At 42.2% G+C, this 72,089-nt stretch overlaps 3 protein-coding genes across 3 annotated transcripts in view; all 3 read right to left on the bottom strand.

The window, feature by feature from the left end:
* ADAL (adenosine deaminase like) overlaps positions 1-5,684 on the bottom strand; it is a 17,887-nt gene extending 12,203 nt beyond the window's left edge. The window contains exons 1-3 of the mRNA XM_060755754.2: positions 5,456-5,684; positions 2,138-2,268; positions 1,824-1,884 (exon numbers count right to left, since the gene is read on the bottom strand). Of these exons, the coding sequence (XP_060611737.2) occupies positions 1,824-1,884; positions 2,138-2,268; positions 5,456-5,515 (252 nt within the window). The 5' untranslated portion in view covers positions 5,516-5,684. The remainder of the gene's footprint in view (positions 1-1,823; positions 1,885-2,137; positions 2,269-5,455) is intronic.
* Positions 5,685-12,106: 6,422 nt separating this feature from the next.
* On the bottom strand, positions 12,107-26,255 carry TM2D3 (TM2 domain containing 3). The gene is made up of 6 exons (XM_060755755.2): positions 26,124-26,255; positions 22,866-22,961; positions 17,991-18,148; positions 15,667-15,841; positions 15,391-15,466; positions 12,107-12,456 (listed from the first exon to the last, which is right to left on the bottom strand). Exons 1-6 carry the CDS (start codon positions 26,215-26,217, stop codon positions 12,291-12,293), a joined length of 765 nt encoding a protein of 254 aa, XP_060611738.2. The 5' UTR covers positions 26,218-26,255; the 3' UTR covers positions 12,107-12,290.
* A 4,959-nt stretch (positions 26,256-31,214) lies between these two features.
* On the bottom strand, positions 31,215-68,706 carry LOC132762617 (threonine--tRNA ligase 2, cytoplasmic). Its single transcript, XM_060755756.2, has 19 exons — positions 68,417-68,706; positions 65,342-65,437; positions 62,945-63,135; positions 61,273-61,396; positions 58,997-59,118; positions 56,412-56,529; positions 53,566-53,630; positions 52,112-52,190; positions 48,348-48,494; positions 43,637-43,735; positions 41,676-41,842; positions 40,829-40,991; positions 39,069-39,206; positions 38,451-38,528; positions 38,261-38,361; positions 37,348-37,452; positions 37,075-37,147; positions 35,946-36,060; positions 31,215-31,886 (listed from the first exon to the last, which is right to left on the bottom strand). The coding sequence occupies exons 1-19, from the start codon at positions 68,669-68,671 to the stop codon at positions 31,738-31,740; spliced, it is 2,385 nt and encodes a 794-aa protein (XP_060611739.2). The 5' UTR covers positions 68,672-68,706; the 3' UTR covers positions 31,215-31,737.
* Between the last annotated feature and the right edge of the window lie 3,383 nt (positions 68,707-72,089).

Genomic DNA, 72,089 nt, shown 5'->3' with positions numbered 1-72,089 from the left:
CACTTTCCTCTGAAATGCCAGCAGGGAGGGGACCGATCTGCTATCTGCAGGCAGAGCGTTCCACAACCGAGGGGCCACCACTGAGAAGGCCCTGTCTCTCGTCCCCACCAAGCGCGCCTGTGATGCAGAAGCATTCTCTCCTGAAACATGGCCATACAGCTCGAAAAACACGCAACGACCCAGTGATTCCAGCCATGAAAGCCTTCGACAACAAAAGGTTTATTTACACTAATACACTAATACACTAATAACTGCATTTCTTAATAGTAAATAACTGGGTCTGAGCTACTCTCACACCCATCTCGTCTAAGGTTTCAAGAGAGGAAAAAACAGCAGTCACTACAGCTCTCCTGACACACAACCAGAGAGAGATCTCAAAGCACACAGCACACACTCAGAGGAAAAAGCTGAAGTAAAGGCTTGCAGTAGAAAAGTATCCGTTTTACACAACCGATCAGAATGAGAGCAGAAAAAAAGAGAAAACAGATATATTTCCAACTAGCTGTCCCCTGCCACACATTGCTGTGGCCCAGTCTGTTGATCTGGAAAATAAAGTAATGAGAAAGTGTTGGTTTCTAATATATGTAATTCCTTTCTGCTTGTGAGTAAACAGTATTTCTTGCTGTTTCTTTGTCAGTGCTGATGTGGAAAGTGTCTGGTTTGCCTCCTCTGGAATATGCAACATATCATAGTCCTTCTTCAGGGGTCCCTTTCAAATCTATGATACTATATCTCTCTGTGTGTGAATCATATCTATCTATCTATATTTATGACTGGATGGCTCTTTGTCAGGAAGGCTCTGATGACATTTTCTTGCCCTGGTGAAGAGAGTTGGATTGGATGGCCTTAAGTATTTTCTGTTGGCCATGGGGGTTCTGTGTGGGAAGTTTGCCCCATTTCTGTCGTTTGTGGGTTTCAGAATGCTCTTTAATTGTAGTGAACTATAAATCCCAGGAACTACAAATCCCAAATGTCAAGGTCTATTTCCTCCAAACTCCATCTGTGTTCATATTTAGGCATATGGAATGTTTGTGTCAAGTTTGGTCCAGATCCATAATTGTGTGAGTCCACAGTGCTCTCTGGATGTAGGTGAACTACAACTCCCAAACTCAAGGTCAATGCCCACCAAACCCTTCCAGTATGTTCTGTTGGTCATGGAAGTCCTGTATGCCATGTTTGGTTGAATTCCATCACTGCTGGAGTTCAGAATGCTCTTTGATTGTAGGTGAACTATAAATCCCAGCAACTACAACTCCCAAATGTCAAGGTCTATTTCCCTTAAGCTCCATCTGTGTTCATATTTGGGCATATGGAATATTCGTGCCAAGTTTGGTCCAGATCCATCATTGTTTAAGTCCACAGTGCTCTCTGGATGTGGGTGAACTATAATTCCCAAACTCAAGGTCAATGTCCACTAAACCTTTCCAGTTTTTTCTGTTGGTCATGGGAGCCCTGTGTGCTACGTTTGGCCCAATTCCATCATTGGTGGAGTTCAGAATGTTCTTTGAGTGTAGGTGAACTATAAATCCGAACAACTGCATCTCCCAAATGACAAAAATAAATGTTTTTGAGTGGAGGACATAAATTGGAGTGTTAGGTGTCTTGTGTCCAAATTTGGTGTCAATTCCCCCAGTGGTTTTTGAGTTCTGATGGTAGCACGAACTAACATTACATTTTTATTTATATAGACTGGCATGCAGGAGACATGGAGGAAGGGAAACCCTCTGCCTATTCTAAGCTGACTACACTGTTCCTCATTGAGGTCCGGGGACTTGGGCAGTGTAGGCTTGAATCTCAACAAAAAGAACCTTGAATTTGCCTACCATTAATATGTCTTCAGTCCGATTGGTAATCCGATGGATCATCTGAAACATCTGAAAACATCTGCATCGACAAATGGTTAAAAAGAAAAAGAATCACATAAAAGTACAAAAGATTCTTTATCGGAATTCCAAAATCCAGAATAGCAACATGTTCCCATAATATTAGCTTTTGGAATGGACTCAACGATTCTTTCATGCTTCTCCTGATTTTTGGCTGGATGCAGATTACAGATTACTGTTCCTTCCTAATAAATTCTGGTATGGTTTTCTTTTGTGCCATGGATTTTACACTCCATAAACTCAGCCGCACTTACTCTTCCAGACTTCGCTTCTTCCCCTTGTCAATTGTTGTCATTCCATCACTCAACTGAAGTTCTGGTTTGGAGGCCAGCAGTTTCTTCATGGTGTCGGAACTGATGGAGCCGTTCAAATGTGCATGGAGCTCCTAAACAAGAAAAATAAAATCTTCCTGGTGTTGCACGCATTGCTTCCTGTTCTCTCTACCCAAATAATAATAATAATAATAGCCCAAGAACAAGCCATTAGAACCAATGCCAGAATTGAAAAGTCGATGACACATCCCAAATGTAGACTCTGCAAGGAAGCAGATGAAACAATAGATCCCATCCTCAGCTGCTGCAAGAAGATCGCGCAGACAGACTACAAGCAGAGGCACAACACCGTTGCTCAGATGATTCTTGTTGAAGGCTTTCATGGCCAGAATCACTGGGGTGTTGTCTGGTTTCCAGGCTGCAGAACACAGCCATGCAGCCCAGAAACCACACAACACTCCAATAATAATAAACTTCACCTGAGAAGGAAACCTGCTACAAAACAGGAGCTTTTTTGTTGAGTCCAGGGCCAGAGAAGCAGATGGCGGAAACAGAAGAACGGCCTGCCCCAGGGGAGCGTGCTTGCCCCATCCATGTCAACATCTACACAAATGACCAGCCACTGCCAGAAGGGACAGAGAGTTTCATCTATGCTGATGATCGTGCCATCACCGTTCAAGCAGGGAGCTTTGAGATAGTTGAACAGAAGCTCTCCGAAGCTCTAGCTGCCCTTACTGCCTATTCCAGGGAAAACCAGCTGATCCCTAATCCATCTAAAACACAGACATGTGCTTTTCCTCTCAAGAACAGACAAGCATCCCGAGCTCTGAGGATTACCTGGGAAGGAATCCCACTGGAGCATTGCAGCGCACCCAAATACCTGGGAGTCACTTTGGACCGTGCTCTGACCTACAAGACGCACTGCCTGAACATCAAGCAAAAAGTGGGTGCCAGAAATAATATCATACAAAAGCTGACTGGCACAACCTGGGGATCACAACCAGCCACAGTGAAGACATCTGCCCTTGCGCTGTGCTACTCTGCTGCTGAGTACGCATGCCCAGTGTGGAACACATCTCACCACACTAAAACAGTGGATGTGGCTCTTAATGAGACATGCCGCATTATCACGGGGTGTCTGCGCCCTACACCACTGGAGAAATTACACTGTTTAGCCGGTATCGCACCACCTGACATCCGCCGGGAAGTAGCAGCCAATAGTGAAAGAACCAAGGCAGAGACATCTCCAGCTCATCCCTTGTCTGGGTATCAGCCAGCACGTCAACGACTTAAATCAAGAAATAGTTTTCTAAGATCTGCAGAGACACTCGCTGGAACACCCCTGTTCTGGGACAGCCGCACCAGGAACTCCAGCTTATCTTGCTATTTGTTGATTGCTGCATGTATTTTAAAGTTCTATGCCTTTGCAGTTAGATGGCTTTCTTTACTTTGCGGTTATTGGGTCAATAGCTTGTCAATTATCATTAGGTTCCCTAGTCCCGCCCCCTTTTGGGCTTTGGAAGGGAAGTGAGCCATTTTGTTAGTTAGTCTCAGCCAGGTTAGCCTTTGTATAGGATGTAACTTCCCCTGTACAAAGGCTTCAAGCTTTAAGAATTTCCAACAGAAACAGAAAGGAAAGAAATCCAGAGGAGAACAGCTTTAAGAGTCTCCTAAGAACTCCAGGGAAGCATTCCCACAGCTGTGGGAATTTCCAGGAAAACAGCCTTAAAGACTAACTCCAGCTGAAAAATATCCAGTGCCTTGCTGGTAGGTCCACTCGGCGTCCGAGAAGCAGTTCGGCCCGGTAGCGGAGCACACACCAGAGGGGGTTGGATTTCAGTCAGCCTGGGAGAAGTTAAAAAGGGGAATTTTCCTTTAAAGAAAACGTTACAGAAGATAGTGCCTGTCCCCTGTGGACAAGATTGCGAGAACCAATACTTTATCAAGAAAGCCTTGAAGTTCCTGTTTGATTTCATTAATAAAAGACTTTGTTATACTTATCTAGCCATCTGAAGATTCTTTTGTAGTGGAAACCTCTGAGAACCTCTCCTTAGGCCCCTGGCTTCCCGCTGGGCAAAGGTTAGGTAAAGGTAGTCCCCTGACATTAAGTCCAGTCATGTCTGACTCTGGGGTGTGGTGCTCATCTCCATTTCTAAGCCGAAGAGCCAGCGTTGTCCGTAGACACCTCCTAGGTCATGTGGCCGGCATGACTGCATGGAGCGCCGTTACCTTCCCGCCGGAGCGGTACCTATTGATCTACTCACATTTGCATGTTTTCGAACTGCTAGGTTGGCAGAAGCTAGGGCTGACAGCGGAAGCTCACGCCGCTCCCCGGAATCGAACCTGCGACCTTTCGATCAACAAGCAATTGTTGATCGAACAATGGCTTCAAACTACAAGAGAGGAGATTCCATCTGAACATTAGGAAGAACTTCCTGACTGTGAGAGCCGTTCAGCAGTGGAACTCTCTGCCCCGGAGTGTGGTGGAGGCTCCTTCTTTGGAAGCTTTTAAGCAGAGGCTGGATGGCCATCTGTCAGGGGTGATTTGAATGCAATATTCCTGCTTCTTGGCAGAATGGGGTTAGACTGGATGGCCCATGAGGTCTCTTCCAACTCTTTGATTCTATGATTCTAAGCTCAGCAGCTCAGTGCTTTAACCCACTGCGCCACCGGGGGCTCTGGGCAAAGGTTACACATCCTATTTTCAGAGTCAACTAACTACGGGCCCAGCGGCGACAGAACAACCCCAGCAAGTGAGAGTCCAAAAGTGGCAGGCTCAAACCCAGAACCTCAATCAATGGCTGAGACCAAATGAGAGACTCCCCCTGGGCACACAGAGGACTGGGCGACTTGGAAGGCGCTGAACAGACTGTGCTCTGGCACCACGAGATGCAGAGCCAATCTTAAGAAATGGGGCCACAAAGTGGAATCCTTGACATGCGAGTGTGGAGAAGAGCAAACCACAGACCACCTGCTGCAAAGCAATCTGTGCCCTGCCACATGCACAATGGAGGACCTTCTTATAGTAACACCAGAGGCACTCCAAGGGGCCAGATACTGGTCAAAGGACATTTAATCAGCTACCAAATTTGCACACTTTGTGTTTTGTCTGTTTGTTTGTTTTGTTAAAAATGTAATACAAATGTCTGGTTGCTCCTGACACGATAAATCAATAAATAAACCAGAGATCCTTACAGGTCCTAATTGCCAATCTTAACCCTGCCTCGCTTCCAAGATCAGACCAGGATCTGGTGCCTTTCAGGGTTTCCAAAAGTCTGTAAACAAAAGCGCCAAGCTCACCACTTTGGGGAGGCGCTGGAAAAAGCTCCTCCTCGCCCCCTCCTCTTCTTCTGCCTCCATGGCTTGGTGCTTGTACCTCCGGGAGAGCTTCACCCCCTTTACCAGAGCCTCGGGGAAGGGCTTGGGGATCTGCCAGCCTCCTCCCAAACCCCAAACCCCCCTTCCTTAGATCTCCAGGCTCTCTCCAGGAAGGTCCCCCCTTCCCTTCTCCATTGCGCATTCGCGCCTCCGTGACGCACACAACTGCCCTTCAGCGCCCCCTGGAGGCAAACAGAGGAATCGGGAGGTAGAAAAGTTCCTTTTTTGGCTGGGGTGATTCCCAGGGACCAGGCCCATAGCCAGGATTTTGATTGGGGGGGGGGGGTGAGTTTGATTCGGGGGGGCTGAGTCTGAGACACCAAATTGGGAGGGAGAGCCAATAGTCCAGAGGACAGGAGCAGAATTCAAAACGATCTTGACAGATTAGAGAGATGATGGGCCAAAACTAACAAAATGAAGTTCAACAGTGACAAATGCAAGATACTCCACTTTGGCAGAAAAAATGAAATGCAAAGAGACAGAATGGGGGACAAGGCCTGGCTCGAGAGCAGTACGTGTGAAAAAGATCTTGGAGTCCTCGTGGACAACAAGTTAAACATGAGCCAACAATGTGATGTGGCGGCAAAAAAGCCAATGGGATTTTGGCCTGCATCAATAGGAGCATAGTGTCTAGATCTAGGGAAGTCATGCTCCCCATGCTCTATTCTGCTTTGGTTAGACCACATCTGGAATATTGTGTCCAATTCTGGGCACCACAATTCAAGAGAGATATTGACAAGCTGGAATGTGTCCAGAGGAGAGCGACTAAAATGATAAAAGGTCTGGAGAACAAGCCCTATGAGGAGCGGCTAAAGGAGCTGGGCATGTTTAGCCTGAAGAAGAGAAGGATGAGAGGAATCCACGACACGCGAGTGTGGAGAAGAGCAAACCACTGACCTCCTGCTGCAATGCAACCTGAGCCCTGCCACATGCACAATGGAGGACCTTATTGCGGCAACCCCAGAGGCACTCCAAGTGGCCAGATACTGGTCAAAGGACATCTAATCAGCTACCAAGTTTGCAAAATTTGTGTTTTTTTTATCTGTTTGTTTGTTTTGTTCTGTTAGAAATGTAATACAATGTTCTGGTTGCGGATGACACAATAAATAAATAAAGCCATTGGTTGAGGTTCTGGGTTTGAGCCTGCCACTTTTGGACTCTCGCTTGCTGAGGTGTTCCAGAGAGTGTCTCTGTAGATCTTAGAAAACTATGTCTGGATTTAAGTCGTTGACGTGCTGGCTGATACCCAAACAGGGGATGAGCTGGAGATGTCTCTGCCTTGGTCCTTTAACTATTGGCTGCTACTTCCCGGCGGATGTCAGGTGGTGCAATACCGGCTAAGCAGTGTAATTTCTCCAGTGGAAATTAAAAATGCATTAACTTTTTAAGGTTACTAGGTCTCTTCAATTAGATGGCAAGCAGAGAGATTTGTTTTCTGTATTGTCGAAGGCTTTCATGGCCGGAATCTGGGTTCTTGTAGGTTTTTTTGGGCTATATGGCCATGTTCTAGAACAGTGTTTCTCAACCTGGGGGTCGGGACCCCTGATGGGGGGTGTCAGAGGGGTCACTAAAGACCATCAGAAAACACAGTATTTTCTGTTGGTCATGGTGATTCCATGTGGGAAGTTTGAGCCAATTCTAAAGGTGGAGTTCAGAATGTTCTTTGGTTGTAGTGAATTACAAATCTCAGCAACTCCCAAATGTCAAGGTCTATTTTTCCCAGACTCCACCAGTGTTCACATTTGGGTATATTGAGTATTTGTGACAAGTTTGGTCCAGATCCATCATTGCATGAGTCTACAGTGCTCTCTGGATATAGGTGAACTACAACTCCCAAACTCAAGGTCAATGCCCATCAAACCCTTCCAGTGTTTTCTGTTGGTCATGGGAGCTCTTTGTGCCAAGTTTGGTTCAAATCCATCGCTGGTGGAGTTCAGAATGCTCTTTGATTATAGGTGAACTTAAATCCCAGCAACTACAACTCCCAAATTACAAAATAAATCCTCCCTCAACCCCACTAGCATTCACATTTGGGCGTATTGGATATTTGTGCCCAGTTTGATCCAGTGAATGAAAATACATCCGGCATATTTATAACAGTAGTAAAATGATTTATAACAGTAGTAAAATGACTGTTATGAAGTAGCAACGAAACCAATGTTGTGGTTGGGGGTCACCACAAAATGAAGAACTGTATTAAGGGGTCACGGCATTAGGAAGGTTGAGAAACACTGTTCTAGAGGCATTCTCTCCTGACGTTTTGCCTGCATTGATGGCAGGCATCTTCAGAGGTAGCACTATACTATTAGATGCAGGCGAAACGTCAGGAGAGAATGCTTCTAGAACAGTGTTTCTCAACCTGGGGGTCGGGACCCCTAGGGGGGTCACAAGGGGGTGTCAGAAGGGTCGCCAAAGGCCATCAGGAAACACAGAATTGTCTGCTGGTCATGGGGGTTCTGCATGGGAAGTTTAACCCAATCATATCATTGGTGAGGTTCAGAATGCTCTTTGATTGTAGGTGAGATATAAATCCCAGAAACTACAACTCCCAAATGCCAAGCTCTATTTTTTCCCAAACTCGACCAGTAATCACATTTGGGCATATTGAGTATTAGTGCCAAATTTGGTCCAGATCCATCATTACATGAGTCTACAATGCTCTCTGGATATAGGTGAACTACAATTCCCAAACTCAAGGTCAATGCCCTTCCAGTATTTTCTGTTGGTCATGGGAGTTCTGTGTGCCAAGTCTGGTTCAATTCCCTCGTTGGTGGAGTTCAGAATGCTCTTTGATTGTAGGTGAACTATAAATCCCAGTAGCTATGACTCCCAAATGACAAAATCAATCCCCCCACACCCAACCCCACCAGTATTCAAATTTGGACGTATTGGGTATTTGTGCCAAATTTGGTCCAGTGAACAAAAATACATCCTGCATATCTGATATTTACATGACAATTCATAACAGGAGTAAAATTGAAGTTATGAAGTAGCAACAAAAATAATATTATGGTTGGGGGTCACCACAACATGAGGAATTGTATTATTTATTTATTTATTTATTTATTTATTTGACTTGTATGCCGCCACTCCCAATTTGGCTCGGAGCGGTTTACAGCAGTAGATTAAAACAATACAACCAACTTTAAAATATAATAAAAACGAGAACAGACATAGTCCCGAGTTATTCACCCATCGAAAGCTTGTCGGAAAAGAAAGGTTTTGCAGGTTTTCCAAAAAGCAAGTAGGTCTCGGATGGTAAGGGGTCGCAGCATTAGGAGGGTTGAGAAACACTGCTCTAGAACATGGCCACATAGCCCGAAAAAACCTCCAACAACCCAGATTTATTTTCTGATACACGTTTCCCTGAAGCAAAGGGTGCACATCTCCAGATACTCCAAATACTAACCCAAACACTAAATAATAAAAAATTCATCATGGAAGATGACAACACACAATGAAACGATATGCCATTTATTCAAGTACATCAGATTCTCACAGTATCCAACAATCTGCAAAATTGAGTCCTTCCTACACATAAACATATATATCACCGCTACTCTGAGAAGTTAAAAAAGCAAGTGATTCAAGAACGCAGGAAATACGTGTTGAGTTGAAAGAATCTACTGAGCGTGTTTATTCAGGAGGTCCGAAAAGAAATACGTATTAAGCAGCGTGGTAAACATTTTCCTTCACCTTTAAAGCACTGACCAGATTTTTGCATTTTTTTTTGCATATATTGTGTCCAAAATAGGTACTGAGATACAGTTTAGATGATCCATAAATGCATCAAATATCTGTTGAGAAGTTAGGACTTGGGAAGGTGGTTGTCTTGTATGTGAAATGAAAAATGGCCAGAATTCTCTATCACAGTCTATATTGCATGGCTTTATACATACATAGCTATGTAACAGAAGCACCAATTCCGAAAGGTGCGTAACGAGACACAGGAGAGAGCATTCCAAAGCGCCAGGTATCATGGCACATTAGTCATTTCGTTGGCTATTATATGTAGTCATATGACACCGGCCTCTTCTTGGATACAGACATTGTGAAACGTCTCAGTTCTATTTTCTTTAGATGTCACATCGATCTCCTTAGGCCTAAGTTTCCGAATCAGTTCCAGACAATGTTCATAGTTATGGATCGTTGTGTGTTTTCCAGGCTGCCTGGCCATGTTCCAGAAGCATTCTCTCCTGACATTTCGCCCACACCTATGGCAGGTTGTGAGGTTTGTTGGAAACTAGGCAAGTGGGATTTATATACCTGTGGAATGGTGTCCAGGGTGAGAGAAAGAAGTCTTGTCTGCTTGAGGCAAGTGCGAATGTTGCCATTGGCTACCTTGATTAGCATTTAATGACCTTGCAGCTTCAAAGCCTGGCTGCTTCCTGCCTAGGGGAATCCTTGTTGGGAGGTGATTAGCTCGGTTTGCGTTTTCGGTTTTACTCTGTTGTAATTTGTTGTTTGGGCTTGGCCTCATGTAAGCCGCTCCGAGTCCCCATCGGGGAGATGGTGGCAGGGTATACATAAAGATTGTGGCACAGCTGGCTGAGTGTCAGCTGCATTAAGATCACTCTGACCAAAAGGTCATGAGTTCAAAGCCAGCCCGGGTTGGAGTGGGTTTCCAACCAATTGTGTGTAGCCTGTTGTTGACCTTTGCAACCCGAAAGACAGTTGCATCTGTCAAGTAGGAAATTTAGGTACTACCTTAAAAGTGTGGGGAGGCTAAATTAACTGATTTATGAGGCCATAAAGAAGACTCCAGCAAAGCATTCCAGCGGGGAAGCATGCGGGGAATGTGGAAATGCTTCATCAGCATCGCAGATGGACGATGAAAGCGACAGCTCCCCTGGCGGCCTGAAAAAGTTAAATAGCCTCTGTCTATGTCTGTATATGTTTGTATGTCAAAAATTGGCATTGAATGTTTGCCATATATGTGTACACTGTAATTCGCCTTGAGTCCCTTGCAGGGTGAGAAGGGCGGAATATAAAAAAGCTGTAAAAAAAAGATTATTATTATTACACTGTTCAACGGATTATGATTTTATGATTTTGGGGTGCTGAAAACGAAAATGACATTTAAAAATGTATATTGGCTCAAGTTTTTATAAGCAATCGCGTGATCACGTATGGTTGAAAAAATGCATGTTGCGTCTTACACTATGGAAGATTCTAGAATACTCTAGAAAGATTGATGACGCAGTATTAGTGCCGTGTGCAAAAGCCAGAAAGCCCTATAAGGCCAGACTTTTGAACGGTGAGGGTCAGTCAGTTGAAGACTGAGACAGTATCGTTAAACATCGTTTTACATTGTTCTTTTTACTGTAGTTAACCTCTGAGGATGCCTGCCATAGATGTAGGCAAAATGTCAGGAGAGAATGCTTCTTGAACATGGCCAGTCAGCCCGGAAAACTCACAGCAATCCTGTGATTTGAAGCTGCAAGGCCATTCAATGCTAATTAAAGTGGTCTACTGAAACGTTCACACTTGCATCCAACAGACAAGAGTTCTCTCTCCCACCCTGGACATCCTCACACACACACACATATATATACCCCACTTGCTTAGTTTCCAACAGACCTCACAACCTCTGAGGTTGCCTGCCACAGATGTGGGCAAAACATCAGGAGAGAATGCTTCTGGAACATGGCCAGACAGTCTGAAAACTCACAGCAACCCAGTGATTCTGGCCATGAAAGCTTTCAACAACAAATTCATAGTTATTGTTAGAAAGCTTGCCAGAGATATTTGTGATCACAAATGCATTCAAATTTGCCCAAAGAAACAGCGGTGCGCTTTCGTCGTGCAACTTAACGAACTTTTTCACAGAAAAAATAGAAAGGTGCATTTGAAAATCCCTAAAGCAGGCCTGGGCCAACTTTGACCCTCCAAGTGTTTTGGATTTCAACTCCCATCATTACTAACAGCCTCAGGTTCCTTCCTTTTCCCCACAAGCTTTGCATGTGAGGCCTTCAACCTGGGGCTTCCTATCACTGAAGTTTCTCACACTGGTTCTTCTCAAACTGAGGCCTACTAACACACTGAGGCCTTTCTCCCACTGAGGCCTTCTCAAACTGAGGGCTGAGGCCTTTCTCCCACTGAGGCAAACGAACGCTGAGGCCTTCTCATAGTGAGGCCTACTAACACATTGAGGCCCTTCTCCCACTGAGGCCTTCTCACACTGAGGGCTCTCTGAAACGGAGGCCTTTCTCTCACTGAGGCAAACTAACACTGAGGCCCTTCTCCCACTGAGGCCTTCTCACACGGAGGGCTCTCTCAAACGGAGGTCTTTCTCCCACTGAGGCAAACTAACACTGAGGCCTTCTCATAGTGAAACCTACTAACACACTGAGGCCTTTCTCCCACTGAGGCCTTTTCACACTGAGGGCTTTCTCAAACGGAGGCCTTTCTCCCACTGAGGCAAACTAACACTGAGGCCTTCTCATAGTGAGGCCCTTCTCCCACTGAGGCCTTCTCGCACTGAACTGTCCAAATTGAAGTCCAAAACACCTGGAGGGAGGGCCAAAGTTGGCTCATGCGTACTCTAAAGAAACAGACTCCCGGGCAGCAGCGTCACTCAACGGTCCAAGTCTTTATTTCACCTTAAGTTAAAGGCAGGCCAAGTACAGATGCTGTACATTAAATAGTATATATGCACACATTAGGCAATAAGTGCTTCTAGGGTCTGTTTCGGAAGTCCAGCTTTGGTCCTCTCCAAGCGCAATCCATTCCTAATGGGGTTTTTGGGGTCAATAATTTAGATATAGAGCGAGCCGTCTGCCGGCCCCACGTAGCCGACTCCGATCAGCAGCACGTCAATGAGAGTCCAGATTCCCAAGCCGCCGAAGCTGAAGAGCTTGCCCAGCCCTTCCCGCCATTGGCCCAAGTAGAAGCGATCGGCTCCAAAGCCGCCCAGGGTGATGCTGGGGAAGAAGCCACAAACAGATCACGTGCCAATTAAGAGAAAGGTAACAAATATAATGAGTCCTTATGACCAAAACGTCTAAAGGTAAAGATTTCCCCTTGATATTAAGTCTAGTAGTGTCCGAATCTGGGGGGTGGTGCTCATCTGCATTTCTAAGCTGAAGAGCCGGTGTTGTCCATAGACACCTCCAAGGTCATGTGGCCAGTATGACTGCATAGAGTGCCTGTCAGGAGTCAATTTCTGAGGGCATGAAGACATCACAAATTCCCTCTGTGACATCCTGACTGAATCATCCTGGCTGAATCAACTCTCTCTGTGGCATTTTGAAGCCAGCAGAGGATGCTGGAAACCTTGTATTGGAACTTGTGAAGCAACAAGTTCTAATAAGAAAACTGAGAAGAGGGGAGATGGGCAGGAAAGGTGTATAAAAGGAAGTGGTGGTGGGGAAAAGTCAGTAGTGTCTTTCTTTGCTGCAGAGATACATGCAATATATCCATTTCAAAGCAAAACGGCTTGTGAGTGGTTATTTAATATTGCTACATAGATCCTACAGTCTGACAGTGCCATTACCTTCCCGCAGAAGCGGTACCTATTGATCTACTCACGTTTGCATGTTTTCAAACTGCTTGGTTGGCAGAAACTGGGGCTAACAGCAGGAGCTCAGCCCGCTCCTTGGATTTGAACCGCCAACCTTTCAATCAGCAAGTTCAGCAGTTCAGTGGGGGTGCCCAATAGTATTGTAATGTAATAATATCTATCTATCTATCTATTTATTTATTTATATCCTACTTCATCTCTCCATATGGACACTCAAAGCAGCTCACAGTCAAAACATTACAACTTAAAATATACATATATATATATATATATATTGTGTGTGTGTGTGTGTGTGTATATATATATATATATATATATATAATATTTATAATATTATTATGTAATGCAATATAATACTAGTAATAATATGATATTATAATTATATATTTATATTACATGTAATATTACTAATAATATTACAATATAATGGTACAGTACAATATAGTTACATTTAAAACTGATATTGTACTATGCTAATAACATAATATACTGTAAGCCGTTCTCAGTCCCCTTCCGGGTGAGAAGGGTGGCATATAAATGTCGCAAATAAATAAATAAATATTATTATTATCAAACAGAGTATATCATTATATATTAAAAGTAGTATTAAAAAGTAAATATTTCCCCTTGGCATTAAGTCTAGTCTTGTCCAACTCTGGGTAGTGCTGCTCATCTCCATTTCTAAGCCGAAGAGCTGGCGTTGTCCGTGGACATCTCCAAGGTCATGTAGCCGGCATGACCGCATGGAGCGCCATTACCTTCACACCAAAGCGGTGCCTATTGATCTACTCACATTTGCATGTTTTTAAACTGCTAGGTTGGCAGAAGCTGGGCCTAACAGCAGCTCACCCTACTCCCTGGACTCAGACCACCAACCTTTTGGTTAGCAAGTTCAGCAGCTCAATGGTTTCACCCGCTACAGCACCAGGGACTCCATCAGTAGTCTTATGATTCATGTAATATAGTAATACTAATATATGAATCAGTAGTATTATAATTAATGTATTAGTATTATCTGTCCGAACGTATCTACCTCAATGAACCATCATGTTTAAGATCATCTGGGGAGGCCCTGCTCTTGGTCCCGCCTCCCTCGCAGGCATGATTGGCAGAGATGAGAGACAGGGCCTTCTCAGTGATGCCCCTTGGCTGTGGAACTCCCTCCCCAGGGATATTGGATCAACCCCCTCCCCTTCTGACCTTCCACAAGAGAGTGAAAACGTGGCTTTGTGACCAAGTCTTTAGAGAACTTGTGCAATAGATTTGGAACTTGGAACAATGTGCAATTACCATTGGAACGGCCCAGATTATGCTCATGTTTTTAAATGTTTTGCTTGTTTCTAATGAGCTTTTAAATTCTATTTTAATATTTATTTAAGTGTACATTGTGTTTTTAAGGCATCAGATCATTGCCTGTATGTAAAGCCACCTTGAGTGCCCTCCGGGGTGAGAAAGGCAGGGTACAAATATCATAAATCATTATTTATTTATTTATAATACTTCTATCTCGCCTTTCTCAAGACCAAAGGCAGCTTACAAATTGGCAGTAATACCACTATACTGCAATATTATTAGTAACATTATTTATTTTATTTATTTATTTACGACATTTATATTTATTTATATACGACATTCTCACACCGAAGAGGACTCAGAGTGGCTCGCAAGACATATATACATACAATATATTATATTATTAACATAGTACAATATCAGTATTATATTTTACTATATTGTACTATATCATTATATTGTAATATTATTAGTAATATTGCATGTAATATAAAATATATAATTATAATATCATATTAGTATATTGTATTATATTATAATATTATAAATATTAAATGTGCTATACTAATAATATAATATAATGTAATACAATACAATATATTATATTACATTGTATTATATTATTAGTATAGCACAGAAGACAAGGTGGAACTGTCTTCTGGCCCCCTCTCTCTTCACTCTGGCCCAGAGCGGCAGTTGGTACTGCGGGGAGGGGTGTATATATACCACAATATATATAATACACTACCAGTAATTTCCTTGGGGAGGGTATTCCAAAGGGTATTCCAAAGGCTCGGGGCAGCCACCACATTTATATATGGATTATTATACAATAATACTAATATTATGCTATGCTAATACTATAATATTATATTACATATACATATAATATGAATGATATTATAATGTAATGCCATATAATAATGCTAATAATAATATTGTAATATAATAATATTAGTACGTTGGCTCTAGTCCAAAACAAAACGAAAAAAAAAAGAATGGAGTTAAGTGGGAAATTAAAATAAGATCATCCTCTGCCTACCTTAAAGCCAAGGCTGTTGACCATTTGTAGCCTCCAGTCCAGTTACAATACAGCATCTTGGGGAAAGTACGGTTGCCTTCAAACAAAAACAGGTTAATCTTTTTTACATATGAGCAATGGATTTCAGGAATTGTGGATTTTGCCTTGAAAAAATGGATTTTAGGAATTGAGAGTTGAAGTCCAAAACACCTGGAGGGCCAAAGTTTGCCCATGCCTTATCTACGGCAACAATAGGTCAAAACTTCCCCCATATAATATACATAGGATGCACGTTACCTAAACAGTGGATATGATCCCGCACGGTGCAGTTAGCCATATATCTCTCCCGGGGACAAGAAACCGTCTTGCAGTTTGCAGGATTGGAGCAGACATAATCGAGGGGAGGCAGCTGCCAGCAAAACTGACAGGTCATGTTGATCATGAAGGTCTTCTGACGAGTGTTGTTCTCATCCTGTGTGGGAATAATTTATGCCACAGGTGAGCATAACATCTATTAGGGGCCTTCTCGGTGGTGGCTCCTCGGCTGTGGAACGCCCTTCCTACGGACATTAGACTAGCACCATCTCTAATGGTATTCCGCAAAAAGGTGAAGACCTGGCTGTTTGAGCAGGCGTTCCAATAATTAGTGCAATGATTGGTTAATGAACACTGGAATGGAACAATGGATGACGGATCTGGAACATGTTTTTGATGACGAGACGACAGTGAATGGGTATTGTAGTGACTGTTTATTAATTGTGTAATGTGTTGGGTTGTTGGCTGTTTTTATACTATAGCACTGAATTTTTGCTGTTCGTATTTGTTGTGAACCGCTGTGAGTCGCCTTCGGGCTGAGAACAGCGGTATATAAGTAAGGTAAATAAATAAATAAATAAATAATTATATTTCCAGCATACAAGACAAGGGGGTATAAGGCGACCCCCAACTTTTCAAGACAAAATACAGAGTTAGGGATATACTCGCCGTTTAAGATGACTCCGCATTCCACGGATGACCCCATGGCCCCCACCGTTCGCCCCGCTCTACTTTCATGGTCTCCTCCGCCCCCCGACACTCACCACCTTCGAAGGCCACTGGGCTCGCCTAGGCCCAAGTTCCCTGACTCCTACGACTCCCAGAATGCCTCAGCAAGCACATCCTAGGCATGCTGCCGCCGGGGCTGCTGGGAGTTGTCATCCAAAGGCCCTTCCTTGCACCTCTGGATGATCACTCCCAGTAGCCCTGAGCAGCAGCATGCCTGGGATGTGCTCACTGAGGCATTCTGGGAGCTGTATTTCCCTCACTCCTACGGCTCTCAGAATGCCTCAGCGAGCGCATGCCAGGCACACCGCTGCTCGGGGCTGCTGGGAGTTGTTGTCCGGAGGCACAAGGAAGGGCCTTTGGGTAATGACTCCCAGCAGGCCTGGCAGCGGCGTGCTTAGGATGTGCTCGCTGAAGCATTCTGGGAGCCGTAGGAGTCAGACACTCTGCTGGCTGTTGTATTGGATCACACGTCGGACACTTCCCAAGTGTTGTTGCTGTTGCTGTTGTTGTTGTTATTATTATTATTATTATTATTGGGAGCTGTGCCAAAAGATCTCAGCCGGCATTTGGAAACAATAAACATCGACAAAATCACGATCTGCCAACTGTCCTGACTTGGATCTGCGTGCATCATTTGAAAATACATCACAGTCCTAAACGCTTGGGAAGTGTTCGACTTGTGATTTTGTGATACGAAATCCAGCATATTGATCTCGTTTGCTGTGACATATTGTGCTTTTGTGTCAATAATAATAATAATAATCATCATCATCTTTATTTATACCCCACCACCATCTCCTTGAGGGGGACGGCTAACATGAGGCCAAGCCCAAAAATACCTGTTTGGGTATCAGCCAGCACGTCAACGACTTAAATCTAGAAATAGTTTTCTAAGATCTACAGAGACACTCGTTGGAACACCTCAGCAAGCAAGAGTCCAAAAGTGGCAGGCTCAAACCCAGAACCTCAACCAATGGCTGATACCAAATGAGAGACTCCCTCCTGGGCACACAGAGGACTGGGTGACCTGGAAGGCACTGAACAGACTGCGCTCTGGCACCACGAGATGCAGAGCCAACCTTCAGAAATGGGGCTACAAAGTGGAATCCTCGACATGTGATTGTGGAGAGGAGCAAACCACTGACCACCTGCTGCAATGCACCCTGACCCCTGCCACATGCACCATGGAGGACCTTCTTGCAGCAACACCAGAAGCACTCCAAGTGGCCAGATACTGGTCAAAGGACATTTAATCAACTCTCATACTCACAAATTTTGTAATCTGCTTGTTTGCTTTGTTCTGTTAGAAATGTAATATAATTTGACTGGTTGTTCTGACACGACAAATAAATAGCCCAAAAATACAATACAGCAAAATAAAATACAAAATGCAAACAACAAAAATTACATATCAATAAAATACATACAATAGCAAAATAGAGTAAACAAAGCATAATATAAAATCGAACACAATGGGCGGGCCACATGGACAAGGTAAAATAATAAAACCCTGGATGAGGTAGTAGTAGAAAAAGTGCATTTGAGAGGAGCCCAAAATTAAATTGTGAATTACTTACAACGCAGTGAACCTGGGGTTTCGCTTCACATTCAAACAGGGCTGGTTTCCCATAGATGCAGGAGTAGTTGGTTCTGCAGGTGACGCATTCTGGAGGCAGCCGGCTGCAGGGCCCATTGCTAGGGCATCGAGTGACATAGGATGGAACAGCTGTAGTTTCTGTAGAATAGTAAAGGTTTTCCCTGGCATTAAGTCCAGAGAATAAGGACCCAATAAAAACAATTTTAAGAGCCTTCAGAAATTACAAATGGTACAACGGGTGGCAGCCAGGCTCCTTACTGGAGAAAATTATAGGGAGCATACAACGCCCCTATTAAAACAGCTTCATTGGCTGCCGATAAGTTGCCGAGCCAAATTCAAGATGCAGCTTATGACCTATAAAGCCTTAAACCAGTGGTTCTCAATCTGTGGGTCCCCAGATGTTTTGGCCTTCAACTTCCAGAAATCCTAACAGCTGGTTAACTGGCTGGGATCTCTGGGAGTTGTAGGCCAAAACATCTGGGGACCCACAGGTTGAGAACCACTGCCCTAAACGGTTTGGGCCCCGTCTATCTTCACAATCGCATCTCCATCTATGAATTGGCGCGAACTCTAAGATCCTCCAGGGAGGCCCTCCTTTTGCTCCCACCTCCCACAAGCACGGTTGGTGGAGAGAGAGAGAGGGCCTTCTCGGTGGTGGCCCCCCGCCTTTGAAACGCCCTACCAAGGGAAATAAGACAGGTCCCATCCCTCCCCTCTTTTTGTAAGAGTTTGAAGACTTGGTGGTTTCAACAAATCTTCAAGAGTGACCAGTGCTAGCTCAGCCCAGACACTGTCCGGACATGATCTAGCCCCCTATATATCACACTGGTCATTTTCCTAACAGGCCCCTGGAAATAGCCCATCCCCGCTTTTATCGTTTACCTATTTTATTTATTTATTTATTTATTTATTTATTATTCGAACTTATATGCTGCCACTCCCCTGGGGCTCAGAGCGGCTTACAAGAATGGCTAAAATCTAACACAATTTAAAAACAATTTAAAACAATTTAAAAACAGCAATATTAAAAATCAAAGGCCTGTCGAAACAGGTATGTCTTACATGCCCTGCGGAAAGCTGATAAGTCCCGCAAGGCACGGACTTCAGGTGGCAGAGTATTCCAGTGATGGTGCCACTGCTGTGAAGGCTCTGCGTCTGGTTGCTGTTAGACGCAAGGTCTTGACACTGGGGACTTCCAATAGATCGTGGTCCTCAGAATGGAGGGATCTCTGGGGTTGGGAGGGGGTGAGGCGGTCCCTCAGGTACATCGGCCCCAGACCATGCAAGGCCTTAAAGGTGAGTACCATCCCTTTGAAAGTGATCCGGTGCTCAAGTGGTAACCAATGCAGCTGTAGTAAGATTGGTGTTATGTGGCATCTCATCGGAATTCCCGCAAGAAGCCGAGCAGCTGCATTTTGTACCAACTCGAGCTTCCGGATCACCGACAGTGGAAGGCCAATGTAGAGGGCGTTACAGTAGTCCAGTCTTGAGATGACCGAAGCCTGGATCACCGTAGCTAGGTCGTCCCTGGACAGGGAGGGGGCCAGCCGTCTAGCCTGACGCAGATGAAAAAAGGCGGTTCTGCTCACGGCGGAGACCTGGGCCTCCATCATCAGCAGAGGGTCCAAAAGGACTCCCAGACTTTTTACCAATGGTGACAGGTGTAACGCCTCGCCATCCAGGGTGGGCAGCTGGATATCCCCACTGCCCGGTTGACCCAGCCATTGTTTACCTATTACAGTACTTTTGTCGTTCACCTATTACAGTACTGTATCCAAATGCCGGTCAAATCTTATTTCAATTTGTATCAGTCTTGACCCAGCCTTTTGAATTGTCCTGACCCATTCCTTTTCCATGTCCTAACAAATAGACACGAAGAGAAGGCAGGATTTTTTCTTTTAATATTGATGTGTTGTTGGGTAATTCATTGCTTATGTTGCCGTTACTGTTATTTTTTGTTCATGTTGTGACTCTGTATGTTTTGATGTTGTTGCTTGGAAACCGCCCTGAGTCCCCCCAGGGAGATAGAGCAGTACATAAATAAAGTTTTATTATTATTACTAGCTGTCCCCTGCCACACGTTGCTGTGGCCCAGTCTGTTGATCTGGAAAATAAAGTAATGAGAAAGTGTTGGTTTCTAATATGATTTCTTTCTGCTTGTGGGTAAACAGCATTTCTTGCTGTTTCTTTGTCAGTGTTGATGTGGAGATTGTCTGGTTTGCCTACTCTGGAACATGAAACAAATAACACTGTTCAACTGAGAAAAAGTTGCGGGCCTGAAAATAGCTGTTCTTTTATGATTTTGGGGTGCTGAAAACGAAAATGACATTTAAAAATGTATATTGGCTCTAGTTTTTATGATATAAGCAATCACGTGATCACGTATGGTTGAAAAAATGCATGTTGCGACTTACACTATGGAAGATTCTAGAATACTTTAGAAAGTTTGATGACGCAGTATTAGTGCCGTGTGCAAAAGCCAGAAAGCCCTATATAAGGCCAGACTTTTGAACAGTGAAGGTCAGTCAGTTGAAGACTGAGACAGTATCGTTAAACATCGTTTTACATGGTTCTTTTTACTGTAGTTATGCCTCGCATGTGTGTAAATAAAGCACTATGGAAAAAAGATATCAAGGCAAATGGACTCCGTCAATGCTGTCAGACTCCTGCTGGAGCATTGGAAGAGACAATCCTTTCCTTGAATACAAAAGAAAAGTCAAGAGAAGCAAACAGGATATAAACTAAAGTAATGATTAAAGCGACATTTAAACTTTCAGACTTTTCAACTGCATTAGGCCTACTAATATAGTTTCTTGCTGCACAAACATAAACAATAGACTAATTTAAATATTTCTCATGTATAAACTATTGGCAATATAATTTGACTAAAATTTAGTAAATATTCACGATTTATTTACATGCAGTAAGGTTAGGCGCATTATCATAATATTAACGAATTACCTATTGTGGAGAAAATTGAAATAGCTGTTGCATAAAAACCAGAGCCAATTAACACATTTAATTATTATATTTGAATTCAGCATGTTAAATTTATTGAGAAACGGCACATTTCGTTTCCGCAACTGAGAAAAACCGAAAATTTGTAGAACAGTGTAATTGTCCTTGTTTAGGGGTCCCTTTCAGATCTAGGATACTATGTGTGTGTGTAAATCATATCTATCTATATCTATGGCTGGATGGCTCTTTGTCAGGAGGACGTTGATTACGTTTTCTTGCCCTGATGAAGGGAGTTCGATTAGATGGCCTTAAGTATTTTCTGTTGGTGATGGGGGTTCTGTGTGGGAAGTTTGCCCCAATTCTGTCGTTCATGGGGTTCAGAATGCTCTTTGATTGTAGGTGAACTATCCTTCCTTCCCCCTTTCTGTTTACCTCCCTTTCTCTTTCTTCCTTCTTTCCGTCCTTCCCGTCTTTCCTTCCCTTCTTCCTTCTTGGGGCGGGGTTTGGAGGGGAAGAAGAAGGAGGGGGAGGTGGGATAGATTTGGACAGGGCGGGAAGGGGCGGGGCTTGGAGGGGGCGGGGTTTGGAGAGGAAGAAGAAGGAGGGGAGGAGGGATAGATTTGGACAGGGCGGGAACGGGTGGGGCTTGAAGGGGGCGGGTTTGGAGGGGGAGGAGGGGGAGGAGGAAAGATTGGGGAAGAAGAAGGAGGAGGTAAGATTGGGGCGTGTTGTGGCATGTGTGTGTGTGTGTGTTGCAGGGAAGGGAGGGGGTGTGTGTTACCGGCGTGTGTGTGTGTGTGTTGCGGGGAAGGGAGGGGGGTGTTACCGGCGGGAAGGGGGCGGGGGGAAGTTGCGTGGTGCGTGTGTGGGCAGTTTGCCCCAATTCTGTCGGTGGAGTTCAGGATGCTATTTGAGTGTTGGTGAACTGTGTATCCCATTGACTACAACTCCCAAATGTCAAGGTCTATTTCCCCCAAACTCCATCTGTGTTCATATTTGGGCGTATTGAGTGCTTGTGCTGAGTTTGGTCCGGATCCATCATTGTGTGTGTGGGCAAGAAGGAAGGGGGGGGGGCGGATGGAGGGAAGGCGGAAGGGCCAAGAGGGAAGAGCGAGTTTTGCCTCAGTAGCTTTCCAAGCGCGGGAAGGGGGCAGTTGTGTGGTGCGTGTGTGGGCAGTTTGCCCCAATTCTGTCGTTGGTGGGGTTCAGGATGCTATTTGAGTGTTGGTGAACTGTGTATCCCAGTGACTACAACTCCCAAATGTCAAGGTCTATTTCCCCCAAACTCCATCTGTGTTCATATTTGGGCGTATTGAGTGCTTGTGCCAAGTTTGGTCCAGATCCATTATTGTTTGAGTCCACAGTGCTCTCTGGATGTAGGTGAACTACAACTCCCAAACTCAAGGTCAGTGTCCACCAAACCCGAACTTGAAATCACAAACAACAAGAAAGAATAATAAAAGAGAAACTACTCCTTGGATGTATACTTGAGAATATCCTACTGTACTGTTCAAAATAAAGAAATATGAAAGCCTTATTTAAAGATGTTATGGGGAGGAATCATTTCTAGTTTTCCTAGAAGGGGGAGGAGAAAGCCTAAGACCAAATTAGCAGCTGCGTTTCACTTAAGTCTGGCGCGGCCACAGTGACGCGAGTCTTTATCCCAGTTGGATTACTGTAATGAGCTTTACACAGGATCCTTGTGAAGAAGCCATGGCTGCCCTGAGATCGCCAGACTTGAGTGAGGCTGAAAATAACAGGGTCTCTGGGAGGTCTCTCATTCATAGGGTCACTGTGAGTCAAAACAGAGCGGGCGGCCCACAGGGATAACAACAAAGAATGCAACCAAGGGCACATTTTAACTATCGGTGAGAGAAGAAGATGGCGGAATTATTACCTGGGACTTTAGATGCCGGGACCTGTGTGCTGGCAGGCTCCATAGCAGACACCTTGGGCAGCTGAGCATGCGGATGATGCTCCAAGCTCAACGATCCTGGAGGGAAAGGGAGGAAAAACATGAACACAGATGTTCAAATTGAGCCAAGAAACTGAATGTGTCAACCAGATGTGAGCAAACTTTGGCTGTTAGGAATTGTGGGAGTTGAAATCCAAAACATCTGGAGGGAGAGCCAAAGTTTGCTCATGCTTGGTGTAAACCAAGACGTAAAACATTGATATGCCTTAGAGTCACCTGTTGACTTATGAGGTTTTCACTCTCATAGGTTTTTTTAGGCAAGGAACATTCAGAGGCAGCTTGTCCAGTCTCTTCCTCTATTATTATTATTATTATTATTATTATTATTATTATTATTACTAGCCGTCCCCTGCCACGCGTTGCTGTGGCCCACATGGGGGTTCTGTGTGGGAGGTTTGGCCCAATTCTATCATTGGTGGGGTTCAGAATGCCCATTGATTATAGGTAAACTATAAATCCCAGTAACTACAACTCCCAAATGTCAAGATTCCACTGAGAAGGCCCTGTCTCTCATTCCCACCAAACGCATCTGTGAAGAAGGTGGGACTGAGAGCAGGACCTGCCTTTTTTGGATGATCTTAAAGTCCTAGAGATGTGGTTCATAAGGATTTTAACATTAATAATAGGATTTAACATTAATAATAGGATTTAGCATTAATAATAGAATAATTAAGTTTAATTATAAGATTATGGACCTTAATAATAGTATTATTAACCTTAATAGTATTATGAATAATAATGATAGTATTATGAATATTAATAATACAATTTTGAATATTAACAATAGAATTTTGAATATCAATAGCAGGATTTTTAACATGAATAGATTTTAACCTTAATAATAGGATGATTAATATTAATAAGGAATATTAATAGATTACTAATATTAATAGGATTTTAACATTAATAAAAGAATTATGAACATTAATAATGGGACTTTTAACATTAATTATAGGATGAATGGCCTTAATAATAGCATTATTAACCTTAATAATAGTAGTATAATATTAATAACAGAATTTTGAATATTAATAACAGGATTTTAACATAAATATATTTTAACCTTTATAACAGGATTATTAATATTAATAATTGAATTTAACCTTAATAATAGGATTATTAACATTGATAATAGAATTATTAACATTAATAATATTATTAATAGGATTACTAATATTAAGAGGATTTTAACATTAGTAAAAGAATTATGAAAATTAATAATGGGACTTTAACATTAATGATAGGATTATTAACATTAATTATAGGATGATTGGCCTTAATAATAGTATTATTAACCTCAATAATAGTAGTATAATATTAATAATAGAATTTGGAATATTAATAACAGGATTTTAACATGAATATATTTTAACCTTAATAATAGGATCATTAATATTAGTAATTAAATTTAACATTAGTAATAGGATTATTAACATTAATAATAGAATTATTAACATTAATAATAGGTTTATTAACATTAATAATATTATTAATAGGATTGGTAATATTAATAGGATTTTAACATTAATAAAATAATTATGAACATAAATAATGGGACTTTAACATTAATGATAGGATTATTTACATTAGTTATAGGCCTTAATAATAGTATTATTAACCTTAATAATAGTAGTATAATATTAATAACAGAATTTTGAATATTAATAACAGGACCTTAACATGAATATATTTTAACCTTAATAATAGGATCATTAATATTAGTAATTGAATTTAACCTTAATAATAGGATTACTAACATTAATAATAGGATTATTAACATTAATAATATTAATAGGATTTGTAATATTAATAGGATTTCAACATGAATAATAGAATTATGAAAATTAATAATGGGACTTTAACATTAATAATAGGATTATTAACATTAATTATAGGATGATTGGCCTTAATAATAGTATTACTATTATTATTAATAATAATAACCTTAATAATAGTAGTATAACAGAATTTTGAATGTTAATAACAGAATTTTAAATATTAATAACAGGATTTTAACATGAATATATTTTAACCTTAATAATAGGATTATTACTATTAGTAATTGAATTTAACCTTAATAATAAGATTATTGACATTAATAATAGGATTATTATCGAAGGCTTTCATGGCTGGAATCACTAGGTTCTTGTGGGTTTTTTCGGGCTATAGAGCCATGTTCTAGAGGCATTTCTCCTGACGTTTTGCCTGCATCTCACCTCTGCAGGAGTCTACCGTATACCATGCAGCTGTGGACAAGTCTACATAGGGACCATCAAACGCAGCATTGCCCAGACACGCATCAAGGAACATGAAAGGCACTGCAGACTACTTCAGCCAGAGAAATCAGCCACAGCAGAGCACCTGATGAACCAGCCTGGACACAGCATATTATTTGAGAACACAGAAATGCTGGACCACTCTCACAACCACCATGTCAGACTACACAGAGAAGCCACTGAAATCCACAAGCATGTGGACAATTTCAACAGAAAGGAAGAGACCATGAAAATGAACAAAATCTGGCTACCAGTATTAAAAAACTCAAAAACAACAACAGCAAAACAACAGAGAGGAAATAACCAGGCACATCTTAACACCTCCCGGCAAGAGATTTTCCCAGGCTCAGGCAGGCCTTCAAATGCTAATGAAGGTGATCAGTTGAAACATTCACACCTAGCTCCAGCAGAGAAGAGCTCCTTGCTCCACCCCAGCCATTCCACAGATATATAAACCCATTGTCCTAATTCCAATAGATCTCACTACCTCTGAGGATGCTTGCCATAGATGCAGGCGAAACGTCAGGAGAGAATGCCTCTAGAACATGGCCCTATAGCCCGAAAAAACCCACAAGAACCTAGTGATTCCAACCATGAAAGCCTTCGACAATACATTAATAATATTATTACTAGGATTAGTGATATTAATAGGATTTTAACATAAATCACAGAATTATTAATAATGGGACTTTACCATTAAAAATAGGATTATTAAAATGAATAATAGGATTTTTAACACATCTATCCCTCTCCCCCCCCCCCCCCTTTTTGGGCCTCTCTTTCTCTCTCTCTCTCTCTCTCCCTCCTTCGCCTGATGATGGTCACACATATCAACAACAACAACAACAACAGCAAGAGCAGCCCCTTCTTCTCCTTCTCCTTCTTCTTCTCCTTCTTCTCCTACCTCTGCCGGAGAGGACGTAGAGCTGCGAGAGGAAGAGGGCGACGCGGCAGAGTCTCTTCAGCGCCCGCAGCCCGGCCACCGCCAGCGCCGCCATCTTGCCCTCATCCGGGGACTTCCGACAGGCTCCTCCCACTTCGGCTGTCAGGCTGAGGGCCCTCCGGCTGGGCGCACGCGCAGTAGCTCCAAAACCGCCCTCCCTTCCCTTTCGCAGTGCGCTCTGCTGCCCCCATCAGGGCGGAAGGGGTATGACAGCAATGAAGAGCCAACCTTTCTTTCTCCCATCCATCCATCCATCCATCCATCCATCCATCCATCCATCCATCCATCCATCCATCCATCCATCCATCCATCCATCCATCCATCCATCCATCCATCCATCCATCCATCCATCCATCCATCCATCCATCCATCCATCCATCCATCCATCTATCTATCTATCTATCTATCTATCTAACTATCTATCTATCTATCTATTATTTATTTATTATTTATTTATTATTTGCATTTGTTAACCGCCACTCTCAGCCCGAAGGCGACTCGTGGCGGTGTACAGAACATAGAACATAAAGACAACAGTTACAGTAAATCCAGGGCCATAACACAACATCTTACTACTACACAACTAATTAAGCTAAAAATCCGCTTCGTCTTGTTTGGGTCATAATCAGTCTCGTAGTCATAGTCCATTCCGGTGGTCATTCCAAAGCATAGCACTTAATTGAAGGCCTTTTCGAAGAGCCAGGTTTTCAGGCCCTTGCGGAAGGTCATGAGGGAAGGCGCCTGTCTAATTTCAGCAGGGAGGGAGTTCCACAGCCGGGGGGCCACCACCGAGAAGGCCCGCTCTCTAGTCCCCGCCAAGCGTGCCTGTGAGGCAGGCGGGACCGAGAGAAGGGCCTCCCCGGATGATCTCAAGGTCCTCGTGGGCTCGTAGGCCGAGATGCGGTACTCGAGGTATTTTGGGCCGGAACCGTTTAGGGCTTTGAAGGTTAGCACCAGCACCTTGAATTGGGCCCGGTAGCTGATCGGCAGCCAGTGGAGCTGGGACAGCAAGGGCGTTGTACGCTCCCTGCGTCCCGCTCCGGTTAACAACATGGCTGCCGCGCGCTGGACTAGCTGGAGCTTCCGGGCCGTCTTCAAGGGCAGCCCCACGTAGAGAGCGTTGCAGTAGTCGAGGCGGGATGTGACCAAAGCGTGTACCACCGTGGCCAAGTCAGACTTCCCAAGATACGGGCGCAGCTGGCGCACGAGCCGAAGCTGTGCAAATGCTCCCCTGGTCACCGCTGAAACCTGGGGATCCAGGCTCAGTGATGAGTCCAGGATCACACCCAAGCTGCGAACCTGCGCCTTCAAGGGGAGTGCGACCCCGTCCAGCACAGGCTGTAACCCTATACCCTGTTCGGCCTTGCGACTGACCAGGAGTACCTCTATCTATCTAATCTATATAATCTGTCTGTCTGTCTGTCTGTCTGTCTGTCTATCTATATCCACCGCCTCCTCCTGAGAAAAATGTATAGTATCACAAAGGACGACCACCTCACCCGCCTCATAGGAAACCTGCTACAAAACAGAAGCTTTTTTGTTGAGTCCCAGGGCCAGAGAAGCAGATGGCAGAAACAGAAGAACGGCCTGCCTCAGGAGAGCGTGCTTGCTCCATCCATGTTCAACATCGACACAAATGACCAGCCACTGCCAGAAGGGACAAGGAGTTTCATCTATGCTGATGATTGTGCCATCACCACTTTAGCGGGGAGCTTTGAGATGGTAGAACAGAAGCTCTCCAAAGCTCTAGGTGCCCTTACCACCTATGACAGCGAAAACCAGCTGATCCCTAATCCATCTAAAACACAGACATGTGCCTTTCAAGAACAGACAAGCATCCCGAGCTCTGAGGATCACCTGGGAAGGAATCCCACTGGAGCATAGCAGCGCACCCAAATACCTGGAAGTCACTCTGGACCGTGCTCTGACCTACAAGAAGAACTGCCTGAACATCAAGCAAAAAGTCGGCACTAGAAACAATATCTTACGAAAGCTGACTGGCACAACCTGGGGAACAAAACCAGACACAGTAAAGACATCTGCCCTTGCTCTATGCTACTCTACTGCTGAGTACGCATGCCCAGTGTGGAACACATCTCACCACACTAAAACAGTGGATGTGGCTCTTAATGAGACATGCCACATTATCACGGTGTGTCTGCACCCTACACCACTGGAGAAATTACACTGTTTAGCTGGTATTGCACCACCTGACATCTGCCGGGAAGTAGCAGCCAATAATGAAAGGACCAAGGCAGAGACATCTCCAGCTCATCCCTTGTTTGGGTATCAGCAGCACATCAACGACTTAAATCAAGAAATAGTTTTCTTAGATCTACAGAGACACTCGCTGGAACACCTCAGCAAGCGAGAGTCCAAAAGTGGCAGGCTCAAACCCAGCACCTCAATCCGTGGGTGATACCAGATGAGAGACTCCCCGCTGGGCACACAGAAGACTGGGTGACGCTGAACAGACTGTGCTCTGGCACCACGAGATGTAGAGCCAACCTTAAGAAATGGGGCCACAAAGCTGAATCCACGAAATGCGAATGTGGAGAAGAGCAAACCACTGACCACCTGCTGCAATGCAACCTGAGCCCTGCCACATGCACAATGGAGGACCTCCTTGCGGCAACACCAGAGGCACTCCAAGTGGCCAGATACTGGTCAAAGGACATCTAATCAGCTACCCAAGTTTGCAAAATTTGTGTGTTTTTTTAATCTGTTTGTTTGTTTTGTTCTGTTAGAAATGTAATACAATGTTCTGGTTGCGGATGACACGATAAATAAATATACATACAAAAAACACATACACAGAAAGGACGAAGGAAGGGAGAGAAGGAGGGATGGAAGGAGAGCAGGTGTCTTGTGGCCAAATTTGGGGCAATTCATCCCACAAACAAACATTACATTTTTATTTATATAGATATAACGTATATACATATAATATTGATATTATAATGTAATACAACATAATACTATTAATAATAATATGTTATAATTATATATTTTATATTACATGTAATATTACTAACAATATTACAGTATAATGTTATAGTACAAAACAGTTATATATAATACTAGCCGTTCCCTGCCACGCGTTGCTGTGGCCCACATGTGGGTTCTATGTGCGAGGTTTGGCCCAATTCTATTGTTGGTGGGGTTCAGTATGCTCTGTGATTGTAGGTGAACTATAAATCCCAGCAACTACAACTCCCAAGTGTCAGGATTCTATTTTTCCCCAAACTCCACCAGTATTCACATTTGGACATATTCAGTATTCATGTAGTTTGGTCCAGATCCATCATTGTTTGAGTCCACAGTCATCTTTGGATGTAGGTGAATTACAACTCCAAAACCAAAGGACACTGCCCACCAGACCCTTCCAGTATTTTCTGGTGGTCATGGGAGAACTCTGTGCCAAGTTTGGTTCAATTCCATCGTTGATGGGGTTCAGAATGCTCTTTGATTGCAGGTGAACTATAAATCCCAGCAATTACAACTCCCAAATGACAAAATCAATTTTTTTTAGTTAAGGACATACATTGGGCTGTTAGGTGTCTTGTGTCCAAATTTGGTGTCAATTCCCCCAGTGGTTTTTGAGTTCTATTAATCCCACAAACGAACATTACATTTTTATTTATATAGACTACCTGTACCTGGCACACGTTGCTGTGGCCAACCTTCTCTCCCTCTTTCTCTCCTTCTTTCTTTCTCTCCTTCCTCTTTTTCTTTCCCTTCTTCTTTCTTCCTTCTCTACCTGTTTCTTTTCTCGCTTCCTTTGCTCTTTGGTTCCATTCTGCCTTGTCTCTTTTCTTCCTTCCCTCTTTCTTTCGTTCCTTCTCTCCTTCCTTCCCCCTTTCACTTTTTTATTTCATTCTCTCCCTCCTTCCTTCTCTACCTTTCTGTCTTTCCTTCTTTATCTCCTTCCCTTCTTTCCCTCCTTCCTTCCTTCTTTCCTTCCTTCTCTCCTTCCCTTTCTCTCCTCCCTTCTCCTTCTTTCCCTTCTTCTCTCCCTTTCTTCTTTCCCTTCTTCACTCCCTTTTTCTCTACCCTTCTTTTTTCCTTCTTTCTCTCCTTCTTTCCCTCTTCCTTTCTCTCCCTCCTTCCTTCTCTACTTTTCTTTCCTTCCTTCTCTTTCCCTTTCTCTCCTCCCTTCCTTCTCTACCCTTTTCTTTTGTTCTCCTTCCCTCCTTCTTTCCCTCTTTCTCTCCCTCCTTCCTCCTCTACCTTTCTTTCCTTCTTTCTCTCCTTCCCTCCTTCTTTCCCTTCTTCTCTCCCTCCTTCCTTCTCTACCCTTCTTTCTTTCCTTCCTGCTCTCCTTCCATCCCTCCTTCTCTCCCTTTCTTCATCCTTTTTGTGAATGTGTATGCATATATGTGTGTTTATATGTGTGTTTGTGTATACATATTTGGTTTTGTGCATGTGTTGTAATGGTTTGGGGGGGGGGGTTGGTTGATGTTTTAAGTCCCTTCTGCTGTGTCTTTCCGTGTTTTTCTGAGTGCTGGTCACTCGTTGGCCTAATACGTGTCTTGTGTCCAAACCTGGTGGGGTTCAGAATGTTCTTTGATTGTAGGTGAACTATAAATCCCAGCAACTAAAACTCCCAAATGACAAAATCAATTTTTTGAGTGAAGGACATACATTGAGTTGTTAGGTGTCTTGTGTCCAAATTTGGTGTCAATTCCCCCAGTGGTTTTTGAGTTCTGTTAATCCCAGAAACAAACATTACATTTATATTTATATAGATCAATATTGTGCTATGTTAATAATATAATATATTGTATTTACATTTTACTTGTAAGCCGCTCTGAGTCCCCTTCGGGGTGAGAAGGGCGGCATATATATGTTGTAAATAAATAAATAAATATCCCATTGTCTAATAGTCTTAATAACAAGACATCTCTTCCCCAAGTCATTTAATAAAACTATTACTTGATCTGAGGGTGGTTTGGATTTGCTATTGATTGCTCTGGCACATATAAGCTAAGAAATGCTTCCCATAGGCAACATAACTTCAAGTAAGAAAATGAACTTGCCAAGCCAGGAATGTGAGATTGATTGTGGATATTTTATTGGACCAAAAAGGAGAGGGTGAAACATACATGTTATACTCCAAAGTCCATTGAAGAGCCTCAGGCCAGGGACTTGGGAGGCAGATCCTCTTGGATGCCGACCCCAGAACGGTACAGAATTTGACATTCAAAAGCAAAGGATTTTGCTGGAAGCTGGGCTCATTCAGCAACCAAACCTGGTGGCAAGGCATTGAAACACATTGAAGTATCTATCTTAAGCAAATGGCACAAGACGGCTCAAAATGCTTTTGTTTACATGACTATAAATATTCTATTTCAAGGACTTCTTACTCTTCTTATTAGTCAGTAGCAGCAACAGCATCTATATGTGCTTTCCTAGATTAAATTGTGGAGTAGAGAAGCCAATTTGCTAAGATGAAGCCCCATGACATCATGTCATTGCCCTTTTCCCACACCAATCCTATTAGAGGGGAAACTAGGGTCGGTGAATCCATGGGATTTGTTTCCACACAGAAATGTTTCAGACAGACGAGGAAGGACTAGAATTCCTCTTCTGCGTGTAAAGAGTGCAGAGCCTTCAACGTCTTCAGTTTTGCAATGGCGGATGTGACGGAAACTTCCCCGTGGATCTTGTTGTCCCTCGTGCGCACATTCACCGTGCGGTCAGTTTTCTCCTTTTCTCCAACCACTGGAAAGAGAACGTAATAGGAAGAAACCATGAAAACAAACAAAATCTGGCTACCATTATTAAAAAACTCAAAAATTACAACAGCAAAACAACAGAGGGGAAACAAACAGGCACATAAAATCACTCTCAACAAAAGATTCCCCCCAGGCCCTTCCAAGCCATTGAATGCTAACCAAGGTGATCAGCTGAAACATTCACACCTAGCTCCAGCAGACAAAAGTCCTTTGTCTCACCCTGGTCATCCCACAGATATATAAACCCATTTTTCCTACTTCCAACAGACCTCACTACCTCTGAGGATGCTTGCCATAGATGCAGGCGAAACGTCAGGAGAAAAATTGCCTCCAGAACATGGCCATATAGCCCGGAAAAACCTACAACAACCCAGTAATATGTCATGTTTTTAAAAAAGTAAATTTTATTTAGGAAAGGGGGAGGGGAATTAAGATAAGAACATAAACACACCTTGGCTATATAAAACCAAAAATCTGCAATTACATGCTATCTACTATTTTTATCGAAAGCTGATTGGCACAACCTGGGGATCACAACCAGACACAGTGAAGACATCTGCCCTTGCGCTATGCTACTCTGCTGCTCAGTATGCATGCCCAGTGTTGAGCATGTCTCACCACGCTAAAACAGTGGATGTGGTTCTTAATGAGACATGCCGCATTATCACGGGGTGTCTGCGCACTACACCACTGGAGAAATTACGCTGTTTAGCCAGAATTGCACCATCTGACATCCGCCGGGAAGTGGCAGCCAATAGTGAAAGGAGCAAGGCAGAGACATCTCCAGCTCATCCCCTGTTTGGGTATCAGCCAGCATGCCAAAGACTTAAATCAAGAAATAGTTCTCTAAGATCTACAGAGACACTCGCTGGAACACCTCAGCAAGCAAGAGTCCAAAAGTGGCAGGCTCAAACCCAGAACCTCAACCAATGGCTGATACCAAATGAGAAACTTCCCCTGGGAACACAGAAAACTGGGTGACTTGGAAGGTGATGAACAGACTGCGCTCTGGCACCACGAGATGCAGAGCCAACCTTAAGAAATTGGGCCACAAAGTGGAGTCCACGGCATGCGAGTGTAGAGAAGAGCCAACCACAGACCACCTGCTGCAATGCAACCTGAGCCCAGCCACATGCACAATTGAGGACCTTCTTATAGTAACACCAGAGGCCAGCTACTGGTCAAAGGACATCTAATCAACTACCAAGTTTGCAAACTTTGTGTTTTGTTTTGTTTGTTTCTTAAAATTTTGTTTGTTTCTTAAAAAATGCAACATAACTGTTTGGTTTGCTCCTGACACGAAAAATAAATACTATTTTTTATTATTTATTTCGAACACTTTTACCCCACCCTTTTCAACCCCTGGAGGGACTCAGGGCAGCTTCCAATTGGCAACAATTCAATGCCGCATAATAAAATACAAAACAGCAATAATTATAACAGTTAAAAGCATAAAACATTAAGACATAAAACATTAAAACAATATACTTACTGAGCTATTACCAGTCTGGTGGCCATTTATCTAGCCATATACTATTTATTTATTTACAGCATTTCCATGCCGCCCTTCTCACCCCAAAGGGGACTCAGAGCGGCTTACAAGATATATTTTCATTCAATATATTATATTATTAGCATAGTACAATATCAGTATTATAGAATCATAGAATCAAAGAGTTGGAAGAGACCTCATGGGCCATCCAGTCCAACCCCCTGCCAAGAAGCAGGAATATTGCATTCAAATCACCCCTGACAAATGGCTATCCAGCCTCTGCTTAAAAGCTTCCAAAGAAGGAGCCTCCACCACACCCCGGGGCAGAGAGTTCCACTGCTGAACGGCTCTCACAGTCAGGAAGTTCTTCCTCATGTTCAGATGGAATCTCCTCTCTTGTAGTTTGAAGCCATTGTTCCACGTCCTAGTCTCCAAGGAAGCAGAAAACAAGCTTGCTCCCTCCTCCCTGTGGCTTCCTCTCACATATTTATACATGGCTATCATATCTCCTCTCAGCCTTCTCTTCTTCAGGCTAAACATGCCCAGCTCCCCAAGCCGCTCCTCATTGGGCTTGTTCTCCAGACCCTTGATCATTTTAGTCGCCCTCCTCTGGACACATTCCAGCTTGTCAATATCTCTCTTGAATTGTGGTGCCCAGAATTGGACACAATATTCCAGATGTGGTCTAACCAAAGCAGAATAGAGGGGTAGCATTACTTCCTTAGATCTAGACACTATGCTCCTATTGATGCAGGCCAAAATCCCATATATATTACTATATATTGCAATATAGTAATATATTATAATACAGTATATTACTATATTGCACTATACCATTCTATTGTAACATGATTAGTAATATTACATGTAATATATAATTATAATAGCATATTATTAGTAGTATATTGTATTACAGTATAATATTGTAAATATTATATGTATACACAATATATTATATTACATTACATTATATTATATTACTAGCTTAGGGACCCGGCGCTGCCCGGGTTATTTGAGAAAGGAACTGTGTATCAAGGTTGATCTTTATCAGCTATTTGTATGGCTCGCAGTGGTCTCAGGAAGTTAGTGAAGGTACTGCAAGTCCCATCATCTGTGGTCCATCCTCCTTCAAACTGCTCCAGGATGGAGAGTGGGTAATGGGGGCTCTGGGTGCCAAGTTTGGTCTTGATTGGTCATTAGATGAGTGTTGCAGAAGTCTTGGGAAGTGAGTGGAAGTACTTGAAGTCCCATCATCCATAGTCCGTACTCCCCAAACCTCACCAGAATATTGAGAGTCCCATGGGAGCTCTCTGTGACAAGTTTGATCTTTATTATTATTTGGATGAATGTTGCTGTGGTTTCAGGAAGTGAGTGAAGGTACTGCAAGTCCCATCATCCATCGTCCGTCCTTCAAACAGCACCGGGATGTAGGGTGGGTCAAGGGGGCTCTGTGTGCCAAGTTTGGTCTTGATTGGTCATTAGATGAGGGTTGCAGCAGTCTTGGGAAGGGAGTGGAGGTACTTGAAGTCCCATCATCCATGGTCTCTGCTCCTCGAAAGTGCACCAGGATGTAGAGTGGGTCATGGGGGCTCTGTGTGCCAAGTTTGGTCTTGATCAGTCATGGGCGAGGATCTCAGTGGTCTCAGGAAGTGAGTAAAGTTACTTCAAGTCCCATCATCCATCTCCAAATTCTTCCAAACTGCACCAGGATATAGAGTGGGTCATGCGGGCTCTCAGTGTGAATTGTGGTCCTGATCCATCACTGTTGGCAGTTGTATTGGTCTTAGGAAGGGAGTGCAGATATTGCAAATCCCATCATCCATGGTGCATCCTCCTCCAAACCGCACCAGGATGTAGAGTGCATCATGGAGACTCAGTGTGCCAAGTTTGGTCTTGATCAGTCATTGGATGAGGTTCACAGCGGTCTCAGAAAGTGATTGATGATACTGCTAGTCCCATCATCCATGGTCCATCCTCCTCCAAACTTGCAGTAGGATGTAGAGTGGGTCTTGCGGGTTCTGTGTGCCAAGTTTGGTCTGTATTGATAATTTTCTGACACAGCCTCAGCCCTTTTTCTCTCCTCTCTTGTCACCTCAGAATCTTGGAACTTTCAGGCTAGCCAATCAGAGACCATATGCAAATAGTACCACAGTGGCAGCCAATCAGAAAGCTGGCACATACACTGCCCTACGTCCACCGCACTTCCGCCGCACTTCCATCCGCCGCATACAAACACTGACTTTTATTATATACATAGATAGATTAGAATTATTAGCAGAGAAGACAAGGTAGAATTGTCTTCTGGCCCCCTCTCTCTTCACTCTGGCCCAGAGCAGCAGGTGGTGCTGAGGGGAGGGGTCCCCTAGTGATGACATAGGCAGGAGACAAGGTGGAACTGTCCCCTGCCCCCCACTTCATTCTTGCCCATAATACATACGAGTTTCATATATGTTTAAAAGAGGTTTGGATATGTCTCCTTGAATCCTTTTGCAACACAATTCACATTCACACTTTGCCAAAAGGTTATGGCGTCATTTTGCCAAAAACACGTACCAAAAATAAAATTATACTGAGCCAGCTGAGCATTTCTTATCTTCTTGTTCAAAGTGCAACTCTGATCTAGATCAACATCTGCCATGAATCCAGCCTCAAAGAAGTCACTGCACACCTAAGAGGGCAAAAAATTGGATGCTATTATCACTTCAGATTATTATCTCCAGGCCAAAATTGTACATGACATTCAAATGCTCCCTTGGTATAAAGGCAAGCATGTTTATTTCCCATGCTCTGTGCATTAGTGTAAAGACATGTCAGCCCCTGAGATCTTCCCCTGAGCTGTTTAATTGGGATTATTGTGCTTTCGGTACTTGGTCCTCGTTGTGTTTGTGCAGCCCTCTGTTTAGCCTTCTGGCGGTTCCCTGACGTTGTGGGTAAAGTAGTGTTCGCAAGGCTGTTGTCGCCCTCCCCCGGTGGGCCTAGTTTAAAGTGCGCCTAATGAGGTTTGCGAGTCTGTGAGCAAAAACGTGTTTTCCTACTTGTGTGAGATGCACCCCATCCCTTGCCAGTAGGCCATCCTCCTGGAAAAGCAGGTCATGGTCAAGGAAGCCAAAGCGCTCCTCCTGACACCATTTTCTAAGCCAGTTATTGACCTGTACTATTTTTCTGGCCCTTGTAGGACCGTATCTTACGACTGGGAGGAGGGATTGTTTGAGTCCACAGTGCTCTCTGGATGTAGGTGAACTACAACTCCCAAACTCAAGGTCAATGCCCACCAAACCGTTCCAGTATTTTCTGTTGGTCAGAGGAGTCCTGTGTGCCATGTTTGTTTCAATTCTATCTTTGGTGGAGTTCAGAATGTTTTTTGATTGTAGGTGAACTATAAATCCCAGCAACTACAACTCCCAAATGACAAAATCAAAAATGTTTGAGTGATGGTCACTCCTTGTGTAGTGAGACGTTCTGTTGCCAAATTTGGTGTGATTTTGTTCATTGGTTCTTTTGTTTTTAAGGTACTCATTATGCACAGAGCATTTATATATATATAGATACACACACACACACACACACACACACACACACACAAAATAAAATAAATATATATCCTTGTTATCATTCAGAACATTTCACCTAATGTAAACACGGGGTTGATTTTGTCCATTTTCTGCGAAGACGGAGGCCTTACCTGCTGAGCATATTCTTCACTGGCTGTGCCAACAGGAACTACCATCACCTGCCGGGGAGAGAGCCAGAAAGGCCTGGCCAAAATAAGGATCGCAGTGAGCAAACCTTAGCAACACTGAGCCCAAATCAATTGAAATCCAATGTATTTAACCCCAATGAGTTTAATGGGGCAAAACTGCTTCAGAGTCCTGCAGTTTGCACTCCGGTCACAGGAGCCTTCTACTCCATGCTACTCCGAAATCTCTTCCTAATTACTATACATCATCCTACGTACCATTTTCCACCATAGTTTTCTGCTAGAATAGCAATCATTCGTTCCACCGACCCCAGAATAGCTCTATGGATTATAACCGGCCTCTTCTTGTCATCTCTGTCTTTTCTGTAAAAGAGAAGTCAACAAAGAGAAGACATGAAATACTATGTCTAATTTTGCTGCATTGTTTTTGGACTCAGCCTCATGTTAGCCACCCCGAGTCCCCTTTGGGGAGATGGAGGCGGGTTATAAATAAAGTTTATTATTATTTTACTGACACAAAAACACAATTCACTACAGCCTCGCAGTGATGTTGACCGGTTCTATTTGCTTAGAAAGTCTAAGATGATGATGATGATTATTATTATTATTATTATTATGAGTTCACAGCAGACACAATTGTGAGGTCAGGAGTATTTTGCTTAATGATAATAATTATTAATGATAATGAGGAGGAAACCATGAAAATGAACAAAATCTGGCTACCAGTATTTTAAAAACTTCAAAATCAGGATACTAAATAAGGAACAACACTCAGGAAACAGAGGAATTCCAGACATGAAAGCATCAGGGCCAGTTAACACCTCCCAACAAAGGATTCCCCCAGACAGAAAGCATCCTGGTTTTGAAGCTGCAAGGGCATTAAATGCTAATGAAGTTCATCAATTGCAACATTCACACCAACCTCAAGCAGATAAGAGTTCTTTCTCCCACCCTGGACATTTCACAGATATATAAACCTGACTTGCTTTGTTTCCAACAGATCCCTCCACCTCTAAGCATGTCTGCCATAGATGTGGGCAAAACGTCAGGAGAGAATGCTTCTAGAACATCGTCGGACAGCCCAAACAACTCACAGCAACCCAGTGATTCCGGTCACGAGAGCCTTCGACAACACATTGACTACCTGTAGTCTTCCATTTTGCAAACTTACCCTACATACGTGAGATTAAACCTGAGGGGCAGCTGGAAGTCAAGCTGGATCGTAGCACACTGATGGTAGCGCCCAATGGCATCCCTGATGTTAATATCAATCTACAAAGATACACATTGACAGTAATTAGAATATTTTTCACAGCTGAAAGCTTCAGTAAGAGCATAATTTCAGATCAAGTTTTACTAACCTTGGGACCATAAAATGCTCCGTCTCCGGGATTTAGCTTCCAAGGCTCCCCAAAGTCATCCAGACTGTTTTGAAGTTGCTAAGAAGAAGAAAAATGTTGAAGTACCAGTTACATAAGTGCCACAGTTATGAAGGATTTGCCCTCCAGTGCTATGCTTTTATAGCCACCTAGCCATCCCCTGCCACGCGTTGCTGTGGCCCACATGGGGCTTCTGTGTGGGAGGTTTGGCCCAATTCTATCGTTGGTGGGGTTCAGAAGAATACCAGATAGGAAACAATCAAGGCCAGCTAACACCTCCCAATGAAGGATTCCCCCAGGCAGCAACGAGCCAGATCTTGAAGCTGCAAGGCCATTCAATGCTAATCAAGGTGCCAAATTGCAATATTCACACGTGCCTCAAGCAGAGAAGAGTTCTTTCTCCTGCCCTGAACATATATAAACCCAATTTTCCTAGTTTCCAACAGATCTCACAACCTCTGAGGATGCCTGCCATAGATGAAATGTCAGGAGAGAAGGCTTCTGCAACATGGCCAGACAGCCCGGAAAACTCTCCCAAACCCAGTGATTCCAGTGATGAAAGCCTTTGACAACGTAGTTTTAAATCATTTATTGTCTCACCTTTTCTGCCTGGTCCCAAACTTCCTTCTCCCCTAAGAAGTTTTCTGGTCTTGTGGAAAGATAGAGTTGAAAAGTAAAACCAAACACAGAATATACAGACTGTAAGAAGTTCAGGCAGCCTTTCATCTCCTCTTCGATCTAAAAATTTAAAAAGTAAACATTTTATAATAACAGGAAATGCCAAAACTAAAGACAGGTCTTGCATAAAAGCTGTTTTTAACTACAAAAATGTAAGTCAAGCACTGAAAGAGTTAAATGGATGCAATGACTCAGCGAAAGCTGTAGTTCTATATAAGCAGGCGTGTCTGTAGTTTAGTAGGCCTCAGTGTTAGGAGGTGCCAGTCTGAGAGAGCCCTCAGTGTGAGAAAGGCCTCAGTGTGAGAAAGGCCTCGGTGTGAGAAAGGCCTCGGTGTGAGAAAGGCCTCAGTGTGAGAAAGGCCTCGGTGTGAGAAAGGCCTCAGTGTGAGACAGGCCTCAGTGTGAGAAAGAGCTTAGTGTGAGAAAGACCTCAGTGTGAGAAGGCCTCAGTGTGAGAAATGCCTCAGTGTGAGTAGGCCTCAGTGTGAGAAAGGCCTCAGTGTGAGTAGGCCTGGTGAGAGAAGCCCCAGGTTGAAGGCCATCATGTGTAAAGTTCCAGTGTGAAGGCTGCTATGTGTAAAGCTACTGTGTGAAGCTCCTGTGTAAGTTCAGTGTGAGAAGAGGCTCTGTGAGAGCGAATCTGATTATCTGCATGAGAAAGAAGCTTAGTCTCGAAGCAAAGAAGGAAGTATAAATACCGTATATACTCTAGTATAAGCCAACCCAAATATAAGCCGAGGCACCTAATTTTACCACAAAAAACTGGGAAAATGGATTGACTCGAGTATAAGCCGAGGGTGGGAAATGCAGGAGCTATTGGTAAATTTCAAAATAAAAATAGATACAAATAAAATTACATTAATCAAGGCATTAAGAGGTTAAATGTTTTTGAATATTTAAGATAAGACTGCCCAACTCTGATGTTCCATCTGAACATGAGGAAGAACTTCCTGACTGTCAGAGCCGTTCAGCAGTGGAACTCTCTGTCCTGGAGTGTGGTGGAGGCTCCTTCTTTGGAGGCTTTTAAACAGAGGCTGGATGGCCATCTGTCAGGGGTGATTTGAATGCAATATTCCTGCTTCTTGGCAGGGAGTTGGACTGGATGGCCCATGAGGTCTTTTCCAACTCTTTGATTCTATGATTCTATGATTAAATCATTCCAATAAAAATCAATAGATTAAAATAATAAAGGTAATAATAATAATAGAGTAATATAATGGAAATGTACTATTAACAATAATAAATAGAGTAAAATAATAAATGCAATAATAACAACAATAATATAGTAAAATAATAAATTTAATATAATAATAATGCATTTATTATGTATTTATAACAGAGTAAAATAATAAATAATCTTGAATCGAGTATAAGCCGAGGGGGACTTTTTCAGCCTAAAAAAAGGTCTGAAAAACTAGGCTTATACTCGAATATATGCAGTAACTTTATTGGTGTTTGGAAACCTTGTCATTGTAAATAGTGCAACTATATTATTTTACTACAAAGAGAAGCCTCCTAAGGAAGAGATAACATTGGTCTGTGTGGTTTTTGTTCTTTTTATCTCTTTTGGCTACTGGTGCTCGGTCACGCTGCTGTTGATAAGTTACTCTGCTGTACATTTATGAGGAGGGTCTTTTGTTAATAAGTCCACTCCCCCAATAGCTTCCAACAGAGATTCTCACCTGCTCCATTGTACAAAAAATATGGGCATCATCCTGCTGGAAGCGGCGAACCCGAGTCAAACCACTCAGAGTCCCTGAAAGTTCATTCCGGTGAAGAACGCCAAAGTCAGCAAGTCTTAAAGGCAGCTCCCTCCAGGAACGGGGGCGATGGGCAAACATCAGGCTAAAAGAGATGTTAAAACATTACCTCATTACCGCTGAGGATGCTTGCCATAGATGCAGGCAAAACGTCAGGAGAAATGCCTCTAGAACATGGCCCTATAACCCGAAAAAACCCACAAGAACCTAGTGATTCCAGCCATGAAAGCCTTCGACAATACGTTGTTAAAACAGTTTCTTAGGCCAAACAACCATATTCGGCTCCACTTTATATACATGTCCCACTTGGATCTTGCTTTTCTTTCTAATTTATTTTGCATTTTTACAATTACTAAACTTAATTGGAAACAATAATTTATTTATTTATTTACGGCATTTATATGCCACCTTTCTCACCCCGAAGGGGACTCAGAGCAGCTTACAATATATATTTTCATACAATATATTATATTATTTGCATAGTACAATATTAGTATTATATATTACTATATTGCACTATAGCATTATATTGTAATATTATTAGTAATATTACATGTAATGTAAATATATAGTTATAATATTGTATTACTATTACTAGTAGTATTATATTGTATTACATTATATTATAAATATTATATGTATATACAATATACTATAATATTATACTATAATTATATATACTATAATTATACTATAATTATATAATTATACTATATTATATTATACAATTGGTAAAGACAAGATGGAAATAAGGAGAAGAATCACAAACCAGTGTCCAGGACAGTTCATTGGTTTCAAGGCAAACTTTTCTTTCTCAGCCTCAAATGAAAACATGTTTTCATGGTAGTGTTGCCAATGACCAGATGTTTCCCAGAGCTTAATGTTATAGACATTTGGAGACACAACTTCGGTGAAGTTACGTCGGTTATATTCTTCCTGTGAGTAAAAAAGAAAAGCTGTGAATCTAATTTTTTTTAGTAAGTGATAGATGATAATAATAATAATAATAATAATAATAATAACTAGCCGTCTCCTGCCACGCGTTGCTGTGGCCCAGTCTGTGTATATGTGTTTTGTGTGTGTATATATGTGTTTATGTGTGTTTATATATTTGTGTACATATGACAGTATATATGCACGTGGTTATATGTGTATATGCATATTGTCTATATATGTGTGCTTGTCTATTTGTGTGTATATATGTGTGTATGTATATGTGTGTGCATGTGTATATGTATACATGTGTGAATGTATGTGTGCATGTGTATATGTGTGTATATATGTATGTTTGTGTGTGCATGTGTATATGTATATATGTGTGTGTGTGTGTGTGTGTGTGTATATATATATATACACACACATATATACACACACATACATACATACCTGGAATATTGTGTCCAATTCTGGGCACCACAATTCAAGAGAGATATTGACAAGCTGGAATGTGTCCAGAGGAGGGCGACTAAAATGATCAAGGGTCTGGAGGACAAGCCCTATGAGGAGCGGCTTAAGGAGCTGGGCATGTTTAGCCTGAAGAAGAGAAGGCTGAGAGGAGATATGATAGCCATGTATAAGTATGTGAGAGGAAGCCACAGGGAGGAGGGAGCAAGTTTGTTTTCTGCTTCCTTGGAGACTAGGACGCGAAACAATGGCTTCAAACTACAAGAGAGGAAATTCCATCTGAACATGAGGAAGAACTTCCTGACTGTGAGAGCCGTTCAGCAGTGGAACTCTCTGCCCCGGAGTGTGGTGGAGGCTCCTTCTTTGGAAGCTTTGAAACAGAGGCTGGATGGCCATCTGTCAGGGGTGATTTGAATGCAATGTTCCTGCTTGGTGCAGGGTTGGACTGGATGGCCCATGAGGTCTCTTCCAACTCTTTGATTCTATGATTCTATGAATTGTTGGAGGCTACAGACAATGCCGTTGCTGTTGCCCGTTTTGTATATGTATATATGAGTGTATATTTTCATGTGTTTATATGTGTATGTGCATATTGTCTATATGTGTGTGCTTGTCTATATGCATATTTGTGTATATATGTGTATATGTATATGTGTGTGCACGTGTATATGTATATATGTATGCATATGTATATGTAAATATGTGTGTATGTATATGTATGTGTGTATATGTGTATATTTGTGTGTGCTTGTGCATATATATGTGTGTGTATGAATGTGTGCATGTGTATATGTATATGAGTGTATGTGTATATGTATATACGGTGTAATTTTTTAGGTTTTTAAGTCTGTTCCGCTGGTTTTGTGTGTGTGTTTGTGTGTGTGTGTGTATAGGGGTGATGGACACTCGTTGGACTGTTAGGTGTATTGTGTCAAAATTTTGTGTCAATTTGACCAGTGGTTTTTGAGTTATGTTAATCCCACAAACAAATATTACATGTAGATAATAATAATCTGGGATCTGCACGCATTATTCGCCGATACATCACACAGTCCTAGACACTTGGGAAGTGTCCGACGTGTGATCCAATACAACAGCCAGTAGAGTGTTGGCTGTGGACTCATCTTGATGTGTTTCAAATAATAATAAACCAAATAATAAAATAGGAACTGGAAAATCTGGTGGTGGGACTGGAGAAAATACTGGTATTTTGAATGTTAATTTCAAAGATGGTATGTTTCTATGTATTATACAATAAATAAATAAATAAAGTAACCATTCCCTGCATAAAAAGTTATGTATAATGATAATAAACTATTGACTCACTTTGATAAACTCGATGAGTGTATTATAAAGAAAAGCACCTCTGGGGAGAAAGAAACAGCTTCCAGGACTCAGTTCGTGGAAGAAGAAGAGCTCTTGTTCCTATAGCCACACAAACAACCACAAGAGATGAAAAGGAAGTAAACAAGGACGTAAGTAATCTCTAATTTTTCTGCAGAGAAATCAGGCAGGAATGGGAATATACTGTCACTCACTGCTTGACAATTCAATACTTCAATTCTAATTGAAAAGACTCATAGAATCCGACAGGACAGTTGGATGTTGCTAACCTATGTCCAACCTGTTGGAAACTGAGATAAATCACCATCCTTATTTCAGCTGCTTCGACCTTCCAAGTTCTACTTGAAAGCTCGAAGTGGTAAAAATACTGGACCAAAAGCAGCATTGTATCTTTATTTACACAAATATACATTCAATTCTCCGGTAATGTTGACAAGCTGGAATGTGTCCAGAGGAGGGCGACTAAAACGATCAAGGGTCTGGAGAACGAGCCCTATGAGGAGCGGCTTAAAGAGCTGGGGATGTTTAGTCTGCAGAAGAGAAGATTGAGAAGAGGCATGATAGCCATGCATAAATATGTGAGGGAAAGTCTAGTTCCAATCCAGTTCCGAGCACAATTCAAAGTGCTGGTTTTGACCTACAAAACCCTGTACAGCTCCAGCCCAGCGTACCTGTCCGAACGCATCTCCTTCTACATCCCGCCTCGGAGTTTAAGATCTTCTGGGGAGGCCCTGCTCTCGGCCTCACCTCTATCACAAGTGAGATAGTGGGGACGAGGAGCAGGGCCTTCTCGGTGGTGGCCCCTCGCCTGTGGAACCCGCTTCCCGGGGAAATTAGGTCATCAACATCCCTCCTCTTGTTTAGAAGGAAACTAAAAACATGGATATGGGACCAGGCCTTTGGGTAATCTGGCAGACAGACAAAAGACAATGACTAGAACTGGATAGGATTATGAAAATGCGGAATGAATTTATGGATTTTGAGCTTGGCGAACGTTGATCATTAGATTGATTTTTTATTAGTTGTGCTGTATAAGTGGATTGTTTTAATTGTTTTTAATTGTTGCTGATATATATTTTATCTTACTATTATATTGCTGGCATCGAATTGTAAGCCGCCCTGAGTTCCCCCTCGGGGGTTGTGAAGGGCGGGGTAGAAATGCGTGAAATAAATAAATAAATAAATAAAGTCCTAGGGAGGAGAGAGGATACAAGTTTTCTGCTGCCCTGGAGACTAGGAGGCAATGGAACAATGGCTTCACACTACAAGAAAGGAGATTCCACCTGAACATGAGGAAGAACTTCCTGACTGTGAGAGCTGTTCAGCAGTGGAACTCTTTGCCCTGGAGTGTGATGGAAGCTCCTACTTGGGAGGCTTTTAAACAGAGGCTGGATGGCCATCTGTCGAGGGCCAGCGAGTCCAACCCCCTGCCAAGAAGCAATTTTCCTGCTGGGTTGTTGTAGGTTTTTCCGGGCTATATGGCCATGTTCTGGAGGCAATTTTTCTCCTGATGTTTCGCCTGCATCTATGGCAAGCATCCTCAGAGGTAGTGAGGTCTGTTGGAAGTAGTAAAAATGGGTTTATATATCTGTGGAATGACCCGGGTAATGTTTCAGCTGATCACCTTGATTTGCATTCAATGGCCTGGAAGCGCCTGGGGGGAATCTCTTGTTGAGAGTGATTTTATGTTCCTGTTTGTTTCCCCTCTGTTGTTGTGCTGTTGTAATTTTTAGAGTTTTTTAATACTGGTAGCCAGATATTGTTCATCTTCACGGTTTCCTCCTTTCTGTCGAAATTGTCCACATGCTTATGGATTTCAATGGCTTCTCTGTGTAGTCTGACGTGGTGGTTGTGAGAGTGGTCCAGCACTTCTGTGTTCTCAAATAATATGCTGTGTCCAGGTTGGTTCATCAGGTGCTCTGCTATGGCTGACTTCTCTGGTTGAAGTAGTCTGCAGTGCCTTTCATGTTCCTTGATGCGTGTCTGGGCAATGGTGCGTTTGGTGGTCCCTTTGTAGACTTGTCCACAGCTGCATGGTATACGGTAGACTCCTGCAGAGGTGAGAAGATCCCTCTTGTCCTTTGCTGAATGTAGCATTTGTTGGATTTTCTTGGTGGGTCTGTAAGTGGTTTGTATGTTGTGTTTCTTCATCAGTTTCCCTCTGCGGTCAGTGGTTCCCTTGATGTATGGCAATAACACTTTTCTTCGGGGTGGATCTTCATCTTTACTCTCGTGTCTTGTTCTTGGTCTTGCAGCTCTTCTGATGTCTGAGGTGGAGTCTCCATTTATTTATTTATTTATTTATTTGATGCACTTATTGACCGCCATTCTCAGCCCATAAGGGCGACTCATGGCGGTGTACAGTACACATAAAAGACAATTACAAAAAGCCAGTTTCGACAACATATAGACTATACAACAACTACAAGACTACACTAAAAATCCGCTTCGTCTCTTAGTGGAATCATAGCCAGTCTCATTCCAGTTCCATTCCAGTTCTCATAACCGTATTATTAGCACTTAATTAAATGCCCTCTCGAAAAGCCATGTCTTAAGGCTTTTTCGAAAGGACATGAGGGAAGGCGCCTGTCTGATGTGTGCAGGGAGAGTGTTCCACAGCCGGGGGGCCACCACCGAGAAGGCCCTCTCCCTCGTCCCCGCCAGCCGTGCCTGTGATGCAGGCGGGACCGAGAGAAGGGCCTCCCCAGACGATCTCAAGGTCCTCGTGGGCTCGTAGGCCAAGATGCGGTCGGAAAGGTATTTTGGGCCGGAACCGTTTAGGGCTTTGTAGGCCAAAACCAGCACCTTGAATTGGGTCCGGTAGCAAATCGGCAGCCAGTGGAGCTGGGACAACAAGGGCGTTGTGTGCTCCCTGCCACCCGCTCCAGTTAGTAGCATGGCTGCCGCACGCTGAACCAGCTGAAGCTCCATTGGCCTGGAGAGCCCAGTTGAGGTGGTTCAGTTCATCTTGGAGGAGGTGGGCTTCACAGATTCTTTTTGCACGGTCTGCCAAGGCTTTAATGGTGCTTCTTTTTTGACTTGGGTGATGGTTGGAGTTTTTATGTAGGTATCTATCTGTGTGTGTGGGTTTTCTGTAGACGGTGTGACCCAATTGTTGATCTGGTTTGCGGATGACTAGGACATCTAGAAAAGGCAGTCTTCCTTCATTTTCTTTTTCCATTGTGAATTGGATTTTTGGGTGGATGCTGTTCAGATGGTCCAGGAACCTGTTGAGTTCTTCTTCTCCATGGCTCCAAATGGTGAAGGTGTCATCCACATATCTGAACCATATCGTGGGCTTTTTGGTTGCTGTTTCCAGGGCTTGTTCTTCAAAGTGTTCCATGTAGAAGTTAGCTATGACCGGGCTGAGAGGGCTCTCCATAGCTACTCCATCTTTCTGTTCATAGAACTCATTGTCCCACTGAAAGTAGCTGGTGGTGAGGCAATGGTGAAACAGAGCCGTGATGTCTTCTGGGAACCTCTGGTTGTTGAGTGCCATGGTGTCTGCTATCGGGACCATGGTAAATAGAGATACCACATCAAAGCTGATCAGTTTGTCGTTGGTATTTAACTTGAGATTGCTGATTTTTTCAATGAAGTGGGCTACCATGTCAGGCTACACAGAGAAGCCATTGAAATCCACAAGCATGTGGACAATTTCAACAGAAAGGAGGAAACCATGAAGATGAACAAAATCTGGCTACCAGTATTAAAAAACTCAAAAATTACAACAAAACAACAGAGGGGAAACAAACAGGCACATAAAATCACTCTCAACAAGAGATTCCCCCCAGGCGCTTCCAGGCCATTGAATGCAAATCAAGGTGATCAGCTGAAACATTACCCTGGTCATTCCACAGATATATAAACCGATTTTTCCTACTTCCAACAGACCTCACTACCATCTGAGGATGCTTGCCATAGATGCAGGCGAAACGTCAGGAGAAAAATTGACTGCAGAACATGGCCATATAGCCCGGAAAAACCTACAACAACCCAGTGATCCCAGCCATGAAAGCCTTCGACAAAACCATTTTCCTGCTTCTTGGAAGGGGGTTCGACTCGCTGGCCCACGAGGTCTCTTCCAACTCTATGATTCTATGAATGTCTGGTCACGCCTTTGCAAGCTGCAAGGAGCGCATTACACAGTTCAGAGCTCCTTTTCCGTCCTGTACAGGAAACTCCAAATGTGACACTCTACCAATTCTGCATATCTTTGTAGTTTTAACCCATGCATTACTTAAACCATACAGTTTAAACCGGGGGTCTTCAAACTTTTTAAACAGAGGGCCAGGTCACAGTCCCTCAAACTGTTGGAGGGCCGGACTATAATTTGAAAAAAACATGAATGAATTCCTACGCACTCTGCACATATCTTATTTGTTGTGCAAAAACCACTTTAAAACAATACAATAAAATGAAGAACAATTTTAACAAATATAAACTCCTTGTTGTGTGCTTCCAAGCCATTTCAGATTTAGGTTGACCCTGAGCAAGGGCTGGGCAAATGACCGTAGAGGGCCATATCCGGCCCTTGGGCCTTAGTTTGAGGACCCCTGGTTTAAACTATAAGCAATTTTCACATCAGATAACATGACACACCGACACAACATTTCTATGCTTCACTTCAGGAACTATGTGAGACTCATTTCTGTTTATTGTTAACAGCGTAACTTAAAAATCAAAATTCTACCTTTCCAATTTTTCTGTGATCCCGGTTTTTTGCCTCCTCCTGGAATTTTTCCCACTCCTTCATCATTTTGTTGTCTGGGAAAGATATTCCGTAAATTCTCTGCAATGTTTCCATGTCGGCTTTGCCCTCCCAATAGGTGGATGAATTCTGTTGTATAAAACATGATCGCAAATTGGGGTTAAACGTAAACAATGCTCAAGAAAAAATGTATGATTTTGCCATCTGATCAGCTGAGCTCTTTATGGTGACATTGAGTGTTGGAAATGGCAACTTTCCAAGCCTTCACTCTTTGTTTGTTAATGTATGTATAAGGGCCCCCTGGGGTGCAGCAGGTTAAATCGCTGAACTGCCGAACTTGCTGACCAAAAGGTTGGAGGTTCAAATCCAGGGAGCAGGGTAAGCTCCTGCTGTTAGCCCCAGCTTCTGGCAACTGAGCAGTTTGAAAACATGCAAATGTGAGTAGTTCAATAGGTACCACTTCTGCGGGAAGGTAACAGCGCTCCATGCAGTCATGCTGGCCACATGACCTTGGAGGTGTCTATGGACAACGCTGGCTCTTTGGCTTAGAAATGGAGATGAGTGTTGTTGGCTTCAAACTACAAGAGAGGAGATTCCATCTGAACATGAGGAAGAACTTCCTGACTGTGAGAGCCGTTTAGCAGTGGAACTCTCTGCCCCGGAGTGTGATGGAGGCTCCTTCTTTGGAGGCTTTTAAGCACAGGCTGGATGGCCATCTGTCGGGGGTGCTTTGAATGCAATATTCCTGCTTCTTGGCAGAATGGGGTTGGACTGGATGGCCCATGAGGTCTCTTCCAACTCTTTGATTCTATGATTCTATGATTGTGACTCAGCTGGAATCACAGACTGTCTCTGATGAGGATGATGGGACTCATTCTCAAACACAAACTAAGACCCATGCCAACATAAAGGCAGATCAGATAGCACACCAACTCTTGAAGAATGGAAAACCCAAACTTGCCACCAAAGTAGGAAAGAAACCAATAGCCAGACAACCAGAGATTGAGAATAACCTCCATGATCCCTTTACATCTACTGAATTGGACATGGCTCTCAACAAATGTAAAAATGGCAAAGCAGCTGGCCTGGATGATCTACGGATGGAACATATCAAGAACTCTGGTCCAAAAGCAAGGCGCTGGCTGCTGGAACTGATGAGCACTGCATCCTGTCAGATCCCCAAAATCTGGAGGGAAGCAAGTCATTGCCATCTTGAAGCCAGGCAAAGACCGTAATGACCCAAAAAGCTACAGACCAATCTCCCTGTTGAGCCACCTCTACAAAATTCTGGAGAGACTTACTTTGCATAAAAGCATGGAAAAAATAGACCCATGCCTGATCCCACTGCAAGCTGGCTTCAGGAAAGGCAAAAGCTGCACATCGCAAGTGCTGAACCTTAATTTTCGCTACCTATTTGTTTCTGTTAATTTTAAAAAATCCAAATCTCCATTTTATGTTCCTTAATCAATTTCGTTTTCTCCTGTAGATACATTCTCAGTGATTTCCAATCTGTTTTGCTCGTTTTGTACTGATGTTTTAATATCTGCATCAGTGAGTCAATATTCATGTATTCTGCTATTTTAATAAACCAGTCCTCAATTGTTGGAGGTTCTTTTTCTCTCCATTTCCTTACTATTACTATTCACACTGCTGTTGCTAAATAAGAAAAAATCTTGTCTTTGTTTTTTCCTATTTCGAAATTTTTTATATTCAACAGGTAGTACTCAGGCTTCAAATCATATTTTATTTTAATGATGTTTTGTGCGTGTTTATGAATTTCTTTCCAGTACTTTTTAGTTACTTTACAGCCCCACCATAAATGGTAATATGATCCATGTTCCTTCCCACATTTCCAGCACGGGTTATTAAAATTTTTATTATAAACAAATAGGTAGCGAAAATTAAGGAAATAAACGTAACATAGAAAGGATATCTCCCTGCAGAATGGACTGGAGGACTTCAACCCTCCCTACCTTACCCTCCCCATACCCATACCCTCACCCCCAGACCTACTGTTGCAATCCAGAGCAGGTAACGAGGCCCTAAAATAACTATCCACCACAATTGACTGTGAAAAAACAATCCTTTTTTATTGAAGAAAAATGGTTACAAAATAAAGGAAAAATGCAAAGTCAAAAGCCACAGCAAAATCAGCAAACATGAATTTCCATGAACAAGATCAAAACCCAAAGCCACACTGTAAAATACTGGAACCTGTTAGCAATCCACTAACCGTACTTGGTGTCCTAGAAATCTTTCAAGACGATGGCCAGGGAAACTAGGAGAACTGCCAAGGTCTTCATCAATCTAAAACGATGCCTGAACTGAGGAAGTCAGCCCGGCGGAAGGCACTTAAAGTCAAGGAATTGGCTTCGTGAAACGTCTCCCTGCTTTGAAGCCGTTGTTTGTATTTCTTTTAATCTGGAAGACCTTCGCAAGCTGAGTGATTTACTCCTGTGTTGCCAGATCTGGCCCCTTCTATTCTCATTAAGGTTCCGAGGTGCAGAAGGGAGTGAAAGGTCATGGCTTCCCTCTGAAACATTCTCATGAACACTTTCATTTTCCAAATCTACAGAAGTTTCTTCCTCACTAATTTCAGGAGCATTGACATCAAGAAGTACATTTTCATTAGCATCAGGAAGTACATTTTCATTAGCACCAGGAGGTACAAACAGAAAATCAGGTTCAAACTCAGGCTGAACCCCAACACCTACCCCTAGTACCTACCGAATCTTTTCCTATTTCCCCACTTTCCTACTTTCCCCTACACCCGACATGTTCCTCCTCTTTTTAATGTTATCTGAAAAATCTTTAATCAAAAGAATTTTTAAAAAGAAGCTGGGGTTAACAGCGGGAGCTCAACCCACTCCCTGGATTTCCACTGCCAATCTTTCAGTCAGCAAGTTCAGCAGCTCAGCGATTTAACCCGCTGCACCACCGGGGGCCCATTCACATGATACAACTGCCAAAACTTACTAATCAAGGGCTGCATTTCAGTGGAAATGCACTGCAATGTTTCGAGATAACCGACTCTGAATATTAGATGCTGCAGGGACAAACAAAGCAAGGACGACTGTGCCCAGCTTCACCAGCTCCCAAAGGCACCTGGCTGACTGCTGTCAAAAGCAGAAATCTGGGTCTGACCCACCGAAGAATACATAAATATCGTTCTGATAGAACATCTGACCATCCCAATTTTCAGCACTGCCACCTCCTGTCCCCACTTCTTTGAAGATTTGCCTCTTTTTGTCACCTTAAATTATGAATCAGGGATGCAACACAACAAGGGAAACATCTGGAAGCTGATCCGCTAAGACAGGAGGATTGCACCAGCAGAATGCGCCCCGTTTTCCCAAAGCGAAACACTGCTGTCGGCTTGGGAGTTCAGATTCCGGGACTCAAAAATAAAATGTAAATCAAGCAACAGTGCCATCCTCTCGGCAAGAAAGTACCAGGAGCTACAAAGAGGCCAGAAAGCCTGCCTGCCTGAACAGATTAGCGGTTCCCCTCCGTGTAGAGGACAGATATTTCCTTTACAGATGTTAATTCCTTTGATATTTCCTGAGTCACTTTAAAAAATAAACTGAAGTTAGATGAAACTTTCAATAGCAGCCTTTCTTACTTTAGGGTCTGCGGTGCATGTGACAATACGGGGGCCGTTTCCCAGACCTGAGAAAGACCACTTTGAAAAGATCACAAGTTTTTCTTCAATTAATAAAAGTCCAATTTTAGAAAGTCCCCATTACCTTAAAAACCTTTAAGGCCTTGATTTTTCCAGTGTGTCTCACATGAGGGCCTCTGCATAAGTCAATCAACGGACCACATCTATTGAGAGAGAGAATTCAGACAGAATTTGCTTCGGGTACACTGATAAAAATATGACATCTATTATGCTCAGATTAATAGCCAATCGAAAGATAATACATTCGGTTGCACATGTAATTGCTTTATACTGAATATCTTCCATTACTATTCTTACAGTGAAAGCAGAAATTCAGGCATCACACCAAAGCAAAGTTTATACTTTCGCATGGACAGTAAATAATCCATATTTAAGAACTGTTTGTTGGAAACTAGGCAAGTGGGTGTATGTATGTGTGTATGTATGTGTGTGCGCGCGTTGCTGTGGCCAACCTTCCCTCCCTCTTTCTCTCCTTTTTTCTTTCTCTCCTTCCTTCCCTCTTTTTCTTTTCCTTCTCTACCTTTATCTTTTCTCGCTTCCTTTGCTCTTTGGTTCCATCCTTCCTTGTCTCTTTCCTCCCTTTCGTCCCTCCCCCTTTCTCTCCTTTTTTCTTTCCTTCCTTCCCTCCCTCCCTCTTTCCTTCCTTCCCTCTTTTTCTTTCCCTTCTTCTTCCTTCCTTCTCTACCTGTTTCTTTCCTCCCTCCTTTTGCTCTTTGGTTCCATCCTTCCTTGTCTCTTTCCTTCCTTCCTTCCCTCCCTCTTTCTCTCTTTTGTTCCTTTTCTCCTTCCTTCCCTCTTTCACATTTTTATTTCCTTCTCTCCTTCCTTCCTTCCTTCCTTCCTTCCTTCCTTTCTCTACCTTTCTTTCTTTCTCCCCTTCCCTCCATTCACACTTGCCTGAAGCAAGAGTTCTTTCTCCCACCCTGGACATTCCACAGATATATAAACCTAACACCTCCCAACAAAGGATTCCCCCCAGGCAGGAAGCAGCCTGGTTTTGAAGCTGCAAAGCCATTAAATGCTAATCAAGTCGGTCAATTGCAACATTCACACTTGCCTCAAACGAGAGTTCTTTCTCCCACCCTGAACATTCCAGAGAGATATAAACCTAACACCTCCCAACAAAGGATTCCCCCCAGGAAGGAAGCAGCCTGGTTTTGAACCTGCAAGGCCATTAAATGCAAATCAAGTCAGTCAATTGCAACATTCACACTTGCCTCAAGCAGATAAGAGTTCTTTCTCCCAACCAGGACATTATTCCACAGATATATAAACCTCACTTGCCTAGTTTCCAACAGACCTCACAACCTCTGAGGATGCCTGCCATAGATGTGGGCAAAACATCAGGTGAGAATGCTTCTGGAACATGACCATACAGCCCGGAAAACTCACAGCAACCCTGTGATTCTGGCCATGAAAGTCTTCAACAACACATCTAACTATCATTTCTCAATTTAGGCATCATCCCTGAATATAAAATCAAAACATAAATGGTATATATATATATACATATTTTACCTATACACTGTTGTTGTTGGCGTGTCGACTTTCTCATTCAGGATTCGGCATTTGAATATGTTGTACTATGCAGAAAGGGGAGGGTAGGAAAGAAGGGGACAACAAAGTTATTTTTTTCCACATCTACTAAGATGTAGTGTTTTGTACCAAGTCAGGATCTTGCCTTATTTCTCCTTTATCAAAAGGTTCTACAGCAGATTTGTATTGCTGTGTGTCTTCAAGTTATTTCCAATTTCTAGCAACCCTAAGGCAAGGTTATCATGAGTTTTCTTGCTTTTGTTCTGAGGCTGAGAAAATGTAACTTGCCCAAAACCATCCAGTAGGCTTCCATGGTTAAATGGGGATTTGAACTGTGCACCACAGAGCCATAATCCGACACTCAAACCACTAAACCAGCTGTTGAGAACTGTAGAAGTTGAAGTCCAAGTTTGCCCATGCCTGCACTAGACTGTGATGGCTCTCCCCGGATTCTCCAACGAGAGTTTTTCCCCATCCATTACTTGGGATCTGTAATAGGTGGGGACTTATTTGAAGGAAAATGTCCCAAAACGCTGAGCACCAAATGTGATTGGAATGAGGCTTCTGTGATTAAAAGCCCAAAACAAAAAGCTGTAAGGAAAGCTGGAACTTTCTTCTGGCCAAAAAAACCTTTTGAAAACCCTCTGGCCACCACCAAAGTTAAAAGCACTAATAAGCCCTTAGCTTACTAGAAATATCTAGGCATGAGTGTGTTGGACTAGCCCTCAGGCTTGTGTTTCTGAGGTAACACTAAAAGATTGTTCTTTAAGATATACGTTGCCACCATAGACTCTTGACTGCTGCAGGAAACTGCTTTTAAAACTTCACCCACAGAAGCACACGTGAGGCAGATGTTGTGAACAACAAAACAATGATGTTTATTTAAGAGAACTGGAACAATTCAGGTATAAAGCTTAGCTGTTTCAAAATATTGACTTAAAAGCGTGTGGTTACTTTAAGCAGTTCAGACTTAGTTACACAGAAACGCCTCTCCCTTCACATAATTTACTGACAGGATTTATTCTCTGAAAGTAATTCTAAACACCAGCACAGACAGACCTATCCTGGATCTATCTCTTCACTCCCCCACCAGCTAGATCCCTAATAGCTGTAAAAATCTTCTCATAGCTATCTCTGCTAGCCAACTGACCAATTTCAGGCCTCTCTCACTAACCCTTCACCACTCCTAACTCCCCACTCCTTCTTTGACACCCACAGTCAATCTCTTCTGACACCCAGATTCAATCTCTTCTGACACCCACAGCCAATCTGCCTGATAGGGTTTCAAAACGTCCCCTTAAAGTCATTTTTTTCTTTTTCCAAGTTAAGCTCCGCCCACTCTCACTCAACCAATTACAGTCTTCCCTCATTTCCCTCCAAGCTGCTCTTTCTAGACACGCCCCCTTCAGGAAATGAGTAACTAAAATGGATTCCCCCAGCACCCTTTCCAAAATGGCTGCCGAACTTCCTGGGTCGACTTTTCTAGGCTTTTCCTAGCCTAACAGGTAGGGAATTCACTATAAGATCCTAACTGGAGATGCTAGGACTGTGTCCAGAACCTTCCATATCAGCTTTTCTCAATCTGGGGGTCGGGACACTAAGAGGGTCGGGAGGGGTGACAAAGGGCTTGCCAAATACCATTGGAAAACACAGTATTTTCTGTTGGTCATGGGGGGTCTGTGTGGGAAGTTTGGCCCAATTCTCTATCAGTGGTGGGGTTCAAGGGGCTCTAGATTGTAAGTGAACTATAAATCCCAGCAACTACAACTCCCAAATGTCAAGATCTGTTTTCCCCAACTCCATCAGTGTTCACATTTGGATATATCGAGTATTCATGCCGCGTTTGATCCAGATCCATTATTGATTGAGTTCACAGTGCTCTCTGGATGTATGTGAACTACAACTCCAAAACTCAAGATCAATGCCCACCAAACCCTTCCAGTATTTTCTGTTGGTCATGGGAGTTCTGTGTGCCAAATTTGGCTCATTCCATTGTTGGTGGAGTTCAGAACGCTCTTTGATTTTAGGTGAACTACAAATCGCACACTAACTACACAGATATCTATGAATGCAGAGAAAACTATAAATCGCAGCAACTACAACTCCCAAATGACAAAAATACATCCTGCATATCAGATATTAGCATTACAATTCATAACAGTAGCAAAATTACAGTTATGGAGTAGCAACAAAATAATGTTATGGTTGGGGGTCACCACAACATGAGGAACTGTATTAAGGGGTCGCGGCATTAGGAAGGTTAAGAAACACTGTTCTATATGGAAATGTGGCCCCTCCCTCCAATGCTATTTCAATAGAGCAGCAGCCCTCTCGTCTAGTTCCTGCGAGACCTTCTGATGAATCAACAAATAACTTCTCGAGTAATTCATTCAGACATAACCCTGGAGTCTGAAATTCCTACCAGCAAAATGATATGTTATGAAATATGCCGGGGAAGCTTGGCAGAGTCGGGTCGGCAGTGTATTAAGTTATATTAAGCACAGTGTCTCTCAGAAAACAGCTTCATCATGCATAAAGGCGGAGGTCATTGGGGCCAATGCTACTGTAGGCAAAACCAGTCTCCTGCTCTAAGCACAAGCAGTATGAATTGCACCCCAAGAAGAGACCTCATTATAAGAGCAAGGGACACATGTTCCATTTCTTGCTAACATGAGTTTTCACCCTTTGGAGATTCATTTTATGTAAAGGCTGTGGGCAGGTACCAACAAGGATATAAATAGAGGTTTGCAAAGAGAGGGGTACCTGCCTTCCAATGATAACATTCAGAACATCAGGTGATTTCCAGCATTAGAAAAAAAAACACTCACTTTGAACATATCCAGCAGGACCTCCTTGCGGACTTCTAGCCTTTCAAAAGCCTGCTTTTCCTTTATTATGTCTTTACAGATATTCTCCAGAGTGGGAAATTCTGTGCTAGATACACATCTACACAAAAGAAGGGGCAATAATCATAAATCAAACTGTGCACAGAGAAGAATAAAGATATTCACCTTCAGTTCATTGTATAATAATTAAGGGAGGAAAAGGATGGATACAGTTCCTTTCAATTAGACACACAGTTTCTAGATATAATAAACAAGTTTGGGTTCCTGGCATTACCTGGGTTATTTGAAAAAATCAATTTTTAATGGTACACAATGCATAATAATAATAATAATAATAATAATAATAATAATAATACTTTATTTATACCCCGCTCCATCTCCCCCAAGGGGACTCAGTGTGGCTTACATGAGGCCAGGCCCATCAATACAATACAAACAATATAACACAAAAACACAGTAAAACCAAACAGATGTAAAATCAATATAATATACGACACAACAACATAAAGTCAAGCAATAAAAACACAAAATTTCACTAGGCAGGGCAGATTCAAGGATAATTTTTTAAAAGTTTTAAAACACTGGGAGATAGGACTGCATAAGGTTGTGGGCGAACTACAACTCATATCATGCCAGATTAACCCCAAGAAACTCCACCCGTACTTAAAAGTGTGTTATGTTGGGCAAGTTTACTCTAGAAGCATCATTGGTGGGGTTCAGTGCGCTCTCTGGCTGTAGGGTAAACTACAACTCTCACTATGGTGAGTCAGTCACCTCAAACCCCTCCAGTAGGTGGCGTTAGTCATGAGGGTTCTGTGTTCTAAGTTTGGTCCAGGTCCATCATCTGTGGAGGTCACAGTTTCTCTGGTTGTGGGTGAACTACAACTCCCAGAAAGGAATGTCAGCCCCCCCCCCCCCCAAACCCCTCCAGTAATCACATTTCGGCATATTAGGTATGTGTGCCAAGTTTGGTCTAGATCCATCAGTGTTTGGGTTTGCAGTGCTCTTTGAATACAGGTGAACTACAACTCCCCTAAATCAAGGTGAATTTCCCCCAAAGAACTCCAGGATTTTTTTTTACTGGTGCCAAGTTTGGTTCAATTCCAATTTTGGGTAGTTGTAGGTTTTTTCGGGCTATATGGCCATTTTCTAGAGGCATTCTCTCCTGATGTTTCGCCTGCATCTATGGCAAGCATCCTCAGAGGTTGTGAGGTCTGTTGGAACTAGGAAACTTGGGTTTATATATCTGTGGAATGGCCAGGGTGGAACAAATAACTCTTGTCTGTTGGAGCTAGGTGTGAATGTTTCAGTTGGCCACCTTGATAAGCATTTGATGGCTTGGCAGTTGTTTGGTGTGGTTTGTTAGTGCCTGGGGCAATCTTTTGTCAGGCAGAGATGAGAGACAGGGCCTTATCTGTGGTGGCCCCTCGGCTGTGGAACTGCCTGCCTGGAGATATTAGATCAGCCCCCTCCCTCCTGACCTTTCGAAAAAGAGTGAAAACCTGGCTCTTTGAGCAAGCATTTGGAATTTCAGCATGACCAGATAAACTCAAATTGGAATATGAACTAGGAACTGTGAAGACGATGGAACGGTAGAGGATTTGAACATGAAGACATTGTTTTTAAAATTTTTACTAGCCGTCCCCTGCCAGGCGTTGCTGTGGCCCACATGGGGGTTCTGCGTGGGAGGTTTGGCCCAATTCTATAATTGGTGAGGTTCAGAATGCTCTGTGATTGTAGGTGAACTACAAATCCCAGCAACTACAACTCCCAAATGTCAAGATTCTATTTTCCCCAAACTCCACCAGTGTTCACATTTGGGCATATTGAGTATTCGTGTAGAGTTTGGTCCAGATCCATCCTTGTTTGAGTGCACAGTGATCTCTGGATGTAGGTGAACTACAACTCCAAAACCAAAGGACACTGCTCATCAAATCCTTTCAGTATTTTCTGTTGGTCATGGGAGAACTGTGTGTCAAGCTTGGTTCAATTCCATCGTTGGTGGGGTTCAGAATGCTCTTTGATTGTAGGTGAACTATAAATCCCAGCAACTACAACTCCCAAATGATAAAATCATTAATTTTTTTTTTAGTGAAGGGCATACATTGGGTTGTTAGGTGTCTTCTGTCCAAATTTGGTGTCAATTTGTCCGGTGGTTTTTGAGTTCTGTTAATCCCACAAACGAACATTATATTTTTATTTATATAGATTGTTATTGCTTTTACGGTTTTTAAATGTATTGTAATGTGATTTTATTTTTTTTTTGCTTTTAACTGATGTATGTATTTTTATATGGCATTGAATTTTGCCAATTTGTACACCGCCCTGAGTCGTCTTCGGGTTGATATGGGCGGGATAAAAGTGAAGCAAATAAATAAATAAAAGTTTATTTAACTATTAAAAAGTTACTATAAAGTTTCTTCTATAAGAAGCAACTAATATATTCATTTAAAACGCAAGAAATAAACACAGTAGTACACATTATGAAAACTCTTTTCCAGTTAGGAAAGAAAACTGCCACAAGATAGAGAGGGGAATGTACTCTTCTTGCTATGTAGGAACAGTACCTGTTTTCCATGTGCATATCATAATAAAAACCATTCTCAATGGGAGGTCCATAGCACAAGCATCCACCGTAATAGTTTTCCATGGCTTCTCCAAGGATGTGAGCACTAGAATGCCAATAAACCTACATTAAAGGGGGAGAAAGATGGCCTTACAGTACAATTTTCCCTGGTTAGAGCCAAGCTGAGCAAATATTTTGTCATTTATTACAAAACTATAGGACTCATAGCGATATTTAGAACTCATAGAGTAGCATTTCTCAATCTCAGGGTTGGGACCCTGGGCGGGGGGGGGGGGGGTCACGAGGGGGTTTCAGAGACGTCGCCATAGGCCAGGGGTCCTCAAATTTTTTAAACAGAGGGCCAGGTCACAGTCCCTCAAACTGTTGGAGGGCTGGATAATTTGAAAAAAACATGAATGAATTCCTATGCACACTGCACATATCTTCCGACCATTCTGTGTAGCTTGCTGTCGACTTTTGCAGCCCGAAAGACGGTTGTGACTGTCAAGTAAAAAATTTAGGTACCGCTTATGCGGGGAGGCTAATTTAACTAATTTACGACACCACAAAAATCTTCAGCAAGCAAACAAGCAAAGAATGAGGAAGTACTCCATCAGTGTCTCAAATGGACGGTGAAGCGACAGCTCCCCCGGTGGCCAGAATGCCCTCATGAAAGCTGGAAAGTTAAATAGCCTCTGTGTGTCTGTCTATATAAGTTGTGTGTATATGGCATTGAATGTTTGTAATCCGCCCTAAGTCGCCTGCCGGGTGTCATATGTTCTGCAGTTGATGGTGCTTGGTGATGGATGGGTTAATTAGTTCTAAAGGGTTGATTAATCTGTAAGTAAGAGTTCATGGGTGAAAGCAATTAAGGGTAGAGATATGCAAGAGATAGGTTGCAGCTGGGTGTTTGAGGATATAAGGGGCGAGCCTTGGAAGTGATCTTCGGGAGAAAAGTATTGTCATATTTTGGTGGTGGATGCTGCTGGTTTTCCCCCCAGGTCTGTTGGATTTTTGGTATCCTGATCTGTTTCCTGTAATATTGGAACCCTGGAATCTTTGGACAGGCTTTTGACTACGGTATAGACCAGGGGTCCTCAAACTATGGCTCGGGGCCCAGATACAGCCCTCCAAGGTCATTTACCCGGTCCTCACTTAGGGTCAACCTAAGTCTGAAATGACTTGAAAGCACACAACAACAACAACCCTATCTCATCAGCCAAAAGCAGGCCCACACTTCCCATTGAAATACTAATAAGTTTATATTTGTTAAAATTGTTCTCAATTTTAATTATTGTATTGTTTTTAAGTGTTTTTTTTAACTACAAATAAGATATGTGCCATGTTCATAGGAATTCATTCATGTTTTTTTCACATTATAATCTGGCCCTGCAACAGTTTGAGGGACCGTGACCTGGCCCTCTGTTTAAAAAGTTTGAGGACCCCTGGTATAGACTCTTGATCCCTGAATTTTGTTTATTGAACTCTCAGCGTTTGACCACTGGACTGGACCTTTTGATTACGGTGTAGCTTTTGCTATCAGTTTTTGTTTATTCTGTGGCTGAGTGCTATCTTTATGTTTTATATTTTGGTCTATTAAAACAGCCAGCAAGTAAGTGCTATTTTAATTAAACTGTTTTATATCAAACTGGGTTTTTGTTTGATTCACCTCTGCTGGAAATAACAGCAGAGCCCTGCTAATGTGTCACCAGGTGAGACGGGCAGAATATAAATACTGTAAATAATAATAATAATAAATATAAATCCCAGCAACTACAACTCCCAAGTAATAAAATCAACCCCCCCCCCCCCCACCACACACACACACACCAGTATTCAAATTTGGGCGTATCAGGTTTTTGTGCCAAATTTGGTCCAGTGAATGAAAATACATTCTGCATATCAGATATTTACGTTACGATTCATAACAGTAGCAAAATTATAATTATGAAGAAGCAGCTAAAATAATTTTATGGTTGGGGGTCACCACAACATCAGGAACTGTATTAAGGGGTTGCGGTATTAGGAAGGTTGGGAATGATTGTCATAGAGGGAGTTAGTGCTTCTTTCAGGTCCTCCCGGGGATGGAGTAAGCTCTTGTCTATCGCCACTCTATTCAGAGAAGGGGATGGTTCCTTTTTGGATAAGAGTTAAGGCACAGGACTTACACTGATCCATAGACACATCGAATCATGTGTTTTCTAGATTTATACATGTGTATTTAAGATAAATTATTTTGCAAAGTTGTTGAGGAAGAGAAGAAAAAGTGGTACATACTGCTTGAGCTTCTTCACTATCAAAGGGAAGCAGCTCCAGAGTGGCATCTCCTTCCATTGGCCGGTCTAGATCCCATAGTTCTCCATTCACTTTGGCAATGACGGCATTATCAGCAAGTCCTCGGCTAAAGATAATAAAGACATGCAAAGAAACCACTTGCCGTCATGTGCAGAGATGCAAACGAAAGCTTTGTAAAATGTGTTTTCCTTTGAAACCCACAACATTTGTAATTCTACATTTGCAAAGAGTTTGACTGTGGACAAGACTGGTAGAAGAATTAAAAACATAATAAATATAAAAATAAATATCGTATATACTCGAGTATAAGCCACCTCGACACCTAATTTTACCACAAAAAACTGGGAAAACATATTGATTTGAGTCTAAACCGAGGGTGGAAAATGCAGAAGATACTGGTAAATTTCAAAATAAAAATAGACACCAATATAATTGCATTAATTGAGGCATCGGTAGGTTAAATGTTTTTGAATATTTACATAAAACCGTAATTTAAGATAAGACTGTCCAACTCCGATTAAACCGTTATTCTAACCTTCTTCAATATAAATGTGCTTACGTAGCCTTCAAATAACAATAAAGACAGTAAAATAATAAATGCAGAATAATAATAGGGTGAAATAATGGAAATGTAATAAAAACAGTAATAATAGAGTAAAATAATAATTTAATACTAAAAATAGAATAAAATAATAAATGTAATAATAATGGAGCAAAACAATAAATGTAATATGAATAGAAAATAATAAATGTAATGATAACAATAACAAATAGAGTGAAATAATAAATGCAATAATAATTATAGAGTAAAATAATAAGTGTAATAACAATAAAAATAGAGAAAAATTATAAAAATAAAAATAACCAATAGAGTAAAAAGTAAATGTAATAATAATAGAGTAAAATAATGGAAATGTAATAAACACAGTAATAATAGAGTAAAATAATAATGTAATAATAAAATAGACTAAAATAATAACTGTAATAATAATAAATAGAGGAAAATAATAAATGTAACAACAAAAATTAAATAGAGGAAAATAATAAGTGTAATAATAATAATAGTGAAATAATAAATGTAATAGCAATAAAAATAGAGTAAAATAATAAGTGTAATAATAATAAATAGAGGAAAATAATAAATGTAACAACAAAAAATAGAGTAAAATAATAAATGTTATAACAATAAAAATACCGTAAAATTATAAATATAATAAAAATAACAGAGTAAAATAATAAATGTAATAAAATAATATTAACAGAGTAAAATAATGTAGATGTAATAACAATAATAAATACAGTAAAATAATAAATGTAATAATAATAATAATAATAATAACAACAGAGTAAAATAATAAATAACTTTGATTTGTGTATAAGCCAAGGGGGCTTTTTCAGTCTTTAAAAAGGGCTGAAAAACTTGGTTTATACTCGAGTATATATGGTGGTTCTGCCTATATTCGAGTCTTCGGATACATCACAGGCTATTTTTCTTAAATTTCATTTCTCTTTGACCCGTCCTTACATTTCACTCTTTCATTGTTCACAGACATTCACACTTGCCTTTGACATCTAAAGATGCCACTTGATGCATCTGCTTGATCTGATTCCAGCTCACCATAGCTCATGTGGTCATTTGTTCTTGTAAACTTACCTGATTCCTAATGCTATCTGATACGGTGTTGTTTTCCAAGATTCCCCTTCAACCTCCTTCCCATCAGCCAGAGTGATCTTGATCGGTTTGCTTTGGGTGGATGCTCTGGAAGCAAGGAGTGCATCATGCTCCTTCTTCAAGGTTTCATATAGCTTCAACCGATCTTTGATGAAGCTCGGCTCCTTTTCTGGCTGCAACAAATGGCAAAGCAGAATGATCTCACCAGCCCATTCAAAGGCCTCGCTTCACCTCATACGCCACTCCTATTACAATGAACTGGGGATTTATTTATTTGCAACATTTATAAGCCGCCCTTCTCATCCCGAAGGGGACTCAGAGCAGCTTACACATACACACACACACACACACACACACACATTATACCATGAGCACAGTACAGTATCAGTGCTATATTGTAATATACAATAGTACCTCCATTTTGCTACCAATCAGCCTCTTTCACAGTTTATTCTATGGCCCCTACTACAGTGCCATATACCTCTGTCACTCCTTTCCACCTGCTACTAAGGAGGCTGTTCAGGTCCTGAACCAGTGCCTGGCCGCTGTAACGGTCTGGATGAGGGCGAACAAATTGAAATTGAATCCAGGCAAGACAGAGGTACGCCTAGTCAGTCGCAAGGCCGAACAGGGCATAGGGTTACAGCCTGTGCTGGATGGGGTCGCACTCCCCCTGAAGATGCAGGTTCGCAGCTTGGGTGTGATGTTGGACGCATCGCTGAGCCTGTAACCCCAGGTTTCGGCGGTGACCAGGGGAGCATTTGCACAGCTAAAGCTTGTGCGCCAGCTGCGCCCGTACCTTGGGAAGTCTGACTTGGCCACGGTAGTCCACGCTCTGGTTACATCCCGATTAGACTACTGCAACGCTCTCTACGTGGGGTTGCCTTTGAAGACGGCTCGGAAGCTTCAATTGGTCCAACCATCGGCAGCCATGATTCTAACAGGAGCGACACGCAGGAAGCATACAACCCCCCTGTTGCGCCAGCTCCACTGGCTACCAATTTGCTACCGGGCACAATTCAAAGTGCTGGCGTTGGCCTATAAAGCCCTAAACGGTTCCGGCCCAAGTTACCTATCTGATCACATCTCTGCCTATGAACCCACTAGGACTTCCGAGATCTTCCGGGGAGGCCCTGCTCTCGATTCTGCCTGCAACACAGGCACGGTTGGCAGGGACGAGAGATAGGGCCTTCTCGGTGGTGGCCCCTCAGCTGTGGAACGCCCTCCCCATGGACATCAGATCGGCCCCATCATTAACGGTATTCCGGAGAAAAGTGAAAACCTGGTTATTTGAACAGGCATTTGAATAGACAGTGCAATGAGTGTAATGAATATCGGAATGGACAACCGACGACGAATTTGGATCATGTTTTTAGTTATGAGACGCCAGTGAATGGTTATTGTTGTTAATTGTATAGTGTATTATGATGCCAATTGTTTAAATATTTTGTTGTTGTTGTTAGCATTAAATTTTTGCTGTTCCTGTTGTTAACCGCTGTGAGTCGCCTAAGGGCTGAGAACTGCGGTATACAAATAAAGTAAATAAATAAAATAAATAAATAATCCAGATAATCCACATTATCTGCTTTGAACTTCTACACTGTCATATAATTCAGTTCAAAGCAGATAATCTGGAGAAAATGCCTCTAGAACATGGCCATATAGCCCAAAAAAACATACAACAACCCAGTGATTCCAGCCATGAAAGCCTTCGACAATACCTGTGGAGATTCCTTGTTGTTGTTTTTTTTATATATAAATTTTTAATTAATTTTTCCAATGCACATAAAATTTAGACTTCATAGGATACAGGGAAAGTGTGGGAGATTCCTTGTTATTTATTTGCTCAGTTGCTTCCGACTTTTCATGACCTCATGGACCAGCACACACCAGAGCTCCCTGTCGGCCGTCACCACCCCCAGTTTCTTCAGAGTCAAGCCAGTCACTTCAAGGATACCATCCATCCATCTTGCCCTTGGTCGTCCCCTCTTCCTTTTTCTGCCCCTCTTCCTTTTTAGATTCCTAGTTTTCCCAATAATCAGAACAGCATTTAATGCCAAAGAGACAAATTGCCATTCATTTTGAAAGGACCTTTTCTTTTTACTAAGGCACTAGCCCTCTTTGGCAGAAGGGGCCAAAAATCTCATGAAATTGCAAAATCCCATGAGTCCACAACAATGGGTCACAGAAGTTAAAGTGATTTCAAGCTGCATTCAATCTACAGTCTAGATGCACCTAGTCTGCTCCGTTCATACAACCAAGGCTGAGGCTTGAATCCCTATGTTGGGAGAAAGGCAGGGTAAAAATACAGTAAATAAATAAAATGAATTAAGAAGACAAGGGTGGGTTTTCTGGAGAAATGTAAAGAATGTCACATACTTCCTTCTTAGGCTCATCCACAGCCTGGGCTTCTTTCTTCTTCTTCTCCTTGTTTGATTTCCCTTGGTGAGCAGCAAGATTTGTGCTGGGCAAATCCTAAATGGGAAGAAAATTAAAATTGAATCCAGACAAGACAGAGGTACTCCTGGTCAGTCGCAAGGCCAAATAGGGTTACAGCCTATGGACTCCCCCTGAAGACGCAGGTTCGCAGCTTGGGTGTGACCCTGGACTTATCGCTAAGCTTGGAACTCCCAAGTTTCAGAGGTAACCAGGGGAGCATTGAATGTTTGAAAACATTTTGACATCTTCAAACTGCTAGGTTAGCAGAAGCTGAGGCTAACAGTGGGAGCTCACCCTGCTGCCTGGATTCGAACTGCTGACCTTTTGGTCAACAGCTCAGCGATTTAACCCACTGCACCACATGGGGGCCACTTTATTGCTATTATTACTAACATTTATTATTATTATCATCATTTGGTACCCTTACTATTATTTCTAGCTATTATTATTATTATTTCTAACATGTATTGCTAATATTACTATCATTTATTATGATTTCTAGCATTTATTATTATTTCTAACATTTATTATTAACATTAATGCTAACTATTTTTATTATTGTTTCTAGCACTTATTATTCTTTCTAACATTTATTATCATTATTTCCAATTATTATTATTATTATTATCATTCATTATTATTTCTAATATTTATTATTAATATTATTTCTAACATTTATTATTATTATTTCTAACAATTATTATTTCTAATATTTATTACTATTTCTAGCATTTATTAATTAATTCTATTATTATTATTTCTAGCATTTATTAACATTAATGCTAACCATTTTTAATATTGATTCTAGCACTTATTATTGGGAAAGGCGTACGGCAAGGCTGTATCCTCTCACCCAACCTTTTTAACTTGTATGCAGAACACATCATGCGATGTGCGGGCCTGGATGAATGCAAAGCTGGGGTGAAAATTGCTGGAAGAAACATTAACAACCTCAGATATGCAGATGACACCACTCTGATGGCCGAAAGCGAGGAGGAGCTGAGGAGCCTTCTGATCAAGGTGAAAGAAGAAAGCGCAAAAGCTGGGTTGCAGCTAAACGTCAAAAAAACCAAGATTATGGCAACAAGAATGATTGACAACTGGAAAATAGAGGGAGAAAATGTGGAGGCCGTGACAGACTTTGTATTTCTAGGTGCAAAGATGACTGCAGATGCAGACTGAAGCCAGGACATCAGAAGACGTTTCCTTCTTGGGAGGAGAGCAATGACCAGTCTTGATAACATAGTGAAGAGTAGAGACATCACACTGGCAACAAAGATCCATTGCCTAGTCAAAGCCATGGTATTCTCTGTAGTCACCTACGGATGTGAGAGCTGGACCTTAGGGAAGGCTGAGCGAAGGAAGATCGATGCTTTTGAGCTGTGGTGTTGGAGGAAAGTGCTGAGAGTGCCTTGGACTGCGAGAAGATCCAACCAGTCCATCCTCCAGGAAATAAAGCCCGGCTGCTCACTGGAGGGAAGGATACTAGAGACAAAGCTGAAGTCCTTTGGCCACATCATGAGGAGACAGCAAAGCCTAGAGAAGGCAATGATGCTGGGGAAAGTGGAAGGCAAAAGGAAGAGGGGCCGACCAAGGGCAAGATGGATGGATGGCATCCTTGAAGTGACTGGACTGTCCTTGAAGGAGCTGGGGGTGGTGACGGCCGACAGGGAGCTCTGGCATGGGCTGGTCCATGAGGTCACGAAGAGTCGGAGACGACTGAACGAATGAACCACAACAGCACTTATTATTATTTCTAACATTTATTCTTCTTCTTTCTAATTATTATCATTTGTTATTATTTCTAATATTTATTATTAATATTATTTCGAGCATTTAGTCTTTCTAATTATTATCATTTGTTATTATTTCTAATATTTATTATTAAAATTATTTCTAACATTTATTATTATTTCTAATCCTTATTGTTAATATTATTTCTGGCATCAATTCTAACATTATTATTTCTAGCATTATTATTATTTCTAGCATGTATTCTTCTTTCTAATTATTATCATTTTTATTATTTCTGATATTTATTAATATTATTTCTAACATTTATTATTCTTCTTTCTAATTATTATCATTTGTTATTATTTCTAATACTTATTATTAATATTATTTCCAGTATTTATTATTATTTCTAACATTATTATTTCTAGTATTTATTATTATTTCTAATATATTTCTAATTATTACTACTATCATTTATTATCATTATTATTATGGGTTTCCTTCCCTTCCTGCACTAATAACAGCAGCAATGATGGCTATAATATATTGTCGAAGGCTTTCATGGCCGGAATCCATGGGTTGTTGTAGGTTTTTCCGGGATATATGGCCATGTTCTGGAGGCAATTTTTCTCCTGACGTTTCGCCTGCATCTATGGCAAGCATCCTCAGAGATAATGAGGTCTGTTGGAACTAGGAAAAACTAGGTTTATATATCTGTGGAATGACCAGGGTGAGACAAAGGACTTTTGTTTGCTGGGGCTAGCTGTGGATGTTTCAGCTGATCACCTTGATATGCATTCAATGGCTTTGTTGAGAGTGATTTCATGTGCCTGTTTGTTTCCCCTCTGTTGTTTTGGCTGCTGTAATTTTTGAGTTTTTTTAATACTGGTAGCCAGATTTTGTTCATTTCCATGGTTTCTTCCTTACTGTTGAAATTGTCCACATGCTTGTGGATTTCAGTGGCTTCTCTGTGTAGTCTGACATGGCGGTTGTGAGAGTGGTCCAGCACTTCTGTGTCCTCAAATAATCTGCTGTGTCCAGGTTGGTTCATCAGGTGCTCTGCTATGGCTGACTTCTCTGGTTGGAGTAGTTTGCAGTGCCTTTCATGTTCCTTGATGCGTGTCTGGGCAATGCTGCGTTTGGTGGTTCCTATGTAGACTTGTCAGGAGAAAAATTGCCTCCAGAACATGGCCATATAGCCCGGAAAAATCTACAACAACCCATGGCTATAATACTCTCTCTCAATCTGGAGCTGGGAGGATTCCCTGCATGGTGACCTACCTGTGGGCCTGGCCTTCCCTTGGCGCATGCGCGCTCGGCTCTGAGGCTCCGCTGGAGGTGGGTCAGGCGGTAGCGGAGCTTCTCGTTCTCGGCCCGCAGAGCCTCCAGCTCCGGGGAGGAGGAGAAGAAGGGGGAAAGCGGCGGGGCGGCGGAGGCCAGGCCGGGCTCCTTGAGGCGCTCGATCTCGGCCGCCAAGGCGCGAATCTCCCTCTCCTGGCGCTCCAAGCGGGAGGCGATCAGGCCCTCCGCCGCCATTTTGCCCCCTCTGCCTGAAAGCCCCGCCCCCTCGCCCCTTCCCAGCCAATCGCGAGGCGCCATTTCGGCTTCCCTCCGGAGACAGGCAGCTGGGGGAAGGGGGAGGAGCCTATTTGTATCCCCGCCCACAAAAGCCTGTGTGGATTGGAACTCAAGCCCCTTTGGCACTGCCACATATTATATTATATTATATTATATTATATAATATATTATATATTATATTATATTATATATTATATATTATATTATAATATATATTATATTATATTATATTATATTATATTATATTATATTATATTATAATATTATTATTTACTTTGCTTATATACCGCTGTATCTCAAGCCCGAAGGCGACTCACAGCGGTTCACAAAGAGTAAAAACAGTAGAAACAGCAGTGGTTCCATACAACATATAACAACACATTATCCATAAATTATCCATAAGCAATTACAATGCACAATTATTACAAAAAACAACTGTACCCAATCTTCTCATCATCCAAGCGTAGTCCAGGTTCGTCGTCCATTGTCCCATTCCTATGTTCCATTACCACATTGCACTAAATTACTCAAACGCCTGCACAAACATCCAGGTCTTCAACTTTTTTCGGAATGCCATGAGAGATGGCGCCAGCCTAATGTCCGTAGGAAGGGCGTTCCACAGCCCAGGAGCCACCACCGAGAAGGCCCTATCTCTCGTCCCCGCCAACCGTGCTTGAGAAGCCGGCGGGATCGAGAGCAGGACCTCCCCGGAAGATCTCAAAGTCCTGGTGGGTTCATAGGCCGAGATGCAGTCGGAAAGGTATCTTGGGCCGGAACCGTTTAGGGCTTTATAGGCCAATGCCAACACCTTGAATTGGCATTGAATTATAGATATATTGAATATCAAGAAAAAAAGTGCTCTTCCAGCAGTCACCAGCCATCCCCTCTCCAATGCCAGAGATACAGCTTAATCGTGTAACATTAGAAAATGTTGACCATTTCCGCTCCCTTGGCAGCCACCTCTCCACCAAAGACAACATCGACACCGAAATACAACACCACCTGAGCTGTGCGAGTGCAGCATTTTCCCGAATGGAGCAGAGAGTGTTTGAGGACCGGGACATCCGTAGGGATACCAAGTTGTTTGTTTATAAAGCTATTGTCCTCCCAACCCTGCTATACGCCTGCGAGACGTGGACTGTCTACAGATATTACATGCAATTCCTGGAACGATTCCATCAGCGTTGCCTCCGGAAAATCCTGCAAATCTCTTGGGAAGACAAGCAGACAAATGTCAGCGTGCTGGAAGAAGCAAAGACCACCAGCACTGAAGCGATGCTCATAGAATCATAGAGTTAGAAGAGACCTCATGGGCCATCCTGTCCAACCCCCTGCCACAAAGCAGGAATATTGCATTCAAAGCACCCCTGACCATCTAACTCCCATGATCAAGAGAAAACACTAGAAGGGTTTAATTGGCTTTGACCATGAGTTTGGGAGTTGTAGTTCACCTACATCCAGAGAGCACTGTGGACCAAACTTGGCACGAGTGCTCAATATGCCCAAATGTGAACACTGGTAGAGTTTGGAGAAAATAGACCTTGACATTTGGGAGTTGTAGCTGTGATTTATAGTTCACCTACAATCAAAGAGATTTCTGAACTCCACCAACAATGGAATTGAACCAAACTTGGCACAGAGAACTCCCATGACCAACAGAAAATACTGGAAGGCATTGGTGGGCATTGAGCTTGAGTTTGGGAGTTGTAGTTCACCTACATCCAGAGAGCACTGTGGACTCAAACAATAATGGATCTGGACCAAATTGGTACAAGTGCTCCATATGCCCAAATGTGAACACTGGTAGAGTTTGGGGAAAATAGACCTTGATGGGCTCAAAGCTGAGATTTGTAGTTGCTGAGATATATAGTTCACCTACAATCAAAGAGCATTCTGAACTCCACCAAAAATGGAATAGAATCAGACATGGCACACAGAACTCCCAAGACCAACAGAAAATACTGAAAGGGTTTGGTGTGTATTGACCTTGAGTTTGGGATTTATAGTTCACCTACAATCAAAGAGCATTCTGAACTCCACCAAAAATGGAATAGAATCAGACATGGCACACAGAACTCCCAAGACCAACAGAAAATACTGGAAGGGTTTGGTGTGTATTGACATTGAGTTTGGGATTTATAGTTCACCTACAATCAAAGAGCATTCTGAACTCCACCAACGATGGAATAGAATCAGACATGGCGCACAGAACTCCCAAGACCAACAGAAAATACTGGATGAGTTTGGTGGGCATTGAACTTGAGTTTGGGAGTTGTAGTTCACCTACATCCAGAGAGCACTGTGGACTCAGACAATGATGAATCTGAACCTAACTTGGCAGAGATATTCAATATGCCCAAATGTGAGTTTGGGGGAAATCAACCTTGACATTTGGGAGTTGTAGTTGCTGGGATTTATAGTTCACCTACAATCAAAGAGCATTCTGAACTCTACAAACAATGGAATGGAAATACTGGTTTACTTGATAATATTTTTTATATTTTTATATTGTTTTAGTTTATTCTTTTTCCCACAATTACAATATTTATTTATCATTTGTTGCCATTTATTTATTTCTTTTCCCGAAATTTGTAATAGAATCATTCCATACCAAAAAATAAACTATTTTAGATAGAAATTTCATTTTTACTAATTCTGTTCTACCAAACCACGAAAACTGTAAATTGTTATATTCCTTTAACTTTCCCTCTCTGTCTTTCCTTCATGCTTCTATATTATTTTATTTTATTTTCAATGTTTTGCTTCATTTCCATTTACTTCACAGTCAGACCTTTTGCCCCTGTTTCGGCGGGAAAGTGGAAGAGAAGGAGGCGCCATCTTTATTCTCACCTCAAAATGCAACCTTTCCCCCATTGTTTTGACTCATTTCCCCCTTATTTTATATCATTTTAAAGCATTTTTTCATCATTTCACATTATTTCATTTTTGTTTCCCATTATTTCATCTTTATTTGCCTTTAAATACTTTCAAGTTAATTCACAGCCAGCTTTTTCCCTGTTTAGGTGGGAAAGTGGAGGAGAAGGAGGCGCCATCTTTATGTTCACCTCAAAACGCTCCCTTTTCTCCATTATTTTGACTCATTTTCCCCTTATTTTATATCATTTTAAAGCATTTTTTCTTCATTTCGCATTATTTAATTTTTGTTTCCCATTATTTCATCTTTATTTGCCTTTAAATACTTCCAAGTTAATTCACAGCCAGCCTTTTCCCTGTTTAGGTGGGAAAGTGGAGGAGAAGGAGGCGCCATCTTGATTCTCACCTCAAAACGCTCCCTTTCCCTCATTATTTTGACTCATTTCCCCCTTATTTTATATCATTTTAAAACATTTTTCCTTCATTTCACATTATTTCATTT

The sequence above is a fragment of the Anolis sagrei genome, chromosome 9, assembly GCF_037176765.1.
Source record: "Anolis sagrei isolate rAnoSag1 chromosome 9, rAnoSag1.mat, whole genome shotgun sequence".
NCBI lineage: Eukaryota > Metazoa > Chordata > Lepidosauria > Squamata > Dactyloidae > Anolis > Anolis sagrei.
This window is presented reverse-complemented; position numbering and strand designations above follow the sequence as displayed.

What these genes read in the sequence shown, in the direction of transcription:
- TM2D3 (XM_060755755.2), bottom strand. Translation starts at nt 26,217, where the DNA reads ATGGCGGCGCTGGCGGTGGCCGGGCTGCGGGCGCTGAAGAGACTCTGC. An exon ending in AACCCCAGGTTCACTGCGTT is followed by an intron (nt 15,842 to 17,990) that starts GTAAGTAATTCA and finishes ATTCCCACACAG; the next exon opens with GATGAGAACAACACTCGTCA. An exon ending in TCAACAGCCTTGGCTTTAAG is followed by an intron (nt 12,457 to 15,390) that starts GTAGGCAGAGGA and finishes CTTCTTCCCCAG; the next exon opens with CATCACCCTGGGCGGCTTTG.
- LOC132762617 (XM_060755756.2), bottom strand. Translation starts at nt 68,671, where the DNA reads ATGGCGGCGGAGGGCCTGATCGCCTCCCGCTTGGAGCGCCAGGAGAGG. An exon ending in GAGCATTTTATGGTCCCAAG is followed by an intron (nt 38,362 to 38,450) that starts GTTAGTAAAACT and finishes GTATCTTTGTAG; the next exon opens with ATTGATATTAACATCAGGGA. An exon ending in TCAGTATAATTTTATTTTTG is followed by an intron (nt 31,887 to 35,945) that starts GTACGTGTTTTT and finishes TTCTCTTTCCAG; the next exon opens with TGGTTGGAGAAAAGGAGAAA.